General features: G+C 44.4%; 1 protein-coding gene across 1 annotated transcript; it reads left to right on the top strand.

Annotated features, from left to right (window-relative positions):
* The first annotated feature begins 6,745 nt into the window (after nt 1-6,745).
* On the top strand, nt 6,746-35,696 carry Utp6 (UTP6 small subunit processome component). Its single transcript, XM_021630970.2, has 19 exons — nt 6,746-6,947; nt 8,317-8,401; nt 10,779-10,820; nt 11,009-11,101; nt 12,103-12,150; nt 12,820-12,883; nt 14,334-14,452; nt 17,023-17,100; nt 19,170-19,251; nt 20,314-20,395; nt 21,968-22,152; nt 23,879-23,958; nt 24,336-24,413; nt 26,440-26,619; nt 27,691-27,771; nt 27,928-28,037; nt 28,689-28,755; nt 32,727-32,799; nt 34,005-35,696. The coding sequence occupies exons 1-19, from the start codon at nt 6,856-6,858 to the stop codon at nt 34,157-34,159; spliced, it is 1,794 nt and encodes a 597-aa protein (XP_021486645.2). The 5' UTR covers nt 6,746-6,855; the 3' UTR covers nt 34,160-35,696.
* The last annotated feature ends 35,440 nt before the right edge of the window (nt 35,697-71,136 follow it).

The following is a 71,136-nucleotide window of genomic DNA, read 5'->3' on the forward strand; positions in this document are numbered from 1 at the left end:
AAAGAAAAAAAGAAAAAAGAGAGGTAACCTTTGTGCTGGGGAGATGGCTCAGTGGTTAAAAGCACTGGTTGCTCTTCCAGAGGACCTGGGTTTGATTTCCAGCACATACATGGCTGTTTACAAAGAGTTGTAAACATACATCAAAATTTTGAAAATACCTTAAATTTCAACTATGCTAAGGTTGTAATATTTAAACTTCTTTCTCTCTCTCTCTCTTTTTAAGGATTTATTTGTCAGCATATACATCCGCACACCAGGAGATGGCATCAGGGAGTGGTGTAACTCAGGTAGGTACTGGGAATTGAACTCAGGACCTTCAGAAGGTCAGCAAGTGCTCTTAACCGCTGAGCCATCTCTCCAGCCTCCTGGTTTTCATTTTTTTGAGACAGGGTTTCTCTGTGTAGCCCTGGCTGTCCTGGAGCTCACTCTGTAGACCAGGCTGGCCTTGGCCTTGCACTCACAGAGATCCACCTACCTCTGCCTTCCAAAGGTTGAGATTGAAGGAAGGCCTGCGCCACCACTGCCAGGCTATATATATATATATATATGTATATATATATATTTAAAGATTTATTTATTTATAATTTATATCATTTTCTGCCTGCATTTGTGCCTGCTCACCAGAAGAGGGTACCAGATCTCAACTATAGATGGCTATGAGCCACCATGGGGGTGCTGGGAATTGAACTCAGGACCTTTGGAAGAAGAGCCAGTGTTCTTAACCTCTGAGCCATCTCTCCAACCCCTGAGTATTTATATTTCTAACAGCTTAACTTTTGTCAAAAGCTGGATATGGTGGCAGAAGCGCTTTAATCTTAGCTCTTGAAATGCAAAGGCAGACAGATCTCTGTTCATTTAAGGCTAGCCAGGTCTACATAGTCTTTTTCTAAAAACAGAACCAAATAAACATCCGCCTCACACACAAATACAAGCTATTGTTCAAAGTGAGTAAATGGCAATCTATTTCTGTAAATCCACAGCTTCAAATTTGTCTAAAGGAAAGTATATTCATGCTTAAAGTGGGTTCTGGCTTGCTATATATCTTGCTATTTGCACTTTCTCATTTTCAGAAAAAACAAATGTTCAATGTAATACTAATAATAATTAAATATTTAGCTGGGCAGTTTGGCTCACAACTTTAATCCCAGCACTTGGAAGGGAGAGGCAGGTGGATCTCTGAGTTTGAGGCCAGCCTGTTCTACATAGTGAGTTGCGGGATAGCTGGGTCTACATACTGAGTTGAAGGATAACTGAAGCTACACAGAGAAATTCTGTCTCAAAAAAACAAAATAAGGGGCTGGAGAGATGGCGCAGAGGTCAAGAGCGCTGGCTGCTCTTCCAGAGGATCTGAGTTCAATTCCTAGCAACCACATGGTGGCTCACAACTGTTTATAATGAGATCTGGTGCCCTCTCCTGGCGTGCAGGTGTACATGCAAACAGAACACTGTAAACATAATAAATAAGTAAATCTTAAAAAATAATTAAATATTTAAAGAAATAATGAAAAAACACAAAAATTGAGAAAATTATCAAAAAGTTACATGTAAGCTATAAAATGAATGTGAACTGTCAAGACCATCATACACTACTAAGTAATATTATATTACAAATGACAAAATGACCCTGGAGTCATGAGAGAGGTAACAAAGCTTATTTGTTTTTCTAGTTTCAGCTCTGTTATAGTTTTTCTTTTTTCAACTAAATTCAACTTCCTGAATACTGAAGTATCAGGAATCATAAGATCCATTCCTTTATTTAAAAATGTAGTTGATAGTAAAATGTACAGGCCTAAGAAGGTCACATTGCCTTGGAAGGCCATTGGAACTGTATGGAAGCACACTGAGAGGTAGAGTTCAGTGAGGGCGTGTGTGTTCCTGTGGTTTACTTAAACCAGCGCTGTGACCCTAGTTAGTGTTAGTTAATCATTCTATTCTAATTAACTGACGCAGGTTAGTTAGAACTCACAGAGATCCTCCTGCCTCTGCCTCCCAGGTGCTGGGATTAAAGGTGTGCTCCACCACCGCCTGACGGAAAAATTTTTTTAGAAAGATTGCCAAATAGATAGTGGGCCTTCCAGAGTCAAAGAATACTATTTAGGAAGGTATAAAACAGCGTGATATTGTGGGAAAATTGTTAGAACGCTGACATTGGAGGGGAGGGCCACGTTTAGTATACACACTAGCACACACACACACACACGGGCCACAAACTCCCAAACTGTAAACTACTTTTCGTCAATGTTTTCTGACTGAGCATGTGGTATTAGGGCTAATCAGACAAGGTCTAACTGGGAAGCAGAGTGAGACGAGATGGAGGCAAAAAAAAAAAAAAAAAAGAAAAAAAAAACCTTCCTTGTACTTGTAAATTGTGAATGGGAGCAGATGCAAGAATTAGGCTTAGAGAAAAGGATATGACTTCTCAAGTTCCTTTCAGTGATAAAAATCAATGTTATATTCACTTTCAGTTTTGTGCAAGTTTTGTCCAAAAAAAATTTTTAAAAGATGGAACATAATTTTGACTGCAACTGGGCAAGTTGGAAAAAGTAGCTGTAGCTAATTAGGCATAGCTTTGGTAGAATGCATTCATGCACAGACAATTGCCAGGTCTAGAAGCCAGTCTTTTTGGAATATGGTTCTAAAAGATGTCAGTTAGTTTTAATAGTTAGGCTGTTTACCCAAACTGCTATATTCTTGCGCTTCCTTTTCTCCTCTGCTCCTCTTCCTTTTATTTATATATTATTTTTGAGTTTACAAGAGCATTAACTACAGAAAAAGGGCACAAAACTAATTTTTCCAATTAAAAGAAAACCTTTCCATTTACATGAACTACAATGATTTTAAAATACGAAGATTTCTTTAGAAGAAAAAAAAATGTGAAGAAGCAGAATCTGCTGGAATCTCACGTCGTCACTCCGCGCTCCTGCAGTTAAGAACTGTGCCATTATTTCCATTATACTTACCTCCTAATTTCCAGAGCTTATTAGCTGGGTTGTAAAAACTTGCTCCAGTGAAGTTTGGCAAGCTGACAAAGGCTGGGTGCCAGAAGTAATTTACTATCCACTGCAGTTTGTGGAGCAAAAGGAGCTATAAATAACAGAAAGAGAAATGAAACGTTGCTGGTTCCAAATACTTTAAGGCACGTTACCGAAAACTTGGGCACTTTTCTTTTCCACGGTGCAAGATAACAGGGAAGGTTTGAAAAGTGCAGAGGTTCCGCTTTGGAGCCACACCGAGGGCTCTGAAGTTCGTTGGCATCAAAGGGCAGGCTGGGCCTGTCACTTCTGCCTGACTTTGAAGTCGGTCAGCTCTCTGTGTGGGAGAAGCAGGCAGGGGGATTTTGAACAAAGTAGGGGGATGGGATTCCAGGTGCGGTGCCTCTCATTGTGTCTGAAATTAGGTATTTTCCTTTTTCAAGTAATAACAGGGAGTGGGGAGGCTAGCATTCTTTCCCTGCTATTCCGAGCCACTGAGCGTTCTGTGAACTTTGCCTTCAGATGTTCAATGTGACCATTCCAAGGAAAAGTTCAAATTTAAAGTTTGCATTCAAGCGCTCTAAAGGCAAGAATGCTCGTTTTCGCTTGTGGTTAGTGTCCCTCTGGTGGCCTCCTGATGAGATTGTCTCAGGACCTTAGCTGAGGGTTGTTTGCCGTTTTCCCACACTGGCTCATCAGCACCGATATGGGGACCAACTGCTCCTTGAAGCCATGGATGATGATCAGCATACATCTTTCGGTCATCGATCACTCTTTCTTGACAATCAGGGCAGGAGGTGCGGATCATGAAAATCCGTGTTATCCAGCTGTAACCCAGGATCTACGGGAGTGGGAACGGGAATCCTCAAGGGCCAGATGGCTTCGTTTAGGCGTCAACTAAAAGAAGGTGAAAGGCAGCGACCAACAACTGAAGCACACGTAAACACATCAGACACACAAAGGATTAAAACAAACAAAACAACTTTAAAAAAATTTTTTTTTTTTTATTATGTGTACAGTGTTCTGCCTGCATGTATGCCTGCACGCCAGAAGAGGGCACCAGAGCTCACTACAGGTGGTTGTGAGCCGCCATGTGGTAGCTGACACTTGAACTCAGGACTTTAGGTAGAACAACCTTAACCTGAGCCATCTCTCCAGCACCGACAAACTCAGGACCTCAGCATTCTAACTCTGTCCCACTGAACTAGATACTCCTCCCAGCCTCCTTTAGGAGGCAATAATAATAATAATAATAATAATAATAATAATAATAGAGTTGTGTGTGATGGCACACACTTTTAACCCCAGCACTCGGGAGACAGAGGTGGAGGCCAGAGGAACATGGATTTCTGAATTTGAGGCCAGCCTGGTCTACAGAGAAAATACCAAGACAGCCTGAGCTACATAGAGAGACCCTGCCTCAAATACAAAAAACAAACAAACAAACAAAAACCCTTAAACAAACAAACAGGAGGCCACCTGTCTCCCAAGTGCCCACAAAGGTGTGGGCCATCAGGGCTGACCAAATAAATGAAACATTTGTGTGATGTGACTAGGTGCATTGACAATGGCCTTAGGGCCATTCTCAGAGTACTAAGCACACACTGAGACAGCGTTACTATGAGATGCAGACACGAAAGAGAGAGTTCTGTCTTTTCTGTCTTTTTTAATAGTAATTCTTTTTTTTAAAGATTTTTTTTTATTATACATATATGAGTGCTCTATCTGCACGTGCATCTCTGTGACAGAGGAAGGCATCAGATCCCAGTATAGATGGTTGTGAGCCACCTGTGGGTGCTGGGAATTGAACCCAGGACCTCCGGAAGAGCAGACAGTGCTCTTAACTGCTGAACCATCTCTCCAGCCCCTAATAGTAATTCTTAGGGGCAAGATTAATAGCTACATTTTAAAACAAGGGTGGGGAACATAGCTGATTTAAGAATTGTAGTTAGAGGCTGGGAAGATAGCTCAGCAGTTCAAACGCTTGGCTGCTCTTCCAGATGTCTTGTCTTCAATTCCTAGTACCCACATGATGGCTCATGACAGTCTATAATGGGATCTGATTTCCTCTTCTGGTGAAGACAGATTGCTGGTATATATAAAATGCACAAATAAATTAATCTAAAAACAAAACAAACAAACAAAAACAACCCTCTGTTCGTAACTTAAGGTTGTAGTATTTTAGGGCTGGAGAGATGGCTCAGCAGTTAAAAGCACTGGCTGTTCTTCGAAAGGATCCCAGTTCAGTTCCCAGCACCCACATGGCAGCTCACAACTGTCTGTAATTCTGTTTCTAGGAGATCCAACACTCTGTTACAAAGACATACATGCAGGCAGAATATCAATGTACATAAAATAAACATAATTTTTAAAAGGAATCTGTAGTTAGCGCCTTAGTCTGGCAATTTTGCCTTGCAACGAAGGGTTACTGTCTGTCAGAGGTTATTGAGTTCCTTGTCCTCAAGCAAATTTGTAAACGCCCTACATTTGCACTTTCATTTGTCCATCTTCTATTACAAACTCGGCATCTCTCTACTCCTCAGTGCTGGGCACTTACTGGACTCGCTCTTCACAGGCATCTCCATTCTGTCTATTGCAAGTCCTACTTTACCATCACAAAGAAATCGCATCTTTAATTTACATACATGGTTTCCTTGCACTTCTTGGGTCTTAGACCTGAGAGAGCTGAGAAGTGATGAAGGCCCACATCAACCTGTGTCGGTCCTAAGACCAGTGGGACAAGATGTTAAACAGAAAGAAACGGAAGGCAAGGAACTGGGTGGATCTAGGTAACTGCTAAGTCTATTTCTCTTTCATAAATCACATGAAGGACTGAGGCAATGATGCGAGTGTCGTAATAACAGGTCTAGCAAGAAGCCCTGCTTTGGCTTTTTATCATCTTCTAGGACTTAAAAGAGAACCAAACCACAAGAGATTTTTTAGGTGCAGTAATTACCAGCACTATTGCTTTCAAGTTGGTTACAGGATGATTCTCTTAAAAATTTTAATTTGCTTGGACAACGCTGTAAGGAAGATCTGTGTAAATATTGATTTATTTCAGCGACTTTCAAACTTTTCGTCATCAAAGCCCTGTTTTCTAAAAGAAGCTAGTTTCTGCTATCCACGCAGTGCCTACTATTTTGAAATATTTCGCCTAGATAAGTCAAGATATCTATTTTTAATGTTAAAATCGGTGTTTGTGTTTGTGTGTTTGTGTGTGTGCGCGCATGCACACGCCGTAGACTGTTGAGGTCAGGGGACAATTTGCAGGAGTCAGTTCTCTCCTTCCACCGAACTCTGGTTGCCAAGCTTGGTAGCACGATGTCCCTTATTATTTGAATAATAAATCATTTTTCACCATTTAAATCGAGCCATCCATTCAGTGGCTTTGGTTGCCACGTGAAAATCCACTGACACCACACTGATTTACAGAAGGTAGCGGACTGAATTTGCATAGCTAACAACATCATCTTCGATTACAATTTTCAGTGTTCAGTTTCTCGGTGTCGAGACGTGAGGCCTGCGGGAGGGGCACGGTAAGAACGGAGGACCTCCCGTAGGAAGCGTTCTGGACATTCCTTTCAGGTAAGCCCGGAGGAGCTTGTTCCGGTCCCTGCGGCGCCAGGGCTTGGCCCCGCCCACGGCCCCGCCCACCCCTCAGAGACGCGGCCCAGACCGGAAGGGGTTCTCGCGGCCACCTACAGTCGACCACACGGGGGCGACAGCGGCTCCGGCAGCGAGGGGAACGCTCCCAATGGCGGAAGCGGAAAAGGCGGGACCCACGAAGCACGTTTGGTCAGTCGCCGAGAGTAAGCCGGGAGGCTGGAAGGTGGGCGCTTCCTCCGCGTTTGGGCCGCCCGGCGGCTAGTGAAGTTCCAGCCTCATGGCGGAGATAATTCAGGAGCGCATAGAAGATCGAATCCCAGAGTTGGAGCAGCTGGAGCGCATCGGGCTCTTCAGCCACGCGGAGATTAAGTGAGAGGACCGGGGAACTGGGGCGGGCTGCGGGGAACTTGGGGCGAGTGTGTGGCCCGCCAGGCTTTTCCGGGTTTGTTTTTTTCCTGACATGCTGGAGGAGGAAAAGAGCCCTTTGCGGGAGGACCTTGAGGACGGCCAGAATGCAGCTTTAACCCTTTGAGAGGCGGATCGTCCAGTCTGTTTACCCAGGAGTCCTACTGAGAGCCATCCACTGGGCAGGTCTTGGGGCCGTAAAGGTGGTGTAGCCAGGGCTCCAGCCCGTCAAGGACCGCTGGGCAGTGCGGATGGCGGAAGAATGCAGATGAAAGAAGCTGTTACAGTTTGGGGTATACGACTTGAGAGATTCGAGGAGTCTCTCAAGGGGGACTGGGTAGGACGTCCTAACTAGACTTGTAGGTTGGAGACCATTTAACTCGTTTTCTCTGCTTCCTTCGAGCTCTGCCACAGCGCCTGGCATAGGGTTGGCATTCTGTAATTTGTTAAAATCAGTTACTTCTAATGATTTTCTGTGTCAGTTCACTTCACAATGTGAGTGTGGGATGCTCAGAGTAAACGTTAGGAAACCTTTAGTCCTAGAGCCTCATTGTGAGGACTCTTAGAAAGTGCAAAATGTGTTACCCTTCCTAAGTTTTGTCTGCATTCTTAAATATTGAATTCATTTTCTGCATTCCGTTTCCTAAAACACGCACGTTTGTGCTCACTCCTTAACTAAGGATGGGATGTGTTCTCCCGTTAATGTTCCGTAGTAATAAAGCTTTTTAGACAGTTTAGGGTTTTAGGAATTTACATACTGAAAATATAGAGACCAGGATTTTAGGATAGAGATTTGGTTATCATAAGCTCTGCTAAGCATTAGCTGAGTGTTGGTAGTCTTGAAAAAACCAAAAACCGAAAAAAGAAGGAAACACCCTACAAAAGCAAAACCCTGAAACAACAACAACAGAATCCCTATGCCTTGAGGGTTGAGGACACAGCTTGCTTGATATGCACAAGACCCTGGGTTTGAGTCTAGAGAATGCACAAGGAAAAAGACAAGCCCCTAGAGTAACCTAAATTTGGAGGACAAATCTTTTGTTAGTAATATGTATAAATAATACACATTAGACATTAGTAACTTTGCTGGTGGGAATGACAGTGATTCTGGCAATTGAGGTTATTTTCCTGAGGGTGTGAAAATATATCTGGATGTTCTTAACATTCTGTGGAATGTTAATTGTATCCCGTGGAGGATAATTGCCTATGGAAGATACTTGTATTCAGGAAATAGGTATTTCTGTTAAATTTGTGTTTTCAGTACATGCGGAATAAAAATCTTAAGTTCAGGTTTAACTTTACAAATGTTACAGTTAGTCGGCTTTCTCCACAGGGCTATCATCAAGAAGGCTTCTGACCTAGAATACAAAATACATCGGAGAACCCTTCTCAAGGAAGATTTTATCAACTATGTTCAAGTGAGTGATTCCATAGCTTTTTAGTCCTTTCAAGAATTTTTAAATCAGACAGTGATGAGGGTGAGGACAGTTTTCTACGGAATTCCAGAATTCTGTGATTGCCTACACATTTTTTTATTAAAATCAGAGATAATCATGTGGAGTGGCCTTACCTTCTAAGGCTTAGTCCTTGTCAGAGCGAGCTTTTTCTCCTGTGGGGTCAGTAGATCAGAGACATGGTTGTGTACCAGGATTTTAGCAAGAAACTTGCCTTTTGGGACAAGGTCTCGCAGTGTAGAACAGGCTGGCTTCACACCATCCACACATCTTATGTTCCTTTGTGTTAGAATAAAGCATGCGTCATGGGGCTGGGGAGATGGCTCAGTGGTTAAGAGCATTTGCTGCTCGCCCAGAGGACCCGGATTTGATTTTTAGCCACATGGTGGCTTGCAACTGTCTGTAGCTTTAGTTCTGCGGGGATTAGATGCCCTTTTCTGGCCTCTGTGGATACTGCACGAACATGATGCCCAGACATATGCGGGCAAAAATATACACTTAAAAGGAGAACTAAAGCATGTGTCATCGTGTCTGGTGGCCTGTGCTTTTCTTTCTTTCTTGTCTCTTAGAGACAGGGTTTTATGTATAGCTGTAGCTACCAGGCTGGCCTGGAACTCACAGAGGTTCACCTGCTTTTGCCTCCTGAGTGCTGCCACTTCTGGCTGTACTTTCATTTCTAATATTTTATTTGTAAAGATTTGAAGCAAATGCAAAGTACAAGCTTTGATACAGTGTCTGTCCGGTAGTTACATGGGATCTCCCATGCTTAAATATTTCATAAACTAAATTTTTGTTTTCTTTTTTCTTCAGTAATCATAATTGGATCTGGGCCTTTTGTTTATATGTTCTATAAAACATTTTTTTTCCTTAAAGATTTATTTATTATTTATACAATGTTCTGTCTGCATGTGCACCTGCACACCAGAAGAGGATACTAGATCTCATTATAGATGGTTGTGAGTCACTATGTAGTTGCTGGGAATTGAACTCAGTGCTCTTAACCTCTGAGCCATCTCTCCAGGCCCTATAAAACAGTTTTTACTATTTTAATTTTTCAAAATGCTGGGAATTTTAACTTGAAATTGTGCTTCCTGAGGCTGGGACAGCTCTCAGTTGGTAGAGTATTTGCCTAGGATGTGAAGGTCTGGATTGACTCCCCAGCACTGTGTAAGACTGGGTGTGGTGGTGCACATGTGTGATTCTAGCACCTGTAGTCCTGGTTCTTGGAGGCAGGAGAATCATGCATCATGGTCATTTTGGTTATATAGCAAGCTCCAAGCCAGCTCGGACTACATGAAGCTCAGTGTCAAAAACCTAGAGAAGAAAATATAAAAGAAAAAAGCAGTCCTGCTTCCACTTCTGAAATTCTGGGATTATAGACGTGCATTGCTTTGTCTGGAGGTGGTAGGGCCCTTAACATGCTAGGCAAGTCTTTTAATTAAAAAAAAAAAAAAAAAAAGGTTTTTTAGATAGAATTGCTCACTGTGTAGTCCTGGCAGTCCCTGTATAGACCAGGGTTGAACGCAGAGACCCAGCTGTCTGCTTCCAGAGTGCTGAGGGTAATGGAGTGTGCTACAGTGCTAGAAGTGTTGTCTCTCTTGGTCTACTTTCCCAGCACCTTGAACTCCTGACCGTTCTCTGCTCTTAGCCTCTGAGGTATAGACACATGCCACCATGCCTGACTTTGTTTTTTTGAGACAGGATTCCTTTGTGTAGCGCTAGCTGTCCTGGAACTTACTCTGTAGGCCAGGCTAGCCTTGAACTCAGAGATCCACCTGCCTCTGTGTCTAACTGAGTGCCAGATTAAAGGCATGCACCACTACTGTTTTTTTTTTTTTTTTTTAACTGAAAATTGGAATTGGAATACTAACTGCTTTAAGTTAGGAGGCTGGTTGATTGATATTATAAATCTTACAAGTTTCATACTGTTAAGTAATGTGCTTTGACTCTTAGTTGCTTTGTCTGTGACTCAGTTGCCTGCAAGCCTCTTATTGTTACTATGTATATTTAAGTTTGATGGAGCTAAGATGACTTTTTCAGTGAATTCTTGAAATTTATTGTGAATTCTGCCCATTGATAACAAGTTGTCTTTTATTCATGTTGTTGAATTTGTATGCATTTCCTATATTTAAAAGGTTACGCCTTAGGTGTGGTGTGCACACCTGTAATCTCCGCACTCAGGGAGGTAGAGGCAGGTGGATCTCTGTGAGTTCAAGGCCAACCTTGTCTACAAAGCGAGTCCAGGACAGCCAAGGCTACACGGAGAAACCTTGTTTGGAAAACACAAAACAACAAAAAGGGATATGCTTTTCATGCTTTTCTTTGTATTTTTTCCCCATAGTATGAAATTAATCTTTTGGAGCTGATCCAGAGAAGAAGAGCAGTAAGTTAATTTTTTTTAAAGTTGGTTTTGTGTTGGGCAGACACTGATAACCAATGCTGTCTCCAAAGTGGATACTTGTAATTGTCTGAATTTTTTTTTTTTTTTTTGTACTGAGAGTGAGCATGTGTGAATGCTACTTTGGATGAATGTGATTAACTGAGGCTTTGTTTTGTTTTTGTCCCTTTTAGAGAATTAAATACTCATTTAAGAAGGATGAAATTGAATATTCTATTGTACATCGGGTACAAGGTGTCTTCGGCCGTGCTTCAGCAAAGTGGAAAGTAAGTGACCAGAGCATCCTTGAAGAGACACGACGATAAATAGTGTGCATATCATGAGTTGGATGTTTAGCCATGTTCCCTCTGTTCCTCTCCAGTTCTAAATACTTACTTCCATATGCCATTGCTTGAAACAGGTTTTGAACGACATAAACTGTAAGAAAGTATCTTATCACTTATTGCTACTTTGTGAGGATGATGCTGAACACTTATTTAATACATTATTATTAGCTATTAGAAAATCAAAAGAGAGCTGGGCATGGTGTACACCATTTTAATTCTAGTACTCAGGAGGCAGAGGCACGTGGATCTCTGAGTTTGAGGCCAGCCTGGACTGCATCATTAGTTTCAGGAGTTCCCATGTCAGGGGAAAAAAAAAAGTCTTGCCTAGCATGCATAAATGCCTGGGTTCAGTCTCCAGCATCTCATCACTGTGATGTGCCACAAGCCTGAAATACTGGAGTTAAGGTGGAGCAAGGGCAATCAGAAGTTCAAGGTTATTCTCTGCTTAAACAGTGGATCTCAGGGGTTTTGTTGACTACTTACGTGTTATTAGTTACTGAGGCAGGTATTATATTTGTTCAAAAGAAGGTGTGCCTAGCCTGGGATACATGAGACACTGCCAGGGAAAAGGCAGTAAAGAAAATCACCAGGGAGATTGTTGGGTTATGGCTTGGAGATGGGTAGCATCTCAGTGAGTTGATGTTTAGTTTTGATGGGGACTGATATATGTCTGAGAAGCGCTTTAGATGAGAATGTAAGGGTTTGGGTTTCTTTACTTGGTTTGAGAAGCTTTTAGAATGCAAAGGACCAATTAGATAGATAGAAAATTTGTCTTGGAACCATATTGTGGGAGTGGAGAGTTTCATGGGGAAGAGATCCGTGCTTCAGTGAGGAAGGTGCTCATAGATGAAGAGTGGGTGGCACATTCCTGTTTCCACTCGTGTGCACTAATGCATTATAACGAGGAAATTCAAGTAGCTTATTTTGTGCTTTTCTTGCAGGATGATGTTCAACTTTGGCTATCCTACATAGTTTTTTGTAAGAAATGGGTAAGTAAAGTCACTTGTAGCTTCCTCTTTTCTGTCTGTAATCTGCCTCTTAAGTTTCATTCTGTTTACTTAACTCCATGTTTTTCAGGATGTGTAAGATTAACAACAGGAGAAAGAACACAGGGAGACAGAGAAGCTGGGCCCCAGCCTCACGTTTCTATATCTGACCATGTAAATGATTCTAAGTCAGTGGTGGTGCACACCTGTAATTCTAGCGCTTGGGAGGCAGAAGCAGGCAGTTCTCTGAGTTCTAGGCCAGCCTTTTCTATAAAATGAGTCTAGGACAGCCAGGGCTACCCAGAGAAATCCTGTCTGGAAAAACAAAAACAAACAGAGGCTAGATTGTTTATGTTTAATAGTTTAGATATAAAAAGCATGACTGTCTTTTTATTTTTAGTCTCTAGCAATAGCAGATCTTTCTTGGGGTGTGTGTCTGTCTGTCTCACTATGTAGTTCCAACTGGCCTGAAACTTGCCATGTAGACCAGGCTGGTCTTGAACATACAATGCTCCATCTGCCTCTGCCTCCCAAGTGTTGAGTGTAAGGCATGAGCCACCATGTCTGGATTTTCCATTGGATTTTATAGTTAGTAAGAGATAATATTGCTTACAGATGAATTGCAGTCATTTCTCTGTGCAGGAAGTACAATGTTTCTCCTGTCTTTTACAGGGCACCAAAACTCACCTTAGCAAGATATTCTCTGCCATGCTTGCCGTTCATTCAAACAAACCAGGTATGGTAAAATCCTCAGCGGTCATTTTTCCACGTTTATCCAAAGCCAGGCCATTTTGGAATTTACTGTGCTTGATGAACTCCAGAAATTATTCGGAGGACTTGAGCTTAGACAGCTTGCTGTATCTTAGTTTATCTATCCCTGCTGGCTGTCTCCTGCTGGTCCCTGTGCCAGGTGTTGCATTTGTGGACAGGAGGGATGGTAGTTCTTCTTTCTTTTCTTAAGATTTATGTATTTTTATTTAATAGTACATTGGTGTTTTGTCTGTCTGTATGTTTGTGTGAGGATGTCAGATCCTCTGGAACAGGGGTTACAGACAGTTGTGATCTGCATGTGGGTGCTGGGAATTGAACCTTGGTCCCCTAAAAGAGCAGTGCTCTTAACCATCTCCCCAGCCATCTCCCCAGCCCGATGATATTTAGTTTTAGCTGATAGAAAATAATCTTGCTGGCTCTGTAAGGTGCATTTTATTTGGAGGCAGTAGGTTCTGAGTGATTTCAAAAGTTAAAAGGAAAAGATATTGACGTAGATTATAAGACTGACTGCCATAAGAAGTGAACTTGGGTTTTTTTTTTGGCTTTTTGAGACAGGGTTTCTTTGTGTAGTCTTGGCTGTCCTGGACTTGCTTTGTAGACCAAACTGGCCTTAAATTCACAGAGATCTGCCTGCCTCTGCTTTCCCAAGTGCTGGGATCACAGGTGTGTGTCACCTTGCTTGGCTGCAGGCTATTTCTACAGTCCCTAAAGTCAGTGTGATTCCTAAATTGAGGTTTCTGGAGGGATCACATGAGTTGGTTTTGGAACTACTTTGGTAACCCATGGCATGGGTGCAAGAGATTCTGGAAACGTCATCCATGCCCAATTTCAGGAGTCACTCAAGAAAACTAAAAGCAACAGCTTGCCGCCATTTCTGAGACTCCAAGGAAGTCCAGATTACCAACCAGGGATCATTTTTACCAAAAGCAGTCTTGCTTTTTGCAGTACTGATGACCAAATCCAGGGCTTTGTACATTTTAGGCAAATGTTTTCTTGCTGAGCTATTTTTAGCCCTCTCTAAAATTTTTAAAAAGAACATTATTTATTTTCTGTATGTGTGACTGTGTGTATACATGTATGGGTATGCATGCCATGGGACATTATGTAGAGTTCACTAGCCTTTTTTTCTAGCTTTAGGTAGGGTTGCCAAACTTTTTTGTTTGTTTTGAGACAGTTTTTCTCTGTGGTTAGCTGTCTTCACTCTGTAGACCAGGCTGGCCTCAAACTTACAGAGAGCCATCTGCCTCTGCATGGATCAGGATTACAGGTATGTGCCATTGTGCCCAGCTGAGTTGCCAAACATTAGAAACTCCTTCTTTTTCCTTTGGTAAGATTAACAAGTAATTCATTAAGTATTGAAATTGGAGCATAGTCTAATTTACTGAAAGTAAGTGATTTTTTTTTTTTTCTTACAGCTTTATGGATTATGGCAGCCAAATGGGAAATGGAAGATCGCTTGTCTTCAGAAAGTGCCAGGCAGTTATTTCTTCGGGCTCTGCGTTTTCATCCTGAGTGCCCAAAACTCTATCAAGAAGTGAGTATTTGGACGCATAGAATGAGAAAGCGGTATCTATGACACAGAATGAGAGAGCATTATCTATGACACATAGAATGAGAGAGCGGTATCTATGACACGGAATGAGAGAGGGGTATCTATGACACATAGAATGTGAGTGACAGAATAAGAAAGCATTCTATATGGTACATATAGAATGTGGGTGACTAAAATGAGAGGGATTTCTCCATGATACATAGAGAGCAAATACTGCTTAAAATGAAGTTATAGGCTTCCTTTCTGTATACTTTTTTTTTCTCATGGGTAATTGTGGTTTTGAAAATTTTGTTGCTACTTTTAAAAATAGTAGAGGGGCTGGAGAGATGACTCAGCAATTACCAGCACTGGCTGATTTTTCAAGGATCCGGGTTCAGTTCCCACCACCAACATGTTGGCTCAGAATCATCATCTGGCACTGCAGGGGATCTGGCACTCTGTTTTTACTTGCAAGAGTACAAGGTGGTGCACAGACATACATGTAGGCAAAACATCCATACACATAAGATATAATTAAATAAAAACAAAATAAGTAGAGTAACATTAAAATATGTTAATTCAAATTTTTTTTCTTCATTTTTTGAACTACAGACATGGTATGTAGTCTCGGCTGTCCTAAAATTCTCTGTATAGACCAGGCTGGCCTCAAACTCAGAAAGATAAGCCTGCCTTTGCCTTCCAAGTCCTAGGATTAAAGACATGTGCCATTATGTTCCGCTGTTGTATTATGTGTATGAATGTTTTGCCTGCATACAAGCATGGGTACCCTTACATGCCTGGTGTCTGAGGAGACCAGAGGTGTGGATACCCTGCAACTGGAGCTACAGATATTGTGAGCAGCCATATATGGGTGCTGAGAATCGACGCTGGTCCTCTGTAACAAGTACTTTATAAACTGTTGAGCCCTCTCTCCAGCCAAAATAGGACTTTTTTTGTCTGCTTGTTTTTGAGACAGGGTTTCTCTGTGAAGCCCTAGCTGGCCTCACACTCAAATCCACCTGTCTCAGCCTCCCAAGTGCTGGGATTAAAGGAGTGTGCCACCACACCTGGCAGTATGACTAATTTTAAAAAATGAAAATTTTAATAGTGTGTGTGTGTGTGTGTGTGTGTGTGTGTGTGTGTGTGTGTATGTATGTATGTATGTATGTGTATGCCTGCTCACATGAGTGTGCATGTGGATGCAAAAGGTTGATATTTTGGAGCCATGTGTGTATGTGTTGGTACTTTCCTGGATCTTGGTATGATTAGTGATCTATCTAGTGGCTGTTATTTTGTGAGACTACGTGTCTTAGTTACATTTCTGTCTTTTTTTTTTTTTGAGATAGGTTCTCTCTACATAGCCCTGGCCATCCTGCAGCTCAGTATGTAGATAAGGCTGGCCTCTGCTTCCCAAGGGCTAGGAACAAAGGCGTGAGCCACCACACCCTGCCTGCAGTTACCTTTTTATTATACCAACAAAATACCATGACCAAGGGAATGTATAAAAAGGCATTTAAGGGGCTGGAGAGATGGCTCAGAGGTTAAGAACACTCACTGTTCTTCCAGAGGTCCTGAGTTCAATTCCCAGCAACCACATGGTGGCTCACAACCATCTATAGTAAGATCTAGTATGCAGGCAGGATGTTGTATAAATAATAAATAAATCTTAAAAAAAAAAAAGGCATTTAATATAGGGGCTCATGGTTGTAGAGGGTTAAAGTCCATGACTGTCATTGCATGGGCCATGGCAACAGGGAAGGTGGGCATGGTGCTGGAATAGCAGCTGAGAGCATTTATCTGATCCACAAACATGAAGCACAGAGAGAACATGCCAGTTAGGAATGGTGTGTGTTTTTGAAACCTCAAAGCCCACTCTAAGGACACACCTCCTTCTACAAGGACACACTTCCTAATCTTTTCCTAACAGTTCCACCAGTTGGATACCACACATTCAAATGCATGACCTTGTGGGGGCCATTCTCATTCAAACCACCGCCCTAAGGAAATGAGAGGTTTTGTTTAGTAAACATATTCTCATATGGCTCTGCTTCTTTGTTGTTAAATGGGATAGAAATCTGGATTATCCACTCAACCTTTATGGACACTTTTTACCATATATGGATAAGATTAAATAAAATCATTTTCAGAAACTTCCATTAAGTCTTTTGACTCTTACATTTAGATTACATGTCAAATGATTTTTTCCTTTTTTTTCTTTTTAAGGTGTATTGGTGCTTTCCCTCCATATATGTCTGTGTACGGGTGTTGGGTCCCCTGGAACTGCAGTTACAGACAGTTGTGAGCTCCCATGTGGGTGCTGGGAATTGAATTTGGGTCCTTTGGAAGAGCAGTCAGTGCTATTAACTGCTGAGCAATCTTTCCAGCCCCCTTTCAATAGTCTCATTTTCATATCAGCTATTTTCATTCCAAAGTAAAATATGGCTCCCTCATTTTCCTGTATCTGATACTAATGTTTTTTTTTTTTTTTTTTTTTTTTTTAAGAAACCGTCTTGAATATTTTTAATTTACAAAGCGTCTCTAAGAACTTTTAGGTCATTATTTTCTTCTTTTAGTACTTTAGGATGGAGTTGATGCATGCTGAGAAACTGAGAAAAGAAAAGCAAGAATTTGAAAAAGCTGCCATGGATATGGTAAGAGCCTAATGTATTGTCAGTTGTTAGTCTTTTGAGCCTCCTTACAAATGAAAGAATATGTTTTTGAGATAAATTTTTCCTTCCAATTTAATGTTACATTTTTTACTTTCAGATGAATTTGCAATTTAATTTTTAAAATTACATTTTGAGTGTGTATCATGGTGCTTTGTGGAGGTCAGAGGACAGCTTGGGGGAATTGATTCTCTCTTTCCACTATTTTTCCCACTGAGCCATCTTGCTGGCTCAAACCTACAACTCTTGATCTCCTGCCTCAGTCTTCTCGGAGGTGAGATTACAGGAGTGCATCACCATTCCTGGCTCTTTTCTTTTTATATAATTTGTAATGTGATGAAATAACTGTAAAGAAAAAGCTTTAAATTTTAGAGTTGGTATCTTGAGGCATATCTTTAATCCCAGCATTTACAAAGCTGAACCAGAAGGATTGTGAGTTTCTGAAACAAAGCAAGACTCTGTCTTCAAAAGATAAAACAACAAAACTAAAACAGCAACAAAAGAACTTGCTGTAATCTTACTGTGTTTTCAGCTTAGAACTTGTGTGTAGGTGGGGTATGCATGTGTGGGATATGTTTATATGTTTGTGTGTGAGGGAGTGTGAAAGTGCATGTGTGTGTATGTGGTAGCTAAAAGGCTGATTTGTATTCCCTCAATTGCATCTCCTCCTTATATTTTATTTTTTAATTACATTTAAGAATATTGTTTTGGGCCAGGTGATGGTGGTGCACGCCTTTAATCACAGAACTTGGGAGGCAGAGGCAGGCAGATCTGTGAGTTCAAGGCCAGCCTGGTCTACAGAGTGAGTTCCAGGACAGCCAGGGCTGCGCAGAGAAACCCTGTCTAGAAAAGCAAAAGAATATTGTTTAGAGGGAGGCACATGCCGTGTGTGTGTGGAGGCCAGAGGACAGCTTGCAGATGTTGGGCCTCTCCTTTCATCACGTGGGCCCTGGGGATCCATCTCAGGTGGTCAGGTTGGCAGCAGGTACCTTTACTCACCGAGCCATCTCATCAGTTCCTATTTATCTTTTCATTTATTCATTCATTATTTTTGAGACAGGGTTTCTCTGCGTAACATCATCTGTCCTGGACTCATTTACAAAGATCAGTCTGGCCTAGAACTCACAGAGATCGGCCTCTCTCTACCTCCACAAGTGCTGGGATTACAGATGTGCGTCACTCTGCCTGGCTTTATCTTTTATTTTTATTTATTTATGTTCCACAGTGTACATGTGGAGGTCAGGGGATACAGGCTGGCCTTAAACTCATAGAGACCCCCCTGCCTCTGCCTTCTGAGTGCTGGGATTAAACTGTCTGGACATAAGACATTTTCATTTGTGTGTTTGTATATGTGTTTTTGGGGGGAGCACATAGGCACTGCAGTATGTGTGTATGTGGTCAGGGGACAACTTGTGGGAGTTGTTTTTTTTCCTACTATATGAGTCCCAGAGACTGAATTGTCATAAGCATTGGTGGCAAGTGCTTTTACCATTTAAACTCTTTCATTGGTCCTTTCCATGTTATTTTTTGAGATAGGGGTCTCACTGAACATGGAACTCACTGGTTTGATCAGACTGGATGGCCAGTAGACCCTATTGATCCATCTCTTCCTTAGCACTAGGATTACAGGTGTGTGCCACCACACTTGGCTTTTCGTATGAGTACTGGGGATACAAACTTGGGTCCTTATACTTCTGTGGCAAGCTCTTTATCAACTGAGCCATTTCTCCAGCCCTCAGAATTTTTTTTTTTTTAATTTAAATAAAATACTATACAGAAGTATAATCAAGGCATGTATAACCTGATCTGTTCTGGTCTAAAGGGAGAGTGAGGCTAAGATTACATGGCTTAAAAAGTCTAAGAGAAACAGTTGGATGATCAGTGATGCTCAAGCTGCATACTTTATAAGTGAGGGAACTAGCCTTGGAATTGTGATTTGTCACACGTCGTGTGGTGCTAGTAGTCTAGGACTGTTAATTTCCATCCTTTTTTTTTTTTTTTTTGGTACTTCCTGGTACTGTGTTTTCAGTTATGGTTGATGTAACACTTTGTAGGGGAATTTTGATCATCCTGAAGAAGTCCTTAAAGGCGAGCTGGCACGGATCATTTACAAAAATTCTGTAAGCAAGATTAAAGGTAAGTACTCTCTGGGTACTTGTTTTTGGTAGTGTTCTGTTTGTGATGAGAAAGTCTTAACTTTTAGGCAGAGTGTTCTGTATCTTCAGAAAAATCTTCCTTCTGAGCTATCACTGGAAATTGCAATAAGATTTTGTTGAATACTCATTGGGATGAGTTGAAAAGGAATAGATGAAAAAAGACAGGTGTGGTGGTGCACACGTAGAATCCCTGCATTGGGGAGGTGGAGGTGGAGGCAGAGGCAGGCGGATCAATGTGAGCTCGAGGCCAGCCAACAAAGTGAGTCCAGGATGAAACTCTGTCCTGAAAAACAAACGAAAAATTAAAAAAAGGGGGGCTGAAGAGATGGCTCAGCAGTTAAGAGCACTGTCTGCTTTTCCAAAGGAACCGGGTTCAATTCTCAGCACCCACATTGCAGCTCACAAATGTCTATAACTCCTGTTCCAGGAGACCCGACCCCTTACACATGTAGACAAAACACCAGTGCATATAAAAATAGATAGATAGATAGATAGATAAAAGAGTGTAGATAATATTTTTACCTTATGTCCTTTTTATGAAATTTAAGAGTAGTTGGAAATATTTTAAAATACTAATGTCTTTGTTTATGTGGTGGGGATATAGGATAATATTTCCTTTCTTCTTTGTTCTGTTAAAAAAAAGTCACTGTGAGAAGCCTACCAATTCTAACTCTGAGCATAGCTCAGTGTACATTATGCATAGTTTGATCCAGCACCAGGAAAACAAAAACAGAGCTTGATATAGTGTCATCTAGCACCTGCTGAGACAAGATGATCATGAATTGGAGGCCAGTCTGTGATGGGGCTTGTAGCTCAGTGATAGAGTACTTGCATAGCATGTACAAGGCCCTGGGTTTGTACCACGAGAGGTCAGGGAAGGAGTAGAAGCCAGCCATATATATATAGTAAAGCCCTGTCTCAAAGCAAAAGACAAAATCCCTGAAGACCAACTCTAATACATAAAGAAAATGACACTTTGAGAGTAAAATGTCTTTTCAATTTAACAGCAAACCTTCCTCTCCCCTTGATTTTTAAATTTTAGGTGCAGAATTCCATGTGTCACTTCTCTCAATTGCACAACTATTTGATTTTGCCAAAGATTTGCAAAAAGAAATTTATGATGAGTAAGTAAAACATGGTAAGGCGAACATGTCTTCTGATTAATATTTGAGGCTGGGGAGAAGTGAAAAATAATATACACCTAGAGGTGTTGGTGCATGCCTTTAATTTCCGCACTTGGGAGTCAGAGACAGGCCAGCCTGGTCTACAGAGTGAGTCCCAAGACAGCCAAGGAGAAACCCTGTCACAAAAAGCAAAAACAAAACAAAATATAATAATAATAATAATAATAATAATATCCTTTACTTACTTTCGGAAAAATTATGTTATATTATGAATAGAAGATATGTATTCCTGCAGTGGTTCTTTGATTGACATGTTTGGCTTTGTTTCAGAAATAGGATACATCTTACAAACATATCCTGCAAACTTATCAATACACATTCTTTTTTTCTGCAAAATCAGAGTTGTAGTCATAACTTTTTATAGCTAAATACTGTCAATATTTAATCTGCAGTGTTTGATTCTGGTATTTAAGAATTATTTGTGTATCTTAGTTAGTGTTTGTGCTGTGATGAAATACCATTACCAAAAACAACTTACAGAAGAAAGGGGTTTTTTTTTGTTTGTTTGTTTTTGTTTTTGGCTTATGGTTCTAGAAGGCTGGAGTTCATAATGGTGTACGAGCAGGAAGTTGACTGATGACATCTTTACCTGCGCACAGGAAGCAGGGCGAATGAGCAGGAAGTGGAGTATGTCTATAAACCCATAAACCCTGTCCCCCGTGATGTCCTTTCTCCAGCAAGGCTGTGCTTTCTAAAGATTATAACCTCCCCAAATAGTGCCACAAACTGGAAATAATCGAAGGCCCTTTGGTGGGGATGTTTCTCACTGAAGCCACTGCAGAGTGCTCTATTAGGCATCTCTGTTCCTGGGATCCATTTCTTGATGTCGTAGGAGACGAGCTAGAACCGTGCATCAGTTTGTTCTTTGGGTGTCTTTGGGGTTTCAGTAGAGGATTAAGTTGTGCCTTTTCTCTGCTTCTGTCATAAGAATTCAAGAGTTCATGCAGGGCTCATGGAGGCTTCTATGTCCACAGACAGCTACTGATTTGATTTGAAGAGTATAATAATTTTAAAGTTAATATTTATTACGTTTTTGTTTATTTTTATTTTATCTTAATTTGGGAGAGAGGGTTGGAGACAGGGTTTCTCTGTGTAGCCCTGGCTGTCCTGGAACTCTGTAGACCAGGCTGGCCTCGAATTCAGAGATCAGCCTGCATCTGCCTGCTGAGTGCTGGAATTAAAGGCATGCACTGCTACTGCCCTGCTGTTTATTTATTTTTAAAAACAGGATCTGGAACTCACTAGGCTGGGCTTGAATTTGTGGGTGCCACCATGTCCAGCAAAAAGCTAACATTTGCAAATGATGCCTGAAACATTTTGAGATCCAATTGATATATAACAACACTGTACCACTGATAAGTCTGTTCATTAAGTCATTCTGGAAAGCCTGCTAGCAAATGACTCGTGGTATTGCGGCTGTGAAAGGGTGTTCTTTTTTAGAGCATAAGAACTTTGTTATTATCGACTTAGTTTCTTAACTCGGGGCAGGTGCCAGTAAGCTGTAATTTTCAGCCTTCAAGCTCTGCACACTGATGACCCACTCACTTGGGATTATGTGGCACGGCGAGAACTAGAGATTGAGTCTCAGCCAGGTGAAGAGCAGCCGGTATCGAAACAAGCCAAAGCAGTGGAGGTGGGCCGCAGGGAGGAGAGGTGCTGTGCTGTGTATGAAGAGGCAGTGAAGACTCTGCCCACAGGTGAGTCTGACTTGTGGGAGGGGAGCGTGAACGTGAGGCTGACGTTCTCGCTGTCAACACTTAAATTGGAATGGGAAGTCTGTATAGAGGATTGGGGGTGTAATATAGCTCAGTAGTAGGGCACTTACCCAGCAAGCGTGTGCCCTGATTTCAGTCTGAGGTGGAGGAGAAAAACAGGAAGACGCACCTCTGTATGGGACAGGGTACAGTGTGCCTGGCTCCCTTTTTCTTCCCTTACTGTGTCTGTGAGTTACATGCCACAACATACACGCTGTAGTCAGAGGACAACTCACTGGAGTGTGTTCTTATATGTGGTCCTAACTAGGAAGGTGATGGATGGCATCAGGTTTGGCATCAGGAGCCTTTATGTGTTCAGCTGTCTTGCCAGCCACTTTATACCCCCCCTTTTCTTTTTTGAGAGGATGTCATGTATCCTAGGCTGGCCTCAATTCACTTTATAGGCCATGATGACCTTGAACTTCTGGACCAGTATGTGTGGTACCTCATGCCTGCCAGACAAGCACTCTACCAGCTGAGTTGTATATACTTATCCCTATAGGCCTCTTTCCAGTTTGTCTTCATGTGATGGTGAAAAGCTCGAGTTTTTCATGATGAGAGTTTATGTAATCTAGGCTGGCTTTGAACTGCTGATCTACCTGTCTCTGCCTCCTGCAAGCTAGAATTACAGGTGTATGCTAGAGTTTTCATGAACTTCAGTAATAGAGGTATTTATGTTCTTTTTTTTTTTTTTTGGCAGAAATAATACTTAGGTACAAGTTAAGGGGTGGGAATGTAGCTCATTAGGAAAGAGCCTTTGTACAACATGAAGCCCTGGGTTTGATTCCCAGTACTTCAGTAAACTGCAACTGGTGGTGCATACTTATATTGTCAATACCTTGGAGTTAAAGGCAGGAGGAGGATCTGGAGTTCAAAGTTATCCTTAGCTAGATGGTGAGATTGAGGCTGCCTGAAACCCTGTCTTGGAAACAAAACAAAACAAAGTAAGCCATCCCCCACCAAACTCCAAGAAATTGTAATTCAGAAGATTGTATTATCTTTTTTTCTTTGGAGACAGGGTCTAACTATGTAGCATTGGCTTATTGGCTTGCCTACATGGAGACAAGGCTGACCTTGAACTCTCAGATGTGCCTGCCTTTTCCTCCTGAGTGCTGGGATTAAAGGGATGAGTCACTACATTGGGCTTTATCCTTTATCTTTTATTAGAGATTGCATTTTTGTTTGGAAATATTGGAGAATAAAGGCAGTGGAGACAGTTTTTTTTTTCTTTTTTTTTTTAAGACAAGGATTTTGAATTGATGCATTGCTTAGTTGCTTTTCTCCAATATCTGATACAATGGGGGTAACGTATTTTTGTTTGTTTGTTTGTTTTATGTTTTTTTTTTTTTAACCAGGCTAATTTAAACTTTGTTTTTAAAACAGTTTATTTTTATTATTTTTGTTTTATATATGTGTGTGTTTGTCCCTGTGAGTGAACAATATCACCTAGGCTGGTACCCAAAGAAGCCCAAAGATCCCTTGGAGCTGGAGTTACAGGTGGTTGTGAGCCATCCAGTTTGGATGATAGGATCCTAACTCAGGTCCTCCGGAAGAGCAACTGGGGCATTTTCAGCTCCTAATTTAAACTTTGTTTAGAGGAGTGTCCCCTTGGAAGTAAGATCTTTGAACTGAGAGGACTGGTAACCTAATTGATGCTTGACTTTTTCAGAGGCCATGTGGAAGTGTTACATCAACTTTTGCTTGGAAAGGTTTTCTAAGAAGACCAGTAGTGTGCCCCTCAGAGGCCAGGTAAGGATTTACGTTGCATAGCCTCAGGGAGTGGTTAGAAAGTGCCTGCTTTGTAGAGAAGGACAGAGTTCTTTTGGGGTGTAGGCCAGCTGTCAGAATTTTGGGCTTAATCACTTGCTTTTTCCTTGTGGGTGACCTGTCATCAAGAAGATCTAGTCTGCTTTACCCTTATCCTGGATAGATAAAGCAGGGAGGGTTTGCTGCTGATTGGACTGTGCCAGGCTCAGGCGCTTAGCTCATCTCATCATGCGTGACACCCGTTCAGAACCCAGGCCCATCTCTGGATTCTCAGAAAAGTGTAAAATCACTTTTGCCCAGTTCAGTGCAGAGGACCTGCTGGAATCTGTTTATGGCCTGACAGATGTTTCTCATTTCAGAGGCTGGAAAGAACCATGCTTGCATTCAGGAAGGCCCATGACCTGAAGCTCCTTTCTGAAGTCCAGTACAAGCAGTGGGTAAGGAAGACCATAGAAAGCACACTCACTGCCTGTTCCATGTACTTTATTCTGGTTTAAAATATATGATACCAGAACAAAAAAATCAGAATGAACCTATTTGGCATTCCCTTTCCTTTCTTTTTTTTTCCCTTCATGTTTCTTCTCTTCCATATCCTGCTCTTCCCTCCCCGCCCTCCTTTTTTTTTCTTCGAGACAGGGCTTCTCTGTCTATTCTGGTTGTAGTGGAACTCACAGAGCTATGCCTATCTCTTCCTTTCCAGTGCTGGGATTAGAGGAGTGCACCACCACCACCCATGTTTGTTTGTTTTAAGGATCTATTTTTGTTTCATGAGCATGAATGTTTTACCTGTATAGATGTATATATATCAAGTGTGTGCAGTCTAGCAGAAGGTTTTGGATCTCCTGGAACTGAATGGAGTTTTGGATGGTTGTTAGCTGCCATCTGGGTGCTGAGAATTGAACCTGAGTCCTCTGCAGGATCATCTCTCCAGCCCTCTTCTCCCCTTCCCCTTCCTCTTCCCTTCCCCTTCTCTTTCTTCCTGGGTTCCCGCCCCTCTACTTCCCACTTTTTCCTTCTCAACTACCTTTCTATCCTTTTCTCATTCTCATCTCTCCTCCCTCCCTTTGCTTTTCCCTGTCTTTTTGTAGTGTTGGCAGAGTGCAGGGAGGCAGAGGCCCTGGAGCTCATCTCTTCAGCTGGATAGGTGAGCTCCAGGTTCAGTGAGAAACACAATCTCAAAATGTGAAGTGCAGGGCTAAGTGTTCATCTCTCAGTTAGCTGCTAAGCTAAGTGTTTGCTGTGCAAGTTAAGGACCACGATCCCTAGCCTAGAATTCTAGTGTGCTGAAGGTAAAGATGGACTCCCAGAGTAAACTGGCTAATTAGATTAGCTGTTTGGTGGAGCTCTGGGTTTAGTTGAGAGACCTGGCCTCAATGATTCTGCCTCTATGAATAAGGTGTATAGCTATAGAGGAAGCTAGCATCAGCCTTAGACATCCATATAGATAAAACACACATGTATGTGCACCAGCAAACACATTTATAACCACATACATGTGAACATGCATATACATACATCACACACATAAACACATGCAAAAACGTAAAGAGGGCAATAGTGGAAGACACCTACTAACATTAACCTCTGTCTTCTCTATGTCTCTCTCATACACACACTTATCAGCATGTGTCAGCATGCACATGTGTACACTCACACAAACACATGTGTTGTAAACACAAATAAAAGTAAAAATTACAAGATTATTCTGGTTTTCCCATACTTTTTCAGGTAAAGTTACTCACTTTTTATTTACTTATTTAATTTTTAAATAATTTTATGCATTCACTTGTATCTCAGCTGTAGCCCTCTCCCTCTTTCCCTCCCAATTCTCCCCTCTCTCCCTCATCTCCTCCCTGCCCCCTTCTGAGTCCACTGAGAGAGGGTGTCTTCCTCTCCTTCCGTCTGGCCCTAGCTTATCAGGAAGTTACTCACTTTTTTTTTTTTACATTTACTCCTAACTTGATCCCTGCCTGAATTTCCAGAAACATCTTCTGTTCTAATCTTGTTGTCATCCCTCCCTGCAATCATGCTAAACATGAATTTCCTGTTTCCTCTTGTATTATACTGTCTCTAGCACTTGTGCAAACTGGTTGGCAAGCCTTCTCTTTCCCGGGTTCTGTGTTTACCTGACTGGCATCTGATTTTCCTTAAGTCTTAGCTTGAATACTTCCTTTCCTGAGGTTTTTCCCATCGTGGGCCCTGTTGGTCCTGGCCCTGCACCCTGTAGCATCTACTGAACCATCTATCTCTTTAGCTGCCGTCTTTGATTTTCTCATAGTCTTATGGGAAGAAGCAGGGAAGGGGGAGGAATTCCACTTGTCCTTTGTGTCTATTTAGCGGCTGTGGTAAAAGGTCTAGTGGGAAGGCTATTGAGATTAATATCATAAATCATCTTTATATGTCTCTATTATATATATGATTTTGCTTTCAAGTGGTGCTTACAGTGTGCTTTGTCTTTCTTAGATTGACTTGTTGCTGCGCCAGGACCTCTTTAAAGAGGCTCTGCAGGTGGCCGAAGCTGGGACCGAACTGTTCAAGGATTCTGCAGCAATGTGGCAGACGAGGCTGCAGGTGCTCATTGACTCAAACAGCCCCGACATAGCGACGCATTTTGAAGAAGCCTTTGCGCACCTCAAGCCCCAGGTCTGCGAATTGTGTCTTTATATTTTATTCCTTTTTTAAAAAAGATTTATTTATTTTTATTATTTTATGTGTGGTAGTTTTTTTGCCTTCATGTGTGTCTGACCCACACCTGTGTCCAAGGAAGAGGTGAGCCTCCATGTGGACTCTGGGATCAGAATTTAGGTCCTTTGCCACCAACTGCTCTTAACCACAGAACCAGCTCTCCAGTCCTCATATTTCACTCTTTTTGGGAAACTGTTTTGTGTGTGTGTGTGTGTGTTTAAAAGACAGGGTCTTATGTAGCCCAAGCTAGCTTAACCTTAAACTTTGATCCTTCTGCCTCCACCACCTGAGTGCTGGGATTATAGGTATGCTTCACCATGTCTGGTTTATGTTGTGCTGGGGATTGAACCCAGGGCTTCTTGCAGGGTAAGCAAGGAGTCTATCAGCTGAGCTATATCTCTAGCCCTTTCTTGGAAAACCTTTTAAGATTTTAGTGAAAGCTCCTATGTGATAAACTTGTCTAGTAAGAGCAAACCCTAGAATGATAATTGTTGTTACATGGTGACAGTTCAGGGACTCAATAGAAAAATCACTTCTATTTCTAATCCTTTATTTGCAAGCTTACTAAATCGTGTAAGATTTCTTATTCTGTTTAAATATCTTATAAATGAAAAATACTAATAGTATATTCTCATTTGCATCCACATCTGATTAAAATTCAACTTGCAATCACAAAAATTTAGACTTTAATGTTCTAATCCTATTTTGCGGTGAATCTTTTGTATGAGTGAGTGGGAAAACGTACTGCAGAGAATAAGGTGGGGAACAAGCATTGCCCTCTGCCATCTGCCTCTACACAGGGAAGATCAGGCAGGCCAGCCTCCATCTGTTCTTAAGTAGAGGCTCCCAGACCAGACTCACGACTTGGTTAGCCATGGGCCTGAGTGGGTATGGCCACAGTTAAGAGTCCCCATCAGAATGGGACTGAGTTATCAAAGTGTTGTTCTGGATGATTTGGCTAGGGGCTGCAGTGACCCTGACTTTACAGTGATGAGTTTTCACATCTGACAGTTTTGTTGTTGTGAACAGGTTTGTCTGCCCTTGTGGATTTCTTGGGCAGAATGGAGTGAAAATGCTAAAAGCCAAGAGGACACTGAAGCAGTCTTTAAGGTACAGACTCCCTCTTCTGTCCCTTGTGGTGTAAGGAATGCTATTTCATATCCTAAGTCATTACTTAGTGGCTTGGGGTGGGTCTTGGTAATGTCTTTTGTTCTCTCTAAGTTCCTTTACAGAGCTTGTTTTTGTTTTTTTTTCTTTTAAATGTAGAAAGCTATTTTGGCTGTCACTGGTTCCAGTTCAGTAACTCTGAAGGAGAAATACCTGGATTGGGCGTATCGAAGTGGTGGCTGCAAAAAGGCCAGAGCAGTGTTCAAAAGGTACTCATAGTTATCCAGGTCTTTTTGCCCATACTCAGCCCCTCATACCCAGATTTTGTGGGTTACAAATAGTGTCTGAAGTGTTGATCTGAGAAACTTTCAAAATGTATTTCCTTTTTCTGGTCTTGCACACTTCAGTTCAAACACGTGGGGAAAATGAGAGCGCATTGTCATGATGACTGTAATTGTGTCATTACCATAAGCAGCTCTGTTAGCAGATCATTTCTTTTGAAAGCAGTCGGGATTGAGCCCAGGGCCTTGTACCTGGGCAAGGGCTATACCACTGGGCTGTATCTCCAGCCTAGTACATCATCTTAGGACTTGCTTCTTATGTAGTTAACACTGCGCTGTCAACCGAGTTTTGAGTAGAGTTGCTGAGCATCTGCCTGGTAGTAAAAGTTCACAGCAGCACTCGCTTAAAGCAGATGTGTGGAGCCTTACGTTCTTGTAACCCCAAGAGACTAAGTTAGGAGAGGTGAAGGGTCAGTCACTCTAAGTTGAGGCATGGGAATGACTCCATCAGATCCTGTTTTGTCTGAGATTGCTGCTGACTCATTGTGAAAGCAAAGCCTGGTTCTTTATTCATGTTTATAGGTAATAGAAGGCTTTCTGCTCACTGTGGGAACTAAAGTTTTCCCTACTCCTTTTTAGTTTACAGGAAAGCCGTCCATTCTCAGTTGAGTTTTTCAGGAAAATGATGCAGTTTGAAAAGGAACAGGTGAGTATTCTGAGCACTTCCTGCCTGGAAACATGGCTCTGTGGTCATAATCAGAGCAGTGTATGATGATGATGATGATGATGATGATGATGATGATGATGATGATTATAGTGGAGTACAAACTCCTGGTCCCTTGGTTCAGCCTCTTTCCATAGAGCTGGTAAACAAGCCAAGAGGAGAAAGTCACGCATACAGAATAGAAAAGTCAGATGCCACAGGAAGGTAGCCTGCCAGGCTAGGTGAGGTGCAGCTGCTGCTTTCCTGCCAGGCTAGGTGAGGTGCAGCTGCTGCTTTCCTCCACAGCGCACTCTTCTGTCTTGGGCTATAGAGTGAGCAACTAATTACTATTTCTGGTGGCTTTAGCTGTAAAATTATGAATAGAATGAAAGGAAAGTCTCCATTAAAAAGTAATGCACAGCTCAGGATGGTGATGTGGTCTGTGCTTTTAATCCCAGCACTCAGGATCTCTTGTTGGTTTGAGGCCAGCCTGATCTATGTAGTGAGTTCTATGTAGCTACCCAGGGCTACATAGCAAGATCCTGGCTCAAAAAAAAAAAAAAAAAAAAACCAAACAAAACAAAACAAAAATCCCCACAAAAAAACAAAACAAAAAACCAACAACAACAAAAACCCAAAACAAAAAAAACCAAACAACCGCAAAACAAAAACAAAAGAAATAAACTCTCTCTCTCCCCATATATATTTTTGGAGACAGGGTTCTTTGTGTAACCCTGAATGTCCTGAATTCAGGGCCTTGCTAATGTTAGAGGAGAGATCCATCATTGAGCTGTATGATTTCCTATTTAAAGCAAGAATAATACCTAGTCTAAGCTTTTTTTTTTTTTTTTAATGGTTACCTAAAACTGTATTCATTAAGTTTCCTGACCATAGTTAATTTGGAATGTGTGTGTATGTACACGTGTACATGTGCACATACACACATGTTCATGTGCACATACACACATGTTCATGTGCACATACACACATGTTCATGTGCACATACACACATGTTCATGTGCACATACACACATGTTCATGTGCACATACATACATGTACATGTGCGCATACATACATGTACACGTGCGCATACATACATGCACATGTGCGCATACATACATGTACATGTGCGCATACATACATGTACATGTGCGCATACATACATGTTCATGTGCGCATACATACATGTACATGTGCGCATACATACATGTACATGTGCGCATACACACATGCATGCACACACGAGCTCGGGAGTGCACATGTATACGTACATACATGTATATATCTGTCCAACTGCTTCCTGAGTCCTGATATTAAAGGTACTATGCCCAGCCTAAAAAAAAAAAAATGTTTGTTTCCGAGACAGGCTCTGTGTAGCCTTAGCTGTCCTGGACTCGCTTTGTAGACCAGGCTGGCTTTGAACTCACAGGGATCCACCTGCCTCTGCCTCCCTGAGCGCTGGGGTTAAAGGTGTGCACCACCATGCCTGGCTAAAACGTGTATTTTAAAATATTGTCATGTAGGGGCTGCAGAGGTGGTTCAACGGTTAGGATCACTGGCTGCTCTTACAAAGGACCTGGCTTTGTTTCCCAGCACCCTCATAACTTCAAACTTTTCCTGACTATAGTTAATTTTTGTAACTTCTTCTGGCCCCTGTGAATACTGTATGCACATATATATGCAGGCAAAGCACTCATAAAAATCAGGTAAACCAATAAAAATTCTTTTTTTTTTTTTTAAATTTTATTTATTATTTATATAGCAATCTTCCTGCATGTGAGCCAGCAGGCCAGAAGAGGGCACCAAATCTCATTATAGATGGTTGTGAACTGCCATGTGGTTGCTGGGAATTGAACTCAGGACCTCTGGAAGAACAGCCAGTGTTCTTAACCTCTGAGGCATCTCTCCAGCCCCAATAAAAATTCTTAAAGTCAGATGTGTACTGCCACATATGTTATATATGCTAACATGTATGCTAACATGCAGGCTTCCAAAAGAATTATAATTGTTTTCTTAATATATATTATTCCAAAAGAGTTATAATTGTTTATAGAGGTAGTGAGCTACTGGATGAGTATGCCGGTTTCCTCATAGTATTCAGCTTGTTTTCTTTGGTTTTAGTATTTCACTTTGTATTAATTTGACTTTTGAAAAATTACTAGGGAGGCTGAGCTCCTGTTTTGTGCTGAAGTAGAGTATAGTCTTACATGAGGAGACAGTAAAGCATAATGTTTAGTAATCAGTCTCTGGATTATTAATGTAATAACTATGACCAATCACTCAATTGTCAGCCTTACCCTCACTTATATAGGAAGGCTCTCTGCCTGCTAAATGTGTGTGAGAAGTATAAGACCCAATGGGCCACTGGATAGGGAAACATATGTGTAGGACAGTGTATATTACCCCTTAGTAAAGTGTGTTTGTATATTTATGCATGTGAGGTTAAACTGACTTTAAAATAGGTGGTTTGGTGAAGGGAGATTCGAATAGAATTTTTTTCTGATTTTCTTAATGGTATTAGGGATTGAACTCATGAAATAGTTACTTCATACTAAATGCTTTAAAAAATTCCCTGTATGTGTGTGTCTGTGGAGATTTTTATTCAGGAGTGAAGATGCCCCGGGAGGCCAGAAGATGGCCTTGAATCTCCTGGATCTGGAGTTACACGTGCTTGTGAGCCATAGCACTTGGGTGTCAGGATGGGAACTGAACTCAGGTCCTCTTCAGGAGCAGCAAGTCATCGTGACTGCTGAGCAGATCTCTCCAGCCCCGTACAAAAGACTTTAGTTAATTGGGCAGTGGTAGCCAGGACACAGAGGCAGGCAGATCTCTGAGTTTGATGCCAGCCTGGTCTGCAGAGGGAGTTCGAGGACATTAGATGGTGTTAATCTACTTTGGAACTGTACTCAAAGGAATCCATTTAGTAGTAGAGGTGGAGCTGGAGGTGCAGTTGGTGCTTTCCCAGCACAGAGCCCTGGGTTGGTCCCCAGCTGCACATAAACTGGGAGTGGTGATGCACACCTGTTATTTTTGCACTCAGGAGGTGGACGCTAAGGATCAGGAGTTCCAGTCCATCTTTGTTTACGTGGAGTTCAAGGACAGCAGAGCTACAAAAGCCATGCTCGCTGTTGTGTTAGGTCATAGCTCACCACTGTTGTAGAGGTGGAGGACCTGGGAGAATGGGGTCAGTAAATGGGATGGAATGAAGTCTTGTGCAATAGCCAACTGTATTTGGAGCCTCAGATGATTTACACTCTGAGGGTTAAGACAGGTCACATGGGTAAAGTTCTTATCAGTTCAAACTGTATGCAATCACAAGGACAAGCCACATGTGGCAAAGATATGTTCTTGCATGGAGGCATATAAAGGATAACTGAATAACAACAGTGGCAGTAATGGATAATCTGAAGTAAACCCAGATTTGCTATACTGGGAGGAGCACGGAAACACATTCCAAGAACATTTCTGTGTTTTTGAAGAAACTGAGGTCACAAGCCTCTGTCTTGTTTTCTTTGGAGTTCTCACAAACACTCAGAATTCTCCTCACATCTGTCTTCCTGGACTGTGTCTCAGCAGTGGCTCACACGTTGTTACTATAGCGGTGCTGAGGTGCTCTCCAAGTGAAGAAATACTTAAAGTCAGAGGGCTGGGCTACATAATGAAATTTTGTCTCCAAAAAAGTGTTTTAAGATGGTCATAACTGTTTCAGAGCAAAAATTCTCAAATGGAAGAAGTCTCTAGCATAAGCTATAGAACTCTTTGCTTATTTCTCCTTTTAAATCCTGCTCAGCCCCTCCAGGTTTTCAAGTGTTATTCCTCTACAGCTCCCAAGTTTCACCCTGAAAATGTAGTTAGAAACTAGGCTGGTTTGGTCCTTCCCCTTCAAACGCCTCACAAATGGTAGTTGCTTAAAATACAGCCAAAGTAAATCTGATTCGATGGATGAAGTCAGATCTTCTGCTTGTTTTTGTAGGAGTCCTGCAAGATGGCAAACCTGAGGGAATATTACGAGAGGGCGCTGAGAGAGTTTGGGTCTACAGATTCTGGTAAGTAAACTTCAGTTGCGGGTGTAAGCATTGCTTGTGCCATCTCTCATCTGTTACATGGTTGGAATTGGGTTTCTGGCTTGCATCCTAGGCCCTTCTTAGAACACCTTCAGTGCTTTTCCTGCCTTCTTTTCCTATGTGTTTTGAGACAGGGTCTTACTCTGTAGTCCAGGCTAGCTTGGTACTCACTTCACAGCCTAGACCTGCCTCAAACCTCTGGCAATACTTCTGCCTCCACCTCTGAAGCAAGCCTTATATCCACTAGCTCTCTTAAGAACTCTGGATCAGAGAAAGATTTGCTTGGTTTGGGTCTCTTAAAAATTTATGTGGGCCAGTAAGATAGCTCCATGACTAAAGGAACTTGTTTTCAAGCCTAAAGCCATGAGTCTGATCTCTTGGACCTACATGGTAGAAAAAAGGATTGACTTCCTCCATAAGTTATCTTCTGACCTCCACATGTATGTCATGACCTGTGTACACATGCACAATATAAATAAAGTAAATAACTTTTAAAAATTATGTGTGGTGGGATATGGTGGCTCATGACTATACTCCTACTGCTGCAGAAGTGGAGGCAGGAGTATTGCCAGAGGTCTAGGGCCAGTCTAGACTATGTAGTGAGTTCCAGGCTAGCTTGGGTTACAGAGTGAGGCCCTGTCTAAAAAAATCAAAACCAAACCAGACTGAAGCAAGTACTTGTAAAGTAAAAGTTAGTATAGTCCAGCTGTTCATCCTAGTAGGAAAGGAGGTCCAGTAAGGGCCGTCAGTTAGAATAGGGCTGGTTGGCTGTGGCACAGTGTGGAGCTGACTAGGTAATTGTACCATGTCTTTTAAAAAGTAGAAAGGAAGCCGGCTGGTGGTGGGCAGTATAGGGAAAGGCAGCACATACCTTTAATCCTAGCAGAGGCAGGTAAATCTCTGAGTTCCAGGCCAAAAAAAAAAAAAAAGTAGAAAAGAGTTTGAAAGTTTTCACTGGAAAGAAATGATAAATGATTGATAAATGATAAATAGGCTTAATTTTATTGCATTATACAACGTTTAAATATATCAGTATTATATGGTACCTCATTCATATATATATTAAAATTTATGTGTGGAAGCTTCTTAGAATTTTTAATTGGCTTAGTATTAAATAATTGAGTTTGCCTACTAAAGCCTTCCCCTTTTCTAATTATGTTTACAGTAATTTTTCTTTTCTTTTAAAGATCTTTGGATGGATTACATCAAAGAAGAATTGAGCCATCCCTTCGGTAGACCTGAGAACTGTGGACAGATCTATTGGCGTGCCATGAAAATGTTGCAGGGACAGTCAGCAGAGCTGTTTGTAGCTAAACATGCCATGCATCAGGCTGGCCATTAGCAAGGAGAACTACCAATTTGGTGAAGTTGTATTGCAAGCCTCTGGGCATGTTTGTAGTATGAGTCGGTATATAAGTTGTCAAGGGGTGGCAGGAGAGCTGATTGATTTTTGTGATGTACTTTATCCTGTCATCGCTCTTCGGTTCCAGAAAAGAGAACTGCTGCTGCCTGTTAAATGTAAAATACACAGAAATCATACGCTTGAGTTTTCTTTCTTGTTCCAGGCTAAGCACACACAGCTCTAATTTAGACTGGGTAGGAGGGAGCCAGTTCAAACACAAGAGGAAGTATAGTTTTGTGTGTTCTTTTCTCGCCCTGAGAGCCTGATGATGCCTGTAGAGATAGGAGGGACTAGGGCTGTGCAGAGCGGACGGTGACGTTGAACAAAGTGACTTGATTTCCTCTATCAGAATCGCATTTGTCCTTTTAGAGCAACCATTCAAGAAATAGGAGCCTTCCTTCTCCTACAGGAAAGAATGGAGACTTGGTGTGTGAGTAACAGAGGAGGGGGTGCTGGGTGTTAGAGGAAGTTGTCTTTCAAAGTAATAGAAAAAATGATTGACAAGCCAAGAACTGTTTGCATGGAGGAGCCCAGCAACAAAAGGACAGGAAGCGAGTGGAGAAGTGTGTCAGTGGGAGGGATGGGGGGTGAAAGGGTTGCTTAGAACAAAGGTGGGCTTTTGGGACAGGGGAGGAAATAAAAAAAATATAATATTTAATTTTTTACAGTTTATTTATTTTATATCCTGATTGTAGCCCTTCCCTCATCTCCTGGTCCCACCTCCCTCCCTCTTCCTCGTTTCATTTTTTAATACTGTTTTTTTTTTAAGGTTTTTTTTTTTTTTTAATAAACCTAAATCTTTATGCATTTGAGGCAAGTGCTCTATCACTGAGACAGATACCAGCCCTCTTTTTTACTTTCTGTTTTGAGTGGGCCTCACTAAATTCTGGCTGGCCTTGAAAGTCCTCAAGTCCAAACAGGCCTTGAACTGTCAATCCTGCAACAGCCTCTCAAGTAGCTGAGATTACAGGCCCTGAATCACTCGACCCAGTTTTAACTTAACATTTGGTATCACTGGGAAAATATTCAGAACAAGTTACTTAATCCTAAGCCTTAATTAATGTTACGTTATTTCCCATGTTATTAAATGAACTTAAAAACACCTAATGAATTCATAGCATTCCATTGTCTTTATTAATTCCCTGTGGCTAGCCCTTACCATTTGTTATTTATTTTAACTATAAGTACTTTTGGTGAAGATTCTTGTCAATTGTTGCTTACATCCACGAGTGCTTCCTTAGGAGTCTTGTTTGACAGTGAAAGCTGCATGTAGGTAAGAGATAGGAAGTACTGACGTTTGGCCAGTTTCCTCTCTTCCAGGGGCAAATGAAAGAGCAACTCCCTTGTCCACACTGGGCGTTACACATTTCATTTCCATCGTTTTGTAATTTACCATTTAGCACATGAAAGTGATACGTCATCGTTTAAACTGCTTTTTCTTACTAATTATGTTTTTAAAATACATTGAGAATGTTAATCTTTTGTTTGCCTTTCATTTCTTATAAATAGTTTGTGAATGTTCCCTTTGTTCGGTGTTTTGGTGCTGGAAGAATTTGTGTGTGTGTGTGTGTGTGTGACTCACTTTCCCTTTCCCCTAGTATTGAGATTAGACGTAGGGCTCACACTGCCACGTTACACCCGCAGGTTTAGGCCTTGTGCTGTCTCTCCTCTTGCCCAGGACCGCTGGATCTCCTCCTCACGCAGCCGACTAACTTATATAGGACTAGGTAACCAGTCGGTTTGTTCATTTTGGTTTCTGACCCTTAGTATATATCGGGTCTTTATGTAGGTTAGAGCAGTTAGTCCATTTTTATTTTAAGCCTGTGTACTGTGATTTACTGCAGACCAGCACTGCCGACTGACCATACCAGGTCTAGCCTGCTGAACCAGTGAGTATTGGGGAGCACGGTTGAAAGGTACCACTGAAAAGCCCACAAAAGCTGTATCTCTCCCCAGTTTACAGGCAGCCCCAGAAGTCTCTCTCCCAACACTGTCTGATTGATTATATAATCTTGGGGTGGGACCTTGTGAATCGTTCTGCACTCCTTGGGTCTTCAGGAGGGAACGCACGAGTGATCCTCTGCGGTTGGGTTATTTCTCCTGCAAGCCCTCCCTGTCCCAGGGGCCACCCTACTTGAGGCAACAAGGAGAGTGACCAGGCTCTGGTCAGATACTGTCACAGCAGGGAATGTTTAGGATGTCATTGTTTATACTGGGTTCACAACTTTGGTCAACTGCTGTGGTGTAGAATGGGTTACCTCAAAAGACCATCCTTAACTCAAGAAGGGGGACCTAGGTGCTGAGTTCTCATCCATTTGTGAATAAGTTACAGTTGAATTGCAGCCTAGAATTATAAACGTGAAGTGATAGGGTGAAGAGTGGCCCTTCAGAGGCCTTTCTCTACCATCAGGCGGAGTCGGGCCATGTCAATGCTGCGGTGGGAATGGGAAGTGTTGAAGCTGAAGCACCCAGCGGTACAGGATAGGGACAACACTTGCAGTTTCAGACCCAGCTAGCTGGCCAGGTCTTTGCTGCCAGAGTCAGTATCCAGGAAGTCGGTTCTGTACCAGCAGTGGGCAGTGGGAAGTGCTTGCCCTGTCGGCACACGATGGCCTCTGCACTGCCCTGCCCATGTTTCTTGACAGGAATCTCTCCCCTTGGCCCGCAGTAGCCATGGCTGAGGCCAGACCTCTGCAGTAGATTCTTAAGCTGGCAGCCGGATCCTGGGTCTCTCCTAGCGGAGCCGCTTCCCAGGTGCAAAGCCTTGGCGATGGAGTTTGGAATCTCGGGCAGCTGTGGTCAGGTGCTGGAGGCCATGTGGCCACCTCAGGCCAGTAGCTGTGGGGCTTTCAGGAAGCTTCTCCCAGCCCGGAAGCCAGCTCTGCCAGCATTTGTAGCCTGAGGGTGGGGTGGGGAAGTGGGAAGGTGTGGCACCTGCAGTGGATCAGGGAGAGCCCATGGATGGCAAGCTGAGGCAGGTAATTAAATAGAGGGTTCTCTGCCTACGAAGGCAAGCTAGAGGCTGTGGGAGCCGCTGAGGGCTGAGCTGGGAACACCTGCTGGGGAGCCTGGGCACGGGCAGAGCAGGGGAACAGGAGAGAGGGCTTTACCTCGATATGAGCACCAGGTCATGTGTGTTCTTGGATGTGCAAAGAATCACCCAGGCCCTTTTAAGTTCAGGGTTTCCAGATCGGTGTTTTCATGCTGTGTTCAGTGCCCGCCCCTGCTTTATCAGTGAGCTCCTTGGCAGCAGGTCTGTGTTTGAGGCTGTTTCTGGCACCCAGCGTTTTCCCTGGCACAGTGCATATTAATTGGGCTGGTGATCCAAGATGGCACTTACTAGAGGATATGAAGATAGATTTGTAAAGAAAGTCACTTTGGGTTGCAGAGTTGGGGGAGACTAACTTTGCCAGGGCAGAGTGGGACAGGATGCGCTCTTCTCTATGGAGGGCAGTGGCCTCCTGAAAGTGGAAAAGAGAGAATGCAGGGCAAATGGCCTTGGAATTTGGGTCTCAGAGCAGAAGGAGGCAGACAAATATGTTTAGCAAGTAGATGCGTGTGCATATGTGTGTGACAGGGCTGATGTGTGGTAGTGGGGGGCTGCTGAAAGTTTCGTATTTTATGTGTACATGTAACGTGTTGCATGCCTGGTGCCCAGAGAGGCCACGAGGGGGCATCAGATCCCTAGGAACTGGGGATGTTACAGACAGTTGTGAATTGCCCTGTGGGTGCTTGCTGCTCCCACCGACCTACCTCCAGCACTCATGCCTCTCATCCAAGGGCTCCACAGACTCCCATATAGCGCCTCCCACTGGGGACCAAATGTTCACACATGAAACCCTGAGGAACATTTCACATTTATCTTTAATATGGGGCTGATAACAACAATCTCTTAGGGTTGTTCTGAGGAAGGAGTGGGAGGATTTAGAACTGTAGCCACTAATTCAGTAGCCACCAATTCTGCATAAGTTCATTAATTACAGTTAAAGTGAGAAATCCCGGCCATATTTCATGTGCTCAGGGGGCACACGCAGCAGACCGTTCACCAGACGGATTTGAAAGCATTTCCAACATCGAAGAAAGCTCTCATGCATGGTGATGGTTGAGACTGATAAAACACATGGCTTACCCTGGCTGGGAACGCACTGCAGGAGACTGTTTTCTTTTTCCTTTAAAACAAACAAACAAACAGACAGACAGAAAACCTGGACTCTTACAACAACCCTATGTCCATTTTACAGATGAGAAAACTGAGGCACAGAGTGAACTAAAGACAGTTTCCAGTTGTTGGAAAAGATGAGTAACCATAAACCTGTCATTTGACTATTTGGGATGCACATTCCAGAGGCATCTGTCTCAGTGAAAGTCGTGACCGTCTGGTTCCAGAACATTTCACTGCTCCAAAAGCAAATTGTGTGTTAGCACTTACTCCATTCCCCCCCACCTGAGTCTACTGTCATTCATTAGCTTGCTGTCTCCATCTGTTTACCTATTCTGGGCAGGAAAGTGTGAGTTGACTATAAATGGAGTCATGTAATATATGGTCTCTTGGGCCTGGCTTCTTTCAGCTCAGCATATTTTTGAGGTTCATTCATGTTGCAGAATGAATTTCAGCACTTTTTTTTTTTTTTCTGCCAATGAATACTTCCATCATTGGGTGAACCACATTTTGTTGATTGTTTTTCATCCATCAGTGGATGGATATCTGGAGTATGTCTTCCTGTTGGTGACTGGGCTGCTGTGAGCATCCTTGTTTTGTTAGTGCTGTCTTCAGTTCCTGGGGGAGAGGGGGTTCATTTAGAGGTAGAGTTGCTGGGTCTTGTGATGCTAAGTTACTGAGGAATCGGCTGAGGTGCTCTAAGCTCAGTTCCACGTTTACTAATGGGCAAAACCCAGCCAGTCTGCCTCCAGACCCTGCGCTTTGAATGTCACTTTACTGTTTGGAGCTGTTGTGACTTCCACGGTCTCAACACCATGCCTTTTTAGGCAGATTCCTTTCCCACCCTGGTCCCTGGCATCACTAAAGCGCTGTACTTGGAAAGCCATTGTTTTCGTCCAGGCTGTATTCCAGAATTATGAGGCCTTTTAACAATGTACATTCCGGCTTCCCAGAAGGCACTGTGGGGGCTGCTAAGAGCAGGACAGGTCCTGCTCTTCTCCCTGAACCTCTGGCCTAACTCCCTTCATCTGCACCCACCCACCTTTAATGTTCTCTTTGAGGTGGAAGGGCAGAACTGAAGAACAAAATTCAGTGCCAGCTTGTGTCATCTGCTTGTGGCCTTTGGCTTAACAGCATATAAATGGCCCTGAATTGTCACCTGTCTGCTCCCCATGTAGACTTCAGGACTAGGCAGTTAATGGCCTTGTTAAAGAAAGATGACCAATTGTGTTTCTAAAAGCATCAACCAAACAACATTTTTGTAAGCGCTGGGATAACCCAAGAGTGCTGTAGGCTGTGTGACTGCTCTCTTGGGAAGTCAGCCCAGAGTTTAATAAGAACCTGAGCAGACCTGTGGTTTATCAGTTTTAAGACCTTCCTTTGTTAGTTTCTTAGCCAGTGGAGTCTAGAGCATCCCTAATCACATGTACTCATGGGCAGTGCGCTCGTTTAGAAAAGAAAGGCTGTGCTGTGGAGATGAATGGGGCATCGGGTTCCCGGGAGCTGTCAGAGGAACACACCGTCCGCTCAAAGAAGAGGCTGACTGCTGTTTTGTCTTTGTGCTTCTGGACTTTTTTTTTTTTTTTTTTTTTATGTGTATATGTGCTGATCTTATTTATTTATGGACAAAGTCTTATTAAATAGTCCAGGCTAGCCTCTAGATCTAGTGATCCTCCTGGGATTGTATTGCTATGTATTATACATAGTTTTGGCCTTTAAAAGTTTTTTTTTTTTTTACTTTTTTTGTTTGTTTTCCCAAGACACAGTTGCCCTGTGTAACAGAGCTGTGGCTGTCCTAGACTAGATTTGTAGACCAGGCTGGCCTCAAACGCACAGAGATCTGCATATCTCTGCCTCCTGAGTGCTGAGATTAAAGGCCTGCACCACCACCACCTAGCGCTCCCTTCCTTCCTTCCTTTTTCCCTCCTTCTTCCTTCCTTCCTTCCTTCCTTCCTTCTTTCCTTTCCTCCCTCCCTCCTTCCCTATTTCCCTCCCTCCCTCCCTCCCTCCCTCTCTTCCTTCCTTCCTTCCTTCCTTCCTTCCTTCCTTCCTTCCTTCCTTCCTCTCTCTCTCTCTATCTCTCTTTCTTTCTGTTTTTTTGTGTTTCTGTGTAGCCTTGGCTATCCTGGACTGGTTTGTAGACCAGGCTGGCTCTGTACTCACAGGACTTCACCTGCCTCTGCCTCCCTGAATGCAGAGATTACAGGCTGTGCCACCATGCCCTGCTACAGTGTGTGCTCTTAACTGCCAAACCTTTTCTCCAGCACTGAGTGAATGGTAACCTTTTACATTTTATTTGTATGCACATGTATGTGCGGGTAAGTGTGTGCAAGAGCGCAGAAGTTTGAGGACAAAGTGGGAGTTGGTTCTCTTCTTCCACCACGGGGAAGAACTTGGCAGATTTGGTGGCAGGAGCTGAACCATCTTACCAGCCCCACTGCTGACTATGATTTACCTTCAAAGCAGCAGAAAGGGTTCCTTCCACACAGAAACAGGCTTTACAGTAACTGTAGAGGGCAAAAGGCCTTGCGCACTCATACTGGAGAAGCTAGGAGAATTCAACACACAGGTGTCCTTCAGAGGAAGGAGATGTTTAACCTATCCTGAAATGCTGGAAGTGGATATAGTTTACAACCTGGTGATCCTTCGTGGTCTGATGAGCAGGCTCCACCCATATCTTTCAGAATTTATGTTTTACTTATCCCAGATTCTTTCCCCCGAAAACCTTGAATATTACATAAAACTCATCTTTATGAGAGATGTCATTTGTACTTTACAACAGCCTTAGTGGTTTCTATGCTATCTTCGGGCCAGGCATTATGTTTGCCATAGGCATTCTCCCTAGACCCTTATCAAGGTAATTGTTTTTAAGTCAACAGGAACCCACCTTAAAGACAAGGCCATATTACTTTGTAAAGAGCTTCAATAGAAACACATCTTAAACCTTGTTGTACTCATAGGACTGAGCTAATTGTTGTCTAATTTTTCCCCCCAAATTATGCTATGCTTAAATATGGCAAAAAATCTATGAGCTAATGTCAGACTCCAAGAAGTCTTGGCCCAGCACCAGTTACCAAAATTGGTCTGCTCTGAGTTTCGTTCTTACCTGGCCCCCGACTGTTTCCCTTCCGGCTGTAGAGCCTGAGGGACCTTCCACAGTGCTCAAAACTCCGTCATGGCTTAAATCTAGCCCGCTTACTGGTTTTCTAGACTGTTCTGTGAGCTGAAGAAATGGCTCAGAAGTGAAGACCACTTGTTATTCTTTCAGTTTGGTTTCTAGCACCCACATCAGGCCATTTGATGACACCCCCTTCTGGCCTCAGTGTGCACCCACATACACTGGTGAGGGGCTGTGGGTGGGACACACCTTGGCATATCTGTGGACCACCAGAGTAAGCCACCTGTGCCTCCTTCCTGCAGAATGTTTGATCCCATTGTGAACCCCAATATTGTGAATTGTAAAACCCTGCTTCTTGTTTGGTGTGGTTGAGCCCTAGCACACACTTTTAATCCAAGAGCTTTCCGTACACAGGATTTAATAAGGTTAACCCTAGGTCAAGAGGTGAGTGAGAGACCTGCTGACAGGGATTAAAGAGTGGGAGGGACTTTGAGTTGAGGGCCTTTAAGACAGCCTGGAGAAGTAGAAGGGGCTTCAGCTCTTTGGCGTTAGCTCTCTAGTTCTCTGGCTTTGGGGGCCTTTTGGGCTTTGAGCTAGCAAGGCTTTAGCCATGGGTTTTTTGGCCTTTACCTCCTGGGCTGTCAGCTGAGTAGTAAGATTTTTGACTTTTTCCTCTGAGACATGAGTTGAGAAGGAAGGTCAACTGGGTGCTTTCTCTCTTCTCTGAGTTAGCAGGTTTCACCCTAGCATCTGGCTCCTGAGTCTTTATTGGTAAAATAGAAGGTTGGGATTTTTTTTTTTTAAACAACTCCTTGACAAGCCAAAGGCTTGGTTCTTACCTGCTTCAGAAAAGGTTTTAGATCTGAAACCTGAAGATCATAGCAGTTAATCGAGTATTTAAATTGCTTTCCAATGCCGTATGAAGAATGTAGATATTCTCTCTGTGTGTGTGTGTGTTTGTGTGTGTGTAGTTTGAGCATGCATGTTGCTCAGTTTGACCTATGCTATCTACGCATCTTCTCTGCCTGCTTGAGTCACAGGGCTTTTGCTACCACAGAGGAAGCCATCATGGCTGCCTGGTGCTATTTATTAGAGAAATCTTCTTTGTACTGAGCTGCATTGGCCCAGTTCAGCCTGTAGCACTGTTATTCTTTCAAATGCTGGAAGTTAACAATCCTCTCCCCTCTGGATGTTGTTTTCTAGGCTAAACAGGCAACAGGAAGTTGTGTCTAACTGAAACCGAGAGGGATGAGGGAGGGAGGAGGTGCTGGAGGTGGAAAACCAAGATTTTTGAGTTTTTCGCCTCAGCATTTTCAGAAGATTATTTATCGAGGAGTGAAGAGTTGTGGGTATGTGGAAGGGTCTGGTCACAGAGCAGGCTGTGGCTGCAGAGGGGAGAACCAGGAGGTACTCAAGGAGTAGGAGCTACTCAAGCCAACGAAGGAGAAAAGGAGGGAGCTGTCTTAGAAAAGGAGGCCCAAGAAGAGGGGGGTAAAGGGCGTTTTCTGGTGTGTGGCTGAGTGCTGTTGTGCAGTAGTGTGTCGGGGTGGGGCAGGGGAGTTCCTGTGGCCACCCCAGCTGTGCCTTTAACACTTTCTTTTGACTAGGGCAATGGTGACCACTGCCTAGCTTCTGTTGTGAGTGTGAACCAGGCTGGGAAGAGGTGATGAAGGGACAGAACAGGAGGAAACAGAGAGAAGCGCAGTTGCTGAGGAGCAGAAGGATGTCAGGAACAAATGAAAAGAATCTTGTTTTGGAAAGGGCAGAATCTGGCCGTCTGCCTGGCCTCAAACCCAATGCCCTCCTGAGGTCTGTGGCTTGGAGACTTCCACCACACCTGGAGGAGAAAGTTTTACTACTTTTTTAAAAATTAAAAAAAAAAAAATCTATGACTATTTTGCTTGCATGTATGCATGTGGAACACACGTATGCTTGGTGCCTTTGAGGCCAGAAGAAGGTGTCAGAGCTCTAGGAGTTACAGATGGTTGTGAGCCACCAGATCTGTGCAGAACTGAACCTGGGTTCTTTGCAAAAGCAACAAGTGCTTTTAACTGCTGAGCCATCTGTCCATCCCCCAAAAAGTTTTCTTTTGGCATTTCTTTTAAAAACTATCTTTAACCAAGAATTTTCTCTAGGCGGGGGTTGGGGGAGCGAGCAGCATGAACCAGGCCTGGTGGTGGTGGTGATGTACTCTACTGCTGAGCCACCATCCTAGCTCTGGCTATTTACAATTTTTGTTTGTTTGTTTGTTTGTTTTCTTTTTTGAGACAGGGTTTCTCTGCGCCTAGCTGTCCTGGACTCACTTTGTAGACCAGGCTGGCCTCAAACTCACAGTGATCTGCCTGCCTTTGCCTCCCTGAGTGCTGGGACTAAAGACGTGTGCCATCACGCCCAGCTGGCTATTTGCAATTTATATAGGTAATTTTGTATGTAATTTTATTAATTCCATAAATTGTGTGTGTATCTGTCAGTCTGTCTGTCTGCGTCTGAGGTTTGTGGTCTGTGTTTGTCTGCTTGTCTGTCAGTGGCACGTGTACGGAGGTCAGGGGCCAATTCTCAGGAGTCCATTATCCTGTCTGTTACTTTATGGGATCCAGGGATTAAACTCAGGTCATCAGGCCTAGGTGCAAGCACCTCTGCCTGTGAGCTATCTCAATGGCCCATTTTGAATACACCCTTGTTTCTGATTTATGGCTTTCTCGGATGTTGAGAAACCTGGGGAGTGTGTTCCTTCCTCCCATTTTCAGTTGGTTTGGTGCTACTTTAGAATGGCAGTCTAGTCACCAGGAAGCCCCGGCAGGCTGTGTAGGGTGGTGTTTTCCCAAGCTGCCTGTGCGCCTGGGTCAACCCCGGCCTTTCCTGTGAGCGCCCTCCTTTCTCAGAAGCAACTGGCTGGACTCAGCAAAACCCTGCTGCAGGAAGAAACTTGAGCCTGCCTCCCTGGGAAGCAGACTCATCGGCTAAGTAAACATCTTGGTCCTACACTGCCCTTGGTTCTCAGGGTTTGCATTCTTAGCCCTGGCTTTTACAGGATGGTTGGAATAGGGAGAAGAAAAAATGATTATGGTTAGAGTCCGTTTGGATTCTCGCCCTCCCCATTCTAGAGCGGAAGCCCCATCCAGATTGCAGAGTGATGGATTTGGAGGCTTGTGTGCTCAGCGGGCACTGATGTTTACGAGTGTGACAAGCCAACGAGAACCGCCGAGAGGCCAGGCGAGGGGCAGGGCTGACTCCCCCTTTGTTGACTTAGCAAGTGTGGCTGCAAAGCCAAGACCTTTGGAAAGAATGGCCTCCCAGGTTCCTGCAGTTCCTATAGAGCTGGCTCTGGACTGACTGGATCCTGCGCTCCGTGTCGGTCAGGACATGTACGGGATTTGTACTTGATGGTGGCTTTTGGGGCCAAATCTGGCCATAGGTTCTAAAGGAGGCACTTCCCTCTGTCTCCTAGGCTGCCGGTCGGTCCTTCCCTTCATGTCGGAGAAGCTGTGCCGGGAGGCACTCTCTCAACTCTCTTGAGGGTTGCGACGTGCAGTTCGTTTTCCTTTCCTTACTTTCCTCCTAATGAGGTAGTTTTGATCTCTAAAGCAATCTTCCCTGACAGCCTTTCATTAGCTCTTGAGCAAACGTGGCATATAGAAGTGAGAGCCATATGTTTGGCAACCACAGGCAGGCCCTTGAATCTCTCCCCGCGGCCACCTGTGGCTTTCTTCCGGTCTTCCAGCAGGTGGCAGTAAAGGCCCATCGCCGCTGCGGCAAGCCTCCAGCGGTTGGTTCAAGATGAGTTAATTGACTGGCATCTTCCTTGCTGATAAATTCTGGTGAGTCCTCAGGGACAGTGGAAACCTAACCAATACAGGATGTTACGGAGGTGGAACTCAAGGCTTTGTGTATGCCAAGCAAGCCCTCTACCAACTGAGCTACGGTCCCAGTCCCAGAAAGCAGTCTTTATAATTCCTACTTTATAGAAAGAGAAACTGAGGTTTGGGTAGGTTTGGGTAGTTAAACAGCTGGCCAAAGATTACAAACATAGGGCAGAACTCATGTCTGATTCTGAATTTGGGGGTTGTGTGCTTATTTTTCTAAAGTGGGAAACATTTAGATTTGGTTTGGTTGTTTTTTTTGAGACAGGGTCTCAGTAGTCTGGGCTGGCACTGAGCTTGCTTTTAGCTGATGGAGATCTTAGCTCTTTACCCCTTTGGTTAGTCTCCTCAGTTCATCAGTTACCCTTGAGCACCTGCAGACTCAGAAGAGCCACACTCCTGCCTCAAAAGGACTCAGATAGGGTGGTGACACACACAGTGGAGCCACAGAAGAATTGCAGGAGTGACCCCAGGGTATGTAGGGACTAGGAGGAGGACGTGCGGTCAAGGAGACCCCTTCAAAGACCGAGACAGCCTCTAAGCCAAGTCCTTGAGGACTTAGTCAGGCAAGTGGTGGTTGGGGGGCATCATCCAGGCCACAGAAGCTATGTGTGTAAAGTCCCCTAAGTGTGAGAGGGCTTGTGAATTGGAGAGGTCTGGGGTACATGGTGAGGGGTGAAGCCAGGAAGCAGGGGATCCGGAAGTTCTGCTGACAGCTTGAAGGACTGTAGCAGGAATGTGACATGGGTGGGTTTTTACTTTTGGAAGATTCTTCTAGTTCCTGCTGGAGAGTAGTAGGGGGAAGCTAAGGCCGGGGACCATAGAGTCCAGTTAAAGAGACATGCCCTCAATGAAGACATCAACTCTAGCAGAAGGAGGGGCACAGGCTGGAACTGTTTTAGAAAGTAGTAACGGCAGGAGTGGGGACAGGCTGCCTGAGGGTGAGGAGATGAGGCTGAGGTACCAGTGAATGATCCTATCATTTGGAAAAGCCCTCTCACAGCCCCCATCTCAGGAAGGTGGCTCCACAGGAGTGCTTGAGGAGAATGGTAGCTTCTCAGGGCTGTGCAGCCCTGACCCTGGAGCCTGTGGAGGTCCTGTCTCTGGACCAAGCGCTGCCTTTCTCTCCCTCATGTTCTCCTGGATGCTCATGGATGGTGTCTTTCTTGCACACAGTAGCTGGAACACTCTGGGCTCCTCCCTCACATTCCCTTCTCTTGGCAACTTTACGTTTTCCACAAAGCCCGAGGGGTGTTGGGGAAAACTAAGCACACTCTTGGACACAGGGACAGAGTCCAGGGTTCTAGTGCTAAAGTTTACTCTCAGAACCATAGTTTTTGGCCTCTCCCATTCTTTGCCGGGGCTGGCCCAAACAAATTACCAAAAGGCTAGTTAGTTTTATTACTATTTTTTTAATTTATTATTTTTCTTCACAGTTTATTCATTATATATCCGGATTGAAGACCCTCCCTCAACTCCCACAGTACCGCGCTCTTCTCCTCTTCCCCCCTATCCCTTTCTCCTAGTCCACTGAAAGGGGGAGTTCTCCACTATTGCAGTCTGCACGTAGTTTGTTAAGTCTCATGAGGATTGCTTGGATCCTCTTCCTCCGTGGCCCGGCTAGTTAGTTTTAAGACACTCAGTTCCAGAAGGCACAGTAGGGAACTGAGACCAGAAGTGCCGTGTTCCCTTCTGAAGCTTCTGAGGAGAGTCTGGGCCCTGTGGACTCAGGCTTCCGAAGGCTGCTAGCACTCCTCTGCTGGCAGCTGCTCATTCCGCACGTCTGGGACTTGTGATCGTGGGGCTTTCCTGTCTGTGCGTGGCTTTGCTTCTAAGGATGCTTGCCGTTAGCCCAGCACCTGTAATCCCAGCCCTCCGGGGGGGAGAGGCAGGCAGATCTCTATGAGTTCCAGTCCAGGACAGCCAGGGCTACTTAGAGAGACCCTGTCTCAAAAACAAACAAACAAACAAAAAAGGATGTTTGCCGTTAGATTTAGGGTCCACTAGAGTAATCCAGAATCCTCTCAAAATCTTTAGTTACACATGAAAAAACCCTTTTCAAAATAAAGTCACACGGGTTTCAGGGTTTAGGCAGTCGATGTCATTTTAAAGGATCCATCCCACTACAGCCTCTGCACATGGCAAGGCAGGGAGGTGCCACTGTGATGACATCACTGGGTCCTACCAGCCAGTTGACAATCTTCTGGACTTGGAGTTACAGAGTCCACTAACATCCTTCCGATGGCTTTAAGCCAGTCTGACACAGTGCCCTCATCCGTCACTGCTGGGTGTGTCTTCACTGACGCCCTGTGCCCATCGGGCGTCCTGCACACAGGTTCCACGGAAGGAAGACGACAACTGGGATTCTCAGTCGGTTTCTACTGATGACACTGCAGCCCTGGGCAAACCATAGCTTGGCTGACCGTCATCTTGACTGTAAAAATGGGCTCTTGTCCTTGCAAAGGGTTTTTCAAAGTGGAAGCCAGTGTGGAGTCTTTTGTTATGGCCTCTGCATTCCAAGAAAGATGTAATAGAACTGGAGGAGGGCCAGATACCAGAGTGATGAAGGGCTCTTACCATAGAGACGGCCTCCTCCATGAGAATCCTCCAGCCTGGAATCTCGGGGGCTGAGGACTGCAGGCAATTAAAGGTCTCTGTACGATTAGGGATGTTGACAAGGCCACAGGGCAGAGCAGACTTGCTCACGCCATCCCAGAATCCTTATAAGTTCAGAGAACTACTTCTGAAGGTCTGAGAAGTTGTTCAAGGGCATAGGAGAGAAAGCACAAATTTAGAGGGTGGAGAGACAGGCTTTGAGGCCATGGGCAGTTTGATGTGGTCCAGCCAGAACCAGAGAGGCGTGGTTGCTGCTTCCACCTCCGGATGTTTGACCATCTCCTCTCCTCTTGGAGCCTGAGATCGTGCACCAGTAAACTGGGGACAGTAAACCTGCTACAAACTCCAGATACACTTCAGAAGATTAAACACTGTTCTCCCTACTTCCCAGAACAGGCACGGGGAGACGCGGCTTCCTGCTTGTCCCTGGAGACTGGCTTCCTTACCACTGTTCAAGGGCTGCTGTGCCATCCTTGCTTCCCTTGCTTCGTTTCCCCTCTACTACATTATTCTTAGCTGTCTGACAATACTATAGGGCCAGTGAGATGGCACATCAGATAAAAGCACATGCTCTGGCCCACATAGACGAGGGAGAAAATAATTTATTATGATTATTATTATTGTCTTTCAAGATAGGGTTTCTCTGTGAAGTCCTGGATGCCCTTGAACTTGGAGATCTGCCTGCGTCTGCCTCCAGGGAAATGAGATCAAAGACATGTGCCACCACTGCCCGGCTTGAGGACCATTTCCTTACAAGTTGTCCTCTGACCTCTACATTTGTGCCATAGTGCATAAATAACTGATTCCCTTAATTCTATGCTTCCCTGTCACTACTTCCACCTGCCCAGCAAAGGCAAAACTCCTTAAGAATTGTCTGTACCCAGGAGGCTGGAGAGACGATGGCTCAGTGGTTAGGAGCGCTTACTGCTCTTTCAGAGGCCCCTTGTTCAGTCCCCAGATCCCACACTGGGCAGCTTGCGGCCACCTGTCACTCTAGCTCCAGGGCATCTGACACCCTCCTCCGGCTCCCGCAGGCATCTCCGCTCACGTGGTGTTTATACAGGGAGACACACACACATGGACAAAAAACTAAAAATCTTTAAAAGAGAAGAATTGCCTGTGCTCGGTTCATGCTCCTAGCATCCGGGAGGCTGAGGCAGGTGGAATGCTGTGAGTTCAAATCTAGCCTGAGAGACTCTTCCTGAAAACACGACAAAGCAAGAATCGCCTGCCGATTTTTGTCTTTCTTTCTCAGTGAATCTTCATAAAGTGAACCTGTCCACGTCACAGCCACCCAGATCTTATAAAATAATTTGGCCAGCATCCCCAGGATCTTGCACCCCTCCCTTCGCCCCAGGTAACTATGGTTCAGATTTGTTATGCCATAGATCCATTTAGCCTTTTTGTAAAATACATGTAACAAAAATCATTTCCCACCTCCCCATTTTTACATGTAGAACTCGGTGGCTCCCGCTACACTCGGCGCAGTGTTGGACAAACCGTCGCCGCTCTGAACCAGAGCATGTTGGCCTCACTTGAGACGGAAAAGCCCATCCACGCAGTCACCCTCCAGGCCCTGTTCACCTCAGCCTGTAGCAGCCACGAGTCTGCGTTGTCTACTCAATGCTTCGCAGAAATGGAATCACACTGAATGCGGGGTCTTTTGTGTCTGGCTTCTTTCTCTCAGCTTAGTGTTGTCAAGGTCCTTCCCTGTTGTAGCATGTCTCAGCGCTCCATTCCTTGGTTTGGCTGAATAGTGGTCCATTATGCGGTGCACCATGATTTCCCGTCCGTTCATGGACACTCGGGCCCTTTCTGCCTTTGGCTATTGTGAACAGCGCTGCTGTGAGTATCCCCCACACATTTATTTTTGAGATTATAATATAATTACATCATTTCTCCCTTTCCATCCTCCCTCCAAACCTTTCCATATGCCCTCCCTTGCTTTTTTTTTTATTTATGGCCTCTTTTTTCCACTGCTATGAATCTAGTACATTTTGCTTGTTTGTTTTTTTTTTTGAGATAGAGTCTCTCTATGTATTCCAGACTGGCCTTGAATTTTGAATTCGGAATCCTCCTGCTTTAGCCTCAGGTATGAGAATTATAGACATGAGTCACCACAACAACTTAATATACTATACAAGGTCCTGCTGTATGTGTGTGTGATAGTTTTATATGAGTTTGAACTTTAAATGGCTTATGCAGTTTATATTCCTTTTTAGCTGGTTTTTATTTATTAGTACTATCATAACTACTATTAGCATTATTTTGGTTTTTTGAGATAGGGTTTCTCTGTGTAGCCCTGTCTGTTCTGAAACTCACTCTGTGGACCGGGCAGCCCCCAAACTCAAAGATCTGCCTGCCTCTGCCTCCCTAGTGCTGGGATTGAAGGCATACCACCACCGCTTGACTGGTTTGTTTGTTTGTTTACTTATTTGTGACAGGGTTTTTCTATGTAGCTCTGGCTGTCTTGAAACTCACTTTGTAGACCAGGCTAGCCTCAAACTCAGAGATCTACCTACCTCTGCCTCCCATGTGGTGGGACTGAAGGCATTCACCACCATGCCTGGCTGGGATTCTTAAATTGTGTGTGTGTGTGTGTGTGTGTGATGTTGAGGATAGAACCTAGGGTCCTGTGCGTGATAGGCAGGCATTCTACCAGCGAGTCCCCAGCCCACGGCTTTATCAGTCTAGTGATTTAGTTATGTGGTTGCACGTGGCAGGGTTGGCCCGTAGCAGGGGTTGGCTTGCTTTCGTTGCTGGGTTGTGTGTCACCATGTGACTGTATTATCTAATCTGTTGGTTGGTTATTTCTAGTTTGGGGCCGACATGCTAATTTGGTGACAACCCTAGTTCATGTCTTTTGGTGAACACACGTACAGTTTGCTGTGGGACAAAAGCCCAGGAATGGAATCGTGGGTCTCAGATGACGCACATTTACCTTTAGTTTTTATGTCAAAGGGTTTCCCTAAAGCTTGCACCACCTGCACTCCCACAGGGAGCTGTGTGAAATTCTCATTTGCTCCACGTCTTTGCCAGGACGCAATATTTCAGGCTAGTTTTGAGCTTAGCTTCTCTGTACAGCTGAGTCCCAGCCTCATTCCCCATCTCAGGCTGCTCCTGTCAGTGGCCGGTGCTCTGTCCCTCCCCACTGACCAACTAGCAGTTGGAAGCTTGTACACCCGCCTGCGCACACCTCCTTGGCTGGATTTGCAGGACCTCATGTTTGCAAGCCGTCTTTCATCCATGCTGGCTGCTATGCACCACGCCCTAGTTCTTCCCTATGACCTCTGACCTCAGACTGCTAGATGTGCTTCAGTGCTCAGCACTTGGCTCTCTGCTCTGTTCACACTCACTCACTTTGATGATCTCATCTGGCGTGGGGCTTCACCCACTATCTCTACGTGACTCTGTCCCAAACTTGGATGTGTAGCTGAAATGTTCCCTGGATTCCGTACATCTAACCGTGAACTTGACGCATCCCTTTGACTTACAGACTCACCGAGTTCAAAACTTCTGTGCCCCTGCTCGAAGCCTGTTCTCCACTTCAGTCAAGGGCAACTCTCCCCTACCAGCTTCTCAGGCTAAAAGCCTTGGCATCATGGTGGCTTCTCGTATTCAGCCAACACCAGCAATAAATTCGCTGTGTATGCCAACATACCCCAAACATGACCTCATTGTCTCACCTTCCTGCCTTCCTGGAGCCGCCATCGTTTTTCACGTGGCTCTCTGGAATAGCGCTCTCTCTGGCCTTTCTGTTTCCATTCGTATATTCTGAGAGCAGAAGCCAAGGTGATTTTTTTTTTTTTCATTTATAAGACAGATCATCTTATTCCTCCACTGAAACACTTCCATTCTAGAATGTGGCAGTTTGAATGAGAAATGCCCCCTAGACTTGGGCATTTGAATACTTGGTCCTTAGTTGCTGGTGCTGTTTGGGGAGGTTTGGGTCATGTAGCATTTGCGGGAAGAAGTGCATCATTGGGGTGGGCTTTGAGAGTAAAAAGCTTAACCTGTTTCCAGTTTGTGTTCTCTGCTTCTCGCTCATGGTTCAGGATATGAGCTCTCAGACTCAGGTTCCTGCCAGCCATGCCTCTCCTCTGCCACCATGGACTCTTAACCCTCTGGAATGATAGGCCCCAAATATATTCTTTCTTCTACAAATTGTCTTTGTCATGGTGTTTTATTATGAAGAAAGTAGCTAATAGACAAAGTCCAGGGTTTTATAAGCACACACTGGGCCTTGTGCTACCTGGCCTTCCGTTACTTGTGTATGACTCGATTGCCTATTTCTCCTTGGCTTTCTCCTGCTTATCCATAGGCCTTCATGTGTTTCTGGTATTAGCAAGCATGGCCCTGTGTTAGGACTTTTAAAGTGGCTTTTCTGCTATGTTTTTCTGCAATACTGTGTGTGTATGTGTGTTCATGTGTGTACTAGAGCTCTACTATAGGGCCTCATGAATGCTAGGCAAGTGCTCGGCCATTGTACCATTGAACTACATTCCCAGCCTTAGAGACTCTTTTTAAAAAGGTATGTATATATATGTGTGTGTGTGTGTGTGTGTGTACTTGGGTGTGTGTGTGTGAGTATGTGTGCCCACAGAGGCCAGAGGTCATCCTCTGCCATTGATCCTTGGGAGCCCTGGCCTCATTTAGCCACAGATATTCTTAGAGTTAACTCCTCTCTGAAAGCCTTGCTCAAGCGGCTTGAGGGTTTTGGCCTATTTATGTATGAAATTAAACATAATGGATAGCTTGTGGTGTGTGTAAGGGCGAAAACATTTTTCTTTCCTTCATTTTCAAAGCTGGACATGGGCCACTTCCCTTGTTCTTTTGGTTGAGGGCAGATATTTTTTTCTAGCTTACCGCTGAGAACACAGCTCAGCTATAGAAGAGAGTTCTCCGCCATGGCCAGGCTTCCACACACTCCCTGAGGCCTCCAGCTGCACAGCTCAAGGTCACTTCAGTAGGCACATTGCCTTAGCAACAAGCTGGCTTTCACATCTTTGTCCTTCTTGTGTGACCTCTTTTAGTTCTTTTAGTGCCTTCTCCTTTGGGGTCTGCAAAGGGTTATAGCCATCTCACCCCGTCTTTCAGTAAAGTAGGTCATGGCATCCAAATGTCACTCTGTTGCCTATCTCTGTAGGAAGGCAACGTGCTACAGGGAAAGGACCAGGGCCCAGGACACTTTGTCCCAGTCCCAGTCCTGCCTTCAGCAAGCCTCACTCTGACACAGTGCCCCGAGCTCCTGAACCTTAACCTATTGCTTGGTGGGAAATTGAGGGCCAAGGGAGTAAGAGAAACCTCAAAGATTCTGTGATTTCAGGCTCAGGTTTCTTCCTGTCACCTCTGTAAGAGAAGTTATGATTTGTTGAGGCAAAAATTTCAGCTCAGGTGACCTTTCTGTATTCTCTCAGGGAGATGCCTTCTGCCATGTCATGGGTCTGGTTCAGAGGACATGGCAGATGTTGAATGTCAAAGGTAAGAAATTTAAAATAGGGGCTGAAGAGATGGCTCAGTGGTTAAGAACAGTAGTTCTTCTGGAGGACCCAGAGTCAATTCCCAGCACCCACACTGGCTAAAGAAGAAAACCTAGGAAAGTCTAAGAAACTGCTACAGAACTTCCATATGCCCGTACCCAGTGGGTTTCTCTTGTGCTGGCTAACATAAACTAGTGTCATTTGGAAGAAGGAAACCTCAATTAAGAGACTGCTTCCATAAGATCTGGCTGTAGGGCATTCTCCCCACCTCCCAGCAACCCCCAGACTCTGTTTCTCTTGTAATTCTGGCTCTCCTGGAACTCACTCTGTAGATCAGGCAGGCCTTGAACTCAGAGATCCATCTGCTTCTGCCTCCTGAGCACTGGGACTAAAGGGATGCACCACCACTGCCCAGCTGCATTTTTAATTTTTATGAAGAGTTTGGACCCATGTGTGGGAGTTTGTCTGCTGTGTTCGGAAGAGTGGATCTGCTGCGTATTTGAGCATGTGTGTTCCTGACGGTGATTAACTGTTCCCTAGAGGCATGGGTCCATAGTTAATCTCACCAACAGTGTGAGATACTTCCCAGAGATCCTTGTCCGAAGAGCTCCCAGTCTGTGCCCCTCTGGCTGTAGTTAGGCCTTCCTTGTTTTCTGGCCTAAGGACCTCTCGTTTGGTCCCCCTGAGGTTGACCTAGACATGCTTCTGAGAGTTTTGAGTCCTTGCTTGTATTGTTTGCTCTGGGCCCTGGTACCAAGCTCCAGTCTTGGCTCTGGATTCCGGGGCCCGATTACTGTGTGGTTTTGAGGCAGTCCAAGAGGCTAGATAGCACTTTCTCATGCCAACCTGGGGCACTTTCTCATGCCAGCCCGGGGCACTTTCTCATGCCAACGCAGGTGGTGTGGAAATTTTCCTCCACAGGGGGGACGGTGTGCTGCCTCCCTCCCACCTTGAGGATCCTGAGGAGAGCTCTAACAGTTTTCTTAAAACATCTTGGCAGGTTAGACTGTTACCATCAGCACTGGCAAGAGGACACGACATCTGTGCTGGCCTAAGGCCAGGCCACAGGAACGGCTGTGCACAGCTCCACCTCATCCAGCCTGGGGCCTCAGATACAGCATGATGACGGAGCCAGTCCAACCAGCTCAGGACAGCCTGGGAACCTGCCTCCTCACGTGTTCTCTCTGTAAGACCCCCCCCCCCTTTCCGGTGGTAGCTGCACGAGGGTGGCGCCCTGTGTTTCAAGCTCAAAGTTTCTGGGTTTTTCTTATCATGCTGATCACGGCAAGGTTATGGCTACCAACACAGACCGACTTGGCTTAGCCTATCCACTTTGCCAATGTCCAAGTTTGGAATATCTACTACCAGTGACTCAGCCGCCCTTAGCTGCTTCTGCCTTATTTGAAGAGAGAGGACACAATTTAAATTGGCAGGGTTATTACCCAAGAGCATGCATATGAAGTGCTAGCGTTCTCCCTGGCATATACAAGACACAGAATTGCTCTGGGTAGTTGGGGAGATGCCGTGGAAAGAACTGGGCTTCAGTCCTGACGCTGCCACCTTGCAGTGTGTCGTTCAAACCTCGCTGAGCCCCGCTTTCTCCTACCTGCAAAATGGTTGTAAGGGTTCATTTAGTTCGTTGCATTAAAATATAAAATATAAAATATAAAATACAGAGCATAAAATGGCTGCCAGTAGATATTAATGACTTATATGTAAAGGCTTTATTTTCTCTAGAAGAAAACAGAAGACTCATTCTCCTTGGAATAGTCCTGACTTCCAATTTTCAAAGACTTATGAATAAACTATTATTTTTATTAACTTTTTAGTTAATTTTTTAAATTTTGTGTGTGTATGTCTATGAATGCTTGGTGCCACCGCAGTCCAGAAGGTACCAAATTCACTGGGACTGGAGTTACGGATGGTTGCCAGTCACCATATGGATTCGGGGAACTGAACCCAGGAGCTCTGGAAGAGCAGCCAGTGCTCTTAACCTCTGAACCAGCTCTCCAGCCCCTGTTCTTATTTTAAAAGATTTATTACTATTATTAGATTTATTTATTATTTATATATAATAAGCATGATTATATTATAATACATTTATATGTTCTTAATTAATACAGTATAATAAGCGATACGAATAAGATTTATTATTATTATTATTATTATTGACAGGCTCTTACCATGTGACTTTGGTTGGCTTAGAACTTGCTATGGAGGCCAGGCTGGCCCCAAACTCACAGAGATTGGCCTGCCCCTAGCTCTCCTGTGCTGGGGATGAAGGCACATACCACACCTGGTTTTACTTTTATTTTTCAGTGTGTGTGTGTGTGTTTGTGTGTGTGTAGGTTTGTTCGGATGAGTGTGACTGTGGGGGCCAGAGGCTGGAGTTGCAGATGGTTGTGAGCTACCCAAGGTGGGGGCTGGGAACAGAAGGTGGGTGTTCTGCAAGAGCAACAAATGCTTTTAACCAGCAAGCCATTGCTCCAGTCTCAAACCTATTTTTGTTGTTTTGTTTTGTTGAGACAGGGTTTCTCTGTCTTGGACTTGATTTGTAGACCAGACTGGCCTCAAACTCAGAGAGATCCGCCTGCCTCTGTCTCCCAAGTGCTGGGCTCAAAGGCATGCACCGCCATGCCTGGCTCTCAGATGTATCATTTTAAAACCAACACATTCTAATACCCTTTGGAACAGAGAAGAAGAGAAAACTCTCTCATTATGCCACTGCTTGAACAGGAGCCTGGCCAGCCCCGAGGGTTCTCTCTTCCTGGGCTTTCAATGTGCGTTTTCTTAGGTGGTCAGACTACAGGATCCCTGAGGTTTCATGCTCTCTCTCTTTTCCTCAGCACGGTGCCATAAGCATTCTCCCATGCTGCTACATGCTATTTGTGATCATTACTTCTGCACAGCCGCATTCTATTCTTAAGTAAGAACTTTGTGCATATTTCTCCCACATTTCACCCTGTCCCTGCCCTCTGAGGTTCCACTAAGTCAGAAAGGTGCAAATACCTTTTACAACTTCAGCTTCAGGCAGGCAAACTGCTTGCTAAAAGGTGGTCTCGGTTGACAGGGGAGTCTTGGTTTCAGCTGGGGCTGGGCTGGCTGATAGAGCTGCAGATTTCTCTGGGCTGATTTAGGAGCGAAGTCTCATCCTCATTTGAGGCAGTTGCTGAGGCGGGAAAGCAAAACGGTATTAGGTAACCCCTGCAGACTGGGATCACGGGAAGTCACAGAGCCAAAAAGACCGTGAGACTTGATATTGGCTGTGCACTTCCCCTATTCCTACTCTCTGCATTTGGACTATAGAGACAGATGTTATGACTTATTGATAACAACAACAGCAATTATTATTGCTGGGGATGGAATACAGGGCTATGAGCTATACCTCTGTGCTATTCCCCAAACTCTTTATTTATTTATTTATCTTTATTTTATGTGCATTGATGTTTTGCTTGCATGTATGTCTGTGTGAAGGAGTCAGATCTTGGAGTTACAGACAGTTGTGAGCTGCCATGTGGGTGCTGGGAATTGAACCCAGGTCACCTGGAAGGGCAGTCAGGGCCCTTAACTGCTAAGCCATCTCTCTAGCCTCTGCCCCTAACTCTTATAGTTCAGTTTATTATAATTTTAATATTTTGAATCTGGGGCCTTATGCCTATTAAACAGTTACTTTATCACTGACCCATATCCTTACCCCGCTCCCAGCTTCTTCACATAATTTTTAAAAGTTTATTTTAATTTTTGAGACAGTCTTGCTATGTAGTTTTGGCTAGCATGGTGTCTTCATTCGAAAGAACTGTCAACTTGACACAGTCTAGAATCACCTGAAAAAGTCTCAATTGAGTAATCGTCTTTCTTGAGGAGGAGGCAGAGGCAGGTAGATCTCTGTGAGTTCAAGGCTAGCCTGGTACAAAGCGAGTCCAGGACAGCCAAGGCTACACAGAAAAACCCTGTCTCAAAAAAGCCAATAAAAGAAAAACAAACCAACAAACAGAGTAATTGTTTTAATCAGGTCGGTCTGCGGGCAGGTCTGTGCGTTGTGATTTTTCACTGATCTAGAAGGCCCAGCCCACTGTGGGCGGTACCATTTCCCGGGCAGGTGGTTCTGGGCTGTATGAGAAAGTCTGGCTAAGTTTACCTGGGAGCTTTCCATTAGGCAGTCCTCTCCCACGGCTTCCGCTCAGGGTCCTTTCTCGGGTTCCTGCTTTGACCTCCCTCAGTGGTGGACTAGGGCCTGGAAGAATAAGCCAAATGAGTCCTTTCTTCCCTTGATTTGCTTTTGGTCACAGTGTTTCATCACAGAACGGAGAGGAAGCTAGAATGTCTGGTGCATGCCATGGAGCGTAGGCTGTCCTCAATGCTAATTCTCCGGCCTCGGGTCCCTGGGGGCTAGGATGGCATGCCTGCTTGAAGGTCTTTGTTTGTTTGTTTGTATCCTGAGACAGGGCCTCACATAGCCAAGGCTGGTCTTGAACTTTTCATCCCCCTGTATCCACCTCTCAAGTATGTATCACTACACTCAACTAAATGTTTAATTAAAAAAGACAGAAACAAAATAGGCACATACATCTTCCACATTTTTAAATTTTGTGTGCATGGATGTTTTGTCTGCGTGTAGGTCTGTGCACCATGTACATGCCTGGTGCCTTCGGAAGAGGGCATCAGATCCCCTGGAACTGGACAGAGAGCTGTGAACTGCCGTGTGGGTGCTGGGAACCGAGCCCAGGTTCTTTGCAAGAGCACAAGTGATCTTAACTGCTGAGCCATCTCTCCAGCACCTCCAAGCCCCGTTTTAATATAAACATCTTTTCCTTTCATGTAATTATGACACTACAATATAAGTGCTATGGTTTGGGTCTGAAACGTCCTCGTGTGGGAAAGGCTTAGATACCAGTGCAGTCAGGTTCGGAGGCAAGGCTTTGGGCATGTGATTGGTTCTGAGGGATTAAGCCACTGAGGCATTCATGGCTGAATGGACTCCTGAGAGTGAGGTGGTGGCAACTGCAGGAGGTTCAGTCTAGTGGGAGGAGGATACGCCCTTGAAAGTGTTTGTTTGTTTGTTTGTTTTTTGAGACAGAGTCTCACTTTGCAGTATGCAGTCCTGGCTGGCCTGCAGCTCCCTAGGTAGAGCAGGTTGGCCTTGAACTCGCAAAGATATGACTGCCTCTGCCTCCAAGCGCTGGAGATCAAAATGCTTCGCGTGTAGGTTGAAGGTGTATCTGGTCTCTCTTTTCTCTCTTGTCCCCTTGCTTTCTGGCTGCCCGAGAGAAGAGGCTTTGCTCTGATGGGCTCCCCGCTGTAATGTTCTGCCTCAGCACTGGTCCACAGTGATAGACTGCTTAAAGTGACCATGACAGGAAACGTCCAGAACTATGAACCCTAAGGATCTTCTCCTTTAGGTTGATTCTCTTAAGTATTTTGTTACAGTGACAAAAGCTAATGCAATAAATGGTTTAGAATTTATCTTTTTTCACTTACCACTATTCTATAGATAATTATGCATTCATAAGCATATACCTAAAACCTATTTGTAGTGTTTTAAACATTTTTAATTTTTTTAAGCAGGGTCTTACTGTGTAGCCCTGGCTGGCTCAGGGCTGGCTATGTAGACCAGGCCAGATTTGAACCCACTGAGATGTACTTGCCTATACCTTCCCAGTTTAAGGGTGCGTGCCACCATGCCCAGCTCATTTTTGAAAAATTTCATATTTATTTTTTATCAGGGTATCGTAGGGAGGTTAGAGGACAGTGGTGAGAAGTGACTCTCTCCTTCTACCAAGTGGGTCCTAAGAATCGAACTTAAGTTGCCAAGTTTGGCAGCAAGTGCCTTTAACCACCGAACCATCTCTCCAGCCAATATGATGTTTTAATTACTAAAAAGTTCTATGAAAAGCATTTACCACAATGCACTTGGCCATCTTGTTATGCTTTTAATACAGTTTCACTATAATCAATAATACCAAAGTAAAGATATTTTTGCATAAATCTTCAGTGTTTTTTGTTTGTTTGCTTATTCTCGGTTGTCAGGATTTTGGATCAAAGAATAACAGTTTTCTTCCTTCCTTTTTTTTTTTGACAGGGTCTCATTCTATCCCTCAGGCTGGCCTTGAACTTGCAATCTTTCTGCCTCAGCTTTCTGGGTTCGAGGATTGCAGATGTACACTATCAAGCTATCAAGCTCAGAGTTATTTTTCTTTTGTTTTTCTTGTTTGAAAGATGCAATGCGAAATTGCTCATACTGGTTAAAAATCCCTCCAACAGTGTGTCCAGTTCCCTTTCTGTTGCCAGGAGCGGCTCACTGTATCTTTAAAAAGTCTCTCAGGATACTGCATCTGTAGATTTATTTTGCGTTCTAATCCAGTGTTAACCTAACCTTTAAAGCTAAGAGATGTTTCCCGTTTGCTGAGCAAGCTAGTTAATCCGTCCTGTCAAACTGAGGCCTGGCTTTATTCAGGGAGGACTCGAGGGCTCTGCTTTGGAGATGTTCTTTTCTCTGCATAAGCTCGTGGCCAAGTTCGCATGACTCAGGATAGAAGAAAAGTGTTGTCTTCCTTCCAAGGGCTCTCTTCTGGATTAGGGCTTGGGGCAGATTCTCTGGGGCTGGAGAGGGCTAGGGCAGCAGAGGTGCCGGAACCCACTCATTGGGAGGTTGAAGTCATGGGAGTAAGGCTTGTGAGCTGGACTTCCTCATGACATACCTGGAAGAGCAGACACGTACGTTTGCTCAGCATTTCTGCTTGTGGAAATGGGGCCTTCTCTCTTCCTTGGCAGTGACCTAGCCAGGGTCTTTAGACTCCTCTTTCCTATTGGCCAGAATGATTGGTTCTCGAGTAGACGGCTGACCCAAGAATGAGCCTTCCAGACTCTGTGGGTTTGGACATGTTGGCGTCACATGTGAGACTTGGTTAACTGGGATGCTTAGACTTAAGTCCATGGTTCTCCCATCCCTTCTCGCGGGAAAAGCTGCCGGAGGAAACCTGGGAACATTGCACTAAAGAAGGCACAGAGACACAAGGTGGGGTGGGGGTAGAGGGGGACAGTATTCAGGCCAGCCGTCTCAGCAGCGGTCTGAAGCAGTTGTCCTCCTTTTTCAGTTACAATGGAAAGACTCGAGCGTACCTGGAGGGATCGGGTACTTAGGTGTGAGGAGTGAGCACAGAGAGGTGTGGAAACGGGGAGCTAGGGTTGCTGCTCAGAGAAAACACAATGGCTTCGAGCATCTACACTTGAGGTGACAGGACGGAGCAGGAGAAGAACTGGCGGCCAGGTGTATGAGAAGGGAGGGAGAAAGCACACACGCAGAGGAGAAATGGGGTCTGCTGTGTGTCTACCGGCACAAGGGCTCTCCAGACAGGTCGGCGGCTGGACTGGTGAGGATGCAGCGGGCGAAAGGGGAACTGGAACGGAAGGCAAGGCAAGAACTGGCAGGGCAGGGGGGCTGCCTGGCTTGCTGTTAGTCTGTTCAGGCTGGGCAGGGCGCCTGGGACAACAGAATGGTTTCCCACAGGTCCGGAGGCCCGGTGTGTGGGCGCAGCAGCCGTGGCTCAGCGAGCGGGTGGCACCGCACTGTGTCCTCGCCTGGCTTCTCCGTAGCCGGAGTGAGGTCTCTGCTGGGTCGTCTCCTCTCTCTCCTTCTCCGTTTTCTTCTCCGTTTTCAGGCGAGTGCATGTTTGTGCTTTTGTGGGCACGCACGAGTCCACGTCGGTGTATGAGGAAGTCTGAGGCTGATGGAGGGAGGACCTTTGATTGTGCCTCCGGTCTATTCATCCAGGCAAGATGTCCCAGTCAAACCCAGAGCCAGGAGCCAGGCGGTGGTGGCGCACGCCTTTAATCCCAGCACTCGGGAGGCAGAGGCAGGTGGGTCTCTGTGAGTTCTAGACCAGCTTGGTCTATAAATCAAACCCAGGGCAGCCAGGGCTATATAGAGAAACCCTGTCTCAAACAGAACAAAGCAACAACAAACCCAGAGCTGGCCAATATGGCTACTTTTGCTAACCAGCTTGCTCTGGGGGTCCCCTCTCTGCCTTCTAAGGCTGGGATTTTAGGAGGGCCACTGTATGTCACCACCCACCAGTATTTACACGGGTTCTGGGAATCAGAGCTCATGCTTGGACTCCAGGCACTTTAGCCACAAAACCATCTCTCTTGACCTCCCTCTCCTCTTCTGGGACTCAGACCCATGAGAGACCCCTTGACATCATTTAGCTTTCATCACCACCATCAATGTTCTCTCTTTACATGCAGTCATACTGGGAGGCAGAGCTTTGGATATGAGTTAGTGGGGCCTGTACACAGTTAGACCATAACGCAACACAAGGAGAAGTACATTTGGGTTGTAACATGATTAATTTGGGGGGAGGAGGATTTTTTTCTTAAGTCTTAAGATATTTGTAGTCACAGGCACATGCGATTTAAAAAACTCTTCTTTTTCGCTTATCTTTCAAGCATTTCCATACACTGCTATAGTTTTTTCTTCTTCTTCTTTTTAATTTCTGCAGTTTTTGTAACTATTTGTAAGGACTACAGTGTGTTCCTGGTACTATTCTAGTATTATTGCTAGCCTTTAAATATGTTCTTTATTATTATTGTGGATGTGTGCAAATGCAGGCATGTGCATACTATATTTTGTGTGGAGATCAGAGGGCAGCATTCAGGGGCCCTATTGAACTCAGGTTGTCAGGCTTGTGTGGAAAGCACCTTTACCTGCTGAGCCACTAGCCTTAATTTTAACTAGTGTCCCTCTAGTCTTTGTCTTAATTATCTTCCCTTGGCTAGCCAGCCAGCAGCGATCCTAACCCTCCATCCTTGTCACCACTGCTTTCTCTTTTTCAGACTGACAGTGGTCAACCTTAAAACCATAATGTTGCCCGCCAGGGGCTTCCTGGCTGGTCCGCCAGTCTTCATGGACTCTGGACATCCACCACGGAGGAGACAGTGCAACTAAAGACTGTTTTTAGGACTCTCCTCCATCCCTGACACGCACTGGATGATGGTGACCGTGCTCCTTGGCCAGGCATGAGAGGTTCTCAGAATCCAATTATTTCTTTTCTTTATTTAGAGAAAGCACTATTATTTTTGGTTATTAAACTTAGAAGTTAAGACCTTATGTTTTAGTGCTATATATAGTCTAGGGCTTTACCCATGGACAAATGGAAAAAAAAATTAAGTCTGGGGCTGGCGAGACACCTCAGCAGTTAGGAGCATTGGTTGCTCTTCCAGAGTAACCAGGTTTGGTCTCCACCTTAGGTGTCAGGCATCTAACAGCTGCCTGTAGCTACAGCCACAGGGAACTGATGTCTTCCGGTCTCTGCGGACAACCCACGTGCATACAAATGAATGGAAACATAGAGTTTGTTGTTATTTTTGAAATAGGGTCTCTCTACACGGCCAGGGCTGGCCCGGGACTCACTCTGTAGACCAGGCTGGCCTCTGCCTCTTGAGTGCTGGGATTATGCCACTCAAGCTGGATATGTCCCACTTCACTCTTTCACACTTTGTGTCTTTTTGGACTTTTGAGAGTCAGCTAGGTCCCTCACTGTCGGGACATGCCATGTCTGTCTCACTATTTTTTTTTTTTTTTTTTTTTGTAGATGTCCTTTATGGATTGGAGTTTCTTCTGGGTTGCATTATTCAAATGTATCTATGTGTATATATTTGATCTTCCCTCTAGATAACCACCCCCCTAAGTAACTCAGTACATCCCTTACCATCAGACCCGGGCTCCTATGATATAAAATCAGGAAACGAACGGCATCTAATCCGTATGACTATTGTAGATCTGTAACTATTGTATATGGCAATGTGTAAAAGTCGCCTCAGTGGCCCTGAACATAAACACTTTGGAGAGCTCAGTTACAGCGTTGATGGCAATCGAGGACAGGGCCCTGGAAACGTTTGTTGGATTAATTGCAGACTTAGTTCATGGCAGACATTAGGGACAATGGCTTTTCTATCTCCTCTTGGTCTCTAAGCGTTGTTTTCTAGAACCTCCTGCAAAGCTTGCTCCACTGCCAGTCTACTCAAGGCCGCAAGAGACCTCAGAGAGTTAAGTTCCCCTGCAGCCCAGCACCTCTTTCTTAGAACCATTTCTTAGGGTTTGAATGGAGTTTCTAAGTAGCCTGATTCACCTGCATCCTCTCAGAGATGGTGGGACCAGGCAGGGGCCCCTGCCCATAGCCAGACACCCTACTTTCTCTTGTCACTCTTGCCACTGGCTTCTGAGGAGCCCACATGCTATCTGGGTAAACATTTACAACGCAGGGCTCAGCCTACATAAGCGTTACACGTGACAGGTGCCGTCCCCGTGCCTGAACAGATGCACCTTCCTAATGACGAGGCGAGGATGGAAGTGTGTAAAACTGCGTGATTCACTTCCCTGAAGTAGGATACGGCGAGACAGGAAATGAGTACGAGTTAACCACGTTTAGGTTTGAGTATAACTGAAACACAGGGGCCAGCAGAATGGCTCAGTCGGTAAAGGTGCTTGCTGCCAAGACTGATGACCTGGATTGGATCCCTGGGTCCACATGATAGAGAAAACCTAATACCACAAGCTGTCCGCTGATGGACACTGACACACACACACATACATGAAATAAACACTGAACACATAAAAATTATTTTTTTGAACTTTTAAAAAATTACTTTAGAATATAGAAGAAAAGCATATTAAAATGATTGTGTATCTGTGGAATTTCTTATTTATTTAAGTCTTAATTTTTTTTTCTTTTATTTTTGAGCCAGGTAGTGGTGGCACACGTCTTTAATCCCAACATTCAGGATGCAGAGGTCAGTGGATCTCTGTGAGTGGGAGGCCAGCCTGTTCTACAGAGTGAGTTCCATGACAGTCAGAGCTACACAGAGAAACCCTGTCTTGAAAAACAGACAAAACTGCTGGGCAGTAGTAGTTCATGCCTTTAATCCCAGCACTTGGGAGGCATGCAGATGTATCTCTGTGAGTTCAAGGCCAGCCTGGTCTACAGAGTGAGTTCCAGAAAAATAAATAAATAAACAAACAAATAAAAGAAAATTGCTGTGAAATTATACTTTTTCATAAAGTACTTCTATAGTTTATTCACTTCAGTTGGTATTTTGGTGTGTTGGTGGCTCAAATGAGAATGCCCCTAATAGGCCCAGATGTTTGACCACTTGGTCCTTAGTTGGTGGTGGTGTTTGGGGAGGTTTAGGAGGTGTGGCCTTGGTGGAGAAGTATGTCATGTGAGGAGAGGGTTTGAGAGTTGAAAGCTTGTGCTATTTCCAGTTCACTCTCTCTGGTTTCTGATTGCATTTGGAGGTGTGAGCTCTCCATTTCCTGCTCCTGCCCCCATCATCCCTGCCAGGACAGACTCTCCACTCTCTGGCACCAAAATAAACTTCCTTCTGGAAGTTGCTTTTGGTCCTGGTGTTTTATCCAAGCAGCAGGAAAAGTAACCAATACAAGATGGTTATCTTTTCAAAAATTATTAACACTGGGTGTCACAGTGCATACTTTTAATCCCAGAATTCAGAAACCAGGGATGGGCAGATCAGGACCACAGAGTTACATGGTAAGACCCTGATCACAAAGAAAAAATAGTATTTTTAATTTGTTGCTGATTGTACAAATCCAGTGACTTTGTTATTGTATTTTTTTTTATCCAGTCACTTGCTAAACTGTTATTAAAACCAATAATTTCTCCTGATCTCTGGTGACTTGCATATGTGGATAATGAATATCTTCATTTTTTTCTGGTCCCTGTACCTTTACTCCTCTCATCAGCACAGTGATGAATGGAAAAGCCACAAGAGGCGTTCAGTCCGTCACTAAGACAAAAGTGTGGCTGCGGATGGACCTTTAGAGGCTAAGGAGATTGCATTTCAGTGGACAAAGGGTTCCTTTTGAATCTATCTTGAATGAATAGTAAGATTTATTTAAATTTTACTAAGATATAATAATTTAGCTGGGCATGGTGACACACGCCTGTAATCCCAGCACTCAGGGAGGAAGAGGCAGGTGGATCTCTGTGAGTTTGAGGCCAGCCTGGTCTACAAAGTGAGTTCAGGACAGCTGGGGCTACACAGAGAAACCCTGTCTTGAAAAACCAAAACCAAAACAAAAAAATAAAAAATAAAAAAGATATATATATATTTAAATCTGGCAATGTGGCAAATATATTAGTTAATATCTAACAGAAATAATCTTGTCTTCTTGACATGAATACAATTTGGTCAGGTGTTTTTTGTTTTTTGTTTTCCTTTTTTCAGAGACTGAGTCTCACTATGTAGCCATGGCTGTCCCAGAACTCACTCTGTAGACCAAGCTGGGCTCAAACTCAGATTCTCCTGCCTCTGCCTCCCAAGTGCTGGGATGAAAGGTTTGTGCCACTACACCTGGCTTCCTTCCTTCCTTCTTTCCTTCCTTTACTTCTTTCTTCCTTAAAATATGGGATTGTTGGTGTGTGTGCCTGTGTGTGTGTGTGTGTGTGTGTACATTTGAGTACAGGTGCCTGCAGAGGCCAGAGGTGTGTGATCCTGTGGAGCTGGAGTAACAGGTGGTTGTGAGCCACCTGATCTGGGTGTGGGGGAACTGAACTCAGGTCCTCTGGGAGAGCAGTACATGCTTGTAACTGCCGAGCCTTCTCCCCAGCGCTAGGTTTCTTTCATAAGAAAGAATTTAGGATTCTTTTCATTTTTGAGATAGAGTCTCTCTGTGTGGCCCTAGCTGTCCTGGAACTTGCTGGCCTTGAACTTACAGAGAGCCACTTGTGTCTGCCTCCTGATTAAAGGCATACACTACCATGCTGGGCTATAATGCTGATTAAAAAAAGATGTATTTTTGAAACTATGCGTATGAGTGTACAGGTGCCCGGGATGGCCAACAGTAGCAGATCCGCTTAGAGCTGGAGGAACAGGCAGTTGTGAGCTGATGTGGGTGGCAGGAGTTGAACTCTGGTTCTCTGGAAGAGCAGTGGGTGTTCTTTACCACTGAGTTATCTCTCCGACCCTACAATGCTAAGTTTTTTTTTCAAGACAGGGTTTCTCTGGGTAGCCATGGCTGTCCTGGAACTCGCTCTGTAGACCAAGCTGGCCTCTAACTCACAGAGATCTATCTGCTTCTGCCTCCCGAATGCTAGATTAAAGGCATGTGCCTTCTCTGCCTGGCTACAATGCTAAGTTTTTAAATGCTTCCGTTTAAATTTTTTTATTGCATTCATTTATTGAGTGTGTCGGGGGGCAGGTATGTGTACCATGGTGTGTATGTGAAGGTCAGAAGAGAAAAGTGAGGGGTCCGTTTTCTTCTTCCACTATCTAGGCTTCAGGGATTGAACTCAGGTCACCAGATTTGGTGGCAAACCCCTTTCCCACTGAGCCATCCTACACATTTATTGCCAATTGTCTTAGTTCCTGTTCTGTTTCTGTGAAGAGGTACTATGACCATGAAAAGCAACTCTTGGAAAAGGAAGGATTTAATTGGGAAAATGCTTACAGTTTGAGAGGGTCAGTCCATTATCTTCAGATAGGCATGGTGCTGCAGCAGTAGCAGTAGCTGAGAGTTTTACATCCTGACCCACAGGTGGAGAGAGAGAGACACACACAGGGACACAGACACTGGGTGTGGCGTGGGTTTTCCCACCCTCAGTGATATATTTCCTCCAACAAGGCCACACCTCTTAATTCTTTTCAAATAGTTCGTCAACTAGAGACTGAGCATGCAAATAAATGAGCCTGAGAAAGCCATTCTCATCAAATCATCACACTAATTTTACAAATTTGTATCTACGGCCACCAGTAAGATTGTCTGTGTTTTCCACTGTGCGTCTTGGTGGTAAGTTCATGCTGGCTTGCTGGGATGAACTATCAGTGTTTCATCTCTTCTGAGGTCTGAAAGAGCTTCCTTGTTCTTGAACTGATGGATCAAAGCTGTTAGTCAGCTCTAAACTAGCTCAATTTCCTTAGTAGCTGTGACTATTTAGATTTTTTAATTTCTTCATGGATCTTCTACTTCCCTATGAATTTGTTCATGTTTTTTCACAGTTTTCAAATTTGTTGCCATAGAGTTGTAAGTTATACATTTGAAGATTTCTTAATAATTTATTTAATTTTATTTTATGTACATTAGTGTGAAGGTGTCAGGTCTCTTGGAATTGGCGTTACAGACAGCCATGAGCTGCCATATGGGTACTGGGGAACTGAATCCAGGTCCTTTGGAAGAGCAGACAGTGCTCTTAACCACTGAGCCCTCTCTCTGGCCCCAATTTGAGAATTTCTTAACCAAGTATAAAAATGCTCGAAGAAGTACCACAGTGCTAGGGATATAATCTCAGCCCTTGGGAGGCTGAGGCAGGAGGATTGAAAGTGAGTTAGAGGTCATCTGCTCTACATAGTGAGACCCTGACTGAGTGGAAGGAAGGAAAGAGGGAAGGAAGGAAGGAAGGAAGGAAGGAAGGAAGGAAGGAGGGAGGGAAGGAAGGAGGGAAGGAGGGAGAGAAGAAAGAAGGAGGGAAGGAAGGAGGGAAGGAAGGAAGGAAGGAAGGAAAGAAGGAGGGAGAGAAGAAAGAAGGAGGGAAGGAGGGAAGGAAGGAGGGAAGGAAGGAAAGAAGAAGGAGGGAAGGAAGGAGGGGAGGAAGGAAAGAAGAAGGAAGGAAGGAAGGAGGGAAGGAAGGAGAGAAGAAAGCAGGAGGGAAGGAAGGAGGAAAGGAAGAAAGGAGGGAAAGAGGGAGAGAAGAAAGAAGGAGGGAAGGAGGGAGGGAAGGAAGGAAGGAAGGAAGGAGGGAAAGATCTGAGAACCATAGAAGAAAGAAACACTAAAGGGAAACTGGAAAGATTGGATGTGGAAGAGCCCACACCAAGGGAAGGAGCCTTCTGACAGCATTGATGGGCAGGAAAGCAGAGGAGCCCCCGGGAGCACATGGCTGCTGTCTGGAAGTACCTCGTTTGAGCAATCGATAAAGTTTGATTCATGTGGGAAATCACAGGGCAGTAAAAATGTGTTATGCCGAGTGTCTCACAATGCCAGCCAGCAAGAATCACACATTGAACACATAAAATGAATATATGAAGCCAGCTTCCTCGGCTATGACTCCAGCCACTGCAGGAGCTTTTAGGGGTTGCTAATAAAATACTAATGTGTTTTGGCTATCTGACTTCACATCCAAGATGGCGAAGCACTGTTTGCAGAGAGCCATGCCTCTTGCTTCCCAAAGCCCAGAGCTCTCTCTGTGGCTGTCATCAAATGGTGGCTTTCAGGAGTCCTTGCCTTTGCATGACGCCCTGGGTCTGACAATGAAGGAGGTGTCTCTAGCTGAAGGCGGGCGGTGCTTTCGTCCTCATGTCTGAGGTCTGCTTTGACATCCGAAGTTGTTGGTCAGAGGCAGGGTTTTCTCCTGTTCCTATCATGCTTTCTGAGGGGCTGGTATCCTGGGCTACATACCCTAGCCCTCAGCATTGTCCTCAAAGGCCCATTTATTTTCTTGACCCCCAAGCCTGCATCACACACCTTCCTCTCTTACCTAGTTGGCTGTGAATTTCATCTCTGCCCAGTGTGGGGTTCTCACTCTGGGGACCCATTTGTGCTCTCTAATGCCCAGATTGCAAACCTGATCTTTTAGCTCTGCCCCAAGAGACAGGGTACAGCCAAGGCAGAGAGCCATTGGCTTAGTCAGCTGTTTCCCCAGTGGAAGGAAGAAAAAATATAATAAAGGGGGGAGGCTCTTGTCACAAACTTTGAGGCAGGCCCTTTTCAGGACAGAGCACTCTCAACTGTTCTACTGTGCCATGGCTGCCATGGGTATTTCCAGGGAGGAAATGCACAGAGAATTATCCTTGATAAAGTAAACCCAGTTTCTTAGGCGGGTTGAGTTAATCCACTGCGCACTTCTACAAAAACCCTCAAGCGGGCTGCTGACATGGAATCTGGAGCAAGAATCGCAAGATCATAGACGTGCATCCGGGAGCTGGAGCTATAGCTCACTGGTAGAGAGCTTGCCTAGAATACAGGAGACCCTGGGTACCGTGCCCAGCCCTGCACGGACTGAGTGTAGCTGTGCAAGCCCACAATCCCAGCTCTCAGAAAGTGGAGGCAGGAGGATCACAGATCAAGGTCACCCATGGGTACGTAGCAAGTTAGAGGCCACGCTGGCCTCCGTGAGACTGTCTCAAAGAAGAAAAACAGTGCTTGTGTCTGAGAGCAAATAACCACATTTGTCCCTCTCCTCAGTGCTCCCCAGGGGGAGCCTGGCCCTGGGCCAGCCCTTGACAATCATCACTCCTACCTTCTCAACCGCCCGGGGAAGCTGAGTGTTTGCCATGTTTTTAGCGTGGTTAGCTAGGATGAGAACAGGGAGCCATACCCCTCCTTGTGGTAAGGTCCAGATGCCAGCTTGCCAGCTCTACATAACCTTGGGCCTCGCACACAACTTCTGCCCAATCCGTAGCTGAGAAAGGGTGAACTCTCATCCTGGTCTGGCCGGGCTTCCCTCGGGGTGAACGGAGATAAACAAGCAAATGCAGGCACATGGTTGAGCAGCCATACGGACTTTGATCCATGTCAGTGGGAGAAGCAACAGGTGTTGGCTGACCCACACATTCCTTAGGGCGAGCAGGTTCGAGTTAATCTTTATTATATGAGCTTCAGATATTGTCCAGTGACCCCAGCTTGCACAGCTCGCTGACATATCTCAAGTGCTCTCTGGGACGGAGCTTCCTGGATTCGGTGCGGACCAGCTGAGCTGTCTCCACAGCCTAACACTTAAAAAAAGTTTTATGCCTTTTTTTTTTTTTTTTTTTTTTGACAGAGTCTTTGAGTGGCCTGGAAATCACAAAGCAGGCTAGGCTGGCTGGCCAGCAAGATCCAGGGATCCCAGTGCTGGGATTACAGGCACTTTGAGAACACAGATTTCTGTAAACTGCCTTTGCTGAAAACAGCTTCTTGAGGGGAAGGAAGGGGGAGAGACTGAGGGGATGGACTTTGATCCAAATCAGAAAGATGTCGCCATTACAACGGAGTTGCGTAGGAGGATGGTGAACGTCACCCTAAGGGCCCAGTGAGTGACGCTGCTGGCATTCTGTACACAGAAGTGATGAGTGATGGGCTGTAGTCATAACCTGCTCACTATTTGGCTGTTGTCTTTATTCTAATATTGTTTTCATGTTAATCTTCATATCTCTGCCACTCCCGGCATACTGGAGTTTCAGCGACCCATGGAAGAGCTTTCTTTGGGGGCTTCCCCGGTTTCTGGAGCTTTCCTTCCATCACACACAGAACTAGGTCCTCTCTAAGGTCCTATGTTGAGGTCCTGACCCTGGCACCTACCTTGGTGTGACAATACATGGAGAGAGAGTATTAAGAATTTATTTTATGTATATAAGTGTTTTCTCTCTCTTTCTCTTTTATTTTCTTTGAGAGTCTCACTATGTAGGCCTGTCTGGCCTGGAATGCGTTATGTGAAACAGGCTATCCTGGAACTCAAAGAGGTCTCCTGAGTACTGGGGTTAAAGACAATCTGAGTGTTTTGTCTTGCTTGTTTATAACTGCGTCATATGTGTGCAGTACCCACTGTGGCCAGAAGAGGTCATCAGATTCCTTGGAATGGGTGTTACAGACCGTTGAGGCACTGGGGACAGACCTCAGGTCCTCTACAAGAGCAGCAAGTGCCCTTAACCACTGAGCCATCTCTCCAGGCACAAGACAGAGTTTTGGAGAGGTA

Source organism: Meriones unguiculatus, chromosome 7 (assembly GCF_030254825.1).
Source record: "Meriones unguiculatus strain TT.TT164.6M chromosome 7, Bangor_MerUng_6.1, whole genome shotgun sequence".
Lineage (NCBI taxonomy): Eukaryota > Metazoa > Chordata > Mammalia > Rodentia > Muridae > Meriones > Meriones unguiculatus.

Bases quoted from the DNA above. Each gene is read 5' to 3' on its own strand.
- Utp6 (XM_021630970.2), top strand. From the start codon at position 6,856: ATGGCGGAGATAATTCAGGAGCGCATAGAAGATCGAATCCCAGAGTTG. The intron at 26,620-27,690 runs GTCTGCGAATTG...TGTTGTGAACAG, and splicing joins TTGCGCACCTCAAGCCCCAG to GTTTGTCTGCCCTTGTGGAT. The intron at 32,800-34,004 runs GTAAGTAAACTT...TTTCTTTTAAAG, and splicing joins GTTTGGGTCTACAGATTCTG to ATCTTTGGATGGATTACATC.